The sequence below is a fragment of the Pipistrellus kuhlii genome, unplaced genomic scaffold (assembly GCF_014108245.1).
Source record: "Pipistrellus kuhlii isolate mPipKuh1 unplaced genomic scaffold, mPipKuh1.p scaffold_m20_p_15, whole genome shotgun sequence".
NCBI lineage: Eukaryota > Metazoa > Chordata > Mammalia > Chiroptera > Vespertilionidae > Pipistrellus > Pipistrellus kuhlii.
Genome location: NW_023425460.1, coordinates 44,262,659 through 44,333,122, shown reverse-complemented (window position 1 = coordinate 44,333,122; position 70,464 = coordinate 44,262,659). Strand labels below are relative to the sequence as shown.

At 50.3% G+C, this 70,464-nt stretch overlaps 2 protein-coding genes across 5 annotated transcripts; one reads left to right on the top strand and one right to left on the bottom strand.

Annotated features, from left to right (window-relative positions):
* Nucleotides 1–25,991: 25,991 nt before the first annotated feature.
* Nucleotides 25,992–44,675, top strand: PPP2R2D (protein phosphatase 2 regulatory subunit Bdelta). Of its 4 annotated transcripts, XM_036439295.1 has the most exons (10): nt 25,992–26,238; nt 26,331–26,423; nt 30,051–30,148; nt 31,360–31,525; nt 31,917–32,029; nt 35,066–35,243; nt 38,072–38,236; nt 40,336–40,505; nt 40,578–40,669; nt 43,933–44,675. In XM_036439295.1, the coding sequence occupies exons 1-10, from the start codon at nt 26,232–26,234 to the stop codon at nt 44,210–44,212; spliced, it is 1,362 nt and encodes a 453-aa protein (XP_036295188.1). In that variant the 5' UTR covers nt 25,992–26,231; the 3' UTR covers nt 44,213–44,675. The 4 variants fall into 4 exon arrangements, with proteins under 4 accessions (XP_036295188.1, XP_036295189.1, XP_036295190.1 ...); XM_036439296.2 differs by lacking the exon at nt 40,578–40,669 and having other exon boundaries at nt 26,073–26,238; XM_036439298.1 differs by lacking the exons at nt 25,992–26,238; nt 30,051–30,148.
* Nucleotides 44,676–48,120: 3,445 nt separating this feature from the next.
* Nucleotides 48,121–58,726, bottom strand: BNIP3 (BCL2 interacting protein 3). Its single transcript, XM_036439299.2, has 6 exons — nt 58,449–58,726; nt 52,368–52,518; nt 51,794–51,878; nt 50,429–50,535; nt 50,102–50,251; nt 48,121–48,909 (listed from the first exon to the last, which is right to left on the bottom strand). Exons 1-6 carry the CDS (start codon nt 58,498–58,500, stop codon nt 48,864–48,866), a joined length of 591 nt encoding a protein of 196 aa, XP_036295192.1. The 5' UTR covers nt 58,501–58,726; the 3' UTR covers nt 48,121–48,863.
* Nucleotides 58,727–70,464: the final 11,738 nt, after the last annotated feature.

Here is a 70,464-nt window from a genome sequence, read left to right as displayed (position 1 = left end):
ACTTAATTGACAACCTGCGATCCCGCTCGGCGAAGCTATGGGACATCTGGGAGACGAGAGACGCATGTGTTTATGGCCTTAAGGCGGCAGCAATGTGGTAAACATCAGACCCGAATAATTTAAATATTTAAGCATTTAATTACTAGTAAATGGGCCATGTTTTGTTTTATGTTGTGTAGCTTATTGTTTCATAAGTTTTCATTTAAGCATCCAGGAACGGGAGCCAACTTTCTGTCTCTCTCTTCCACGAGTCTCTTTCCGAAGCAGTGCACGCCACAGCCTGGGGGAGCCTGGACAGGGCCCAGAGCAGCCACTGAGGCTGTTGTGAACAAGGCTCACTCCCCATGGGAATGTCCGCCACCCTCCCCACGGCTCCCAAGGTGGCCGCGATCATAAAGCCAGGGACCGCGACTGAGGCACGGATCCTGGCTTGCACGCACCCTTCCACCCTGGATCAACTGAGAGGTAACATGAGTTTTTTAGTTTTTTAATTTTTATTTTTATGGATTTCAGAGGAAGGGAGAGGATGAAAGAGACAGAAACATCAATGATGAGAGAGAATCATTGATTGGCTGCCTCTTGCACGTCCCAACCTGGGGATCGAGCCTGCGACCCCCCCTTGTGCCTTGACTGAGAATCGAACTGTGACCTCCTGGTTCATAGGTCAACACTCAACCACTGAGACATGCCGGCCGGGCAGTAACATGTGTTTTTAAATGTCTTTCTACATTTTTCCACAGACACACAATTTAACAAAGCTACACATGCCCCTTTCCACTGTTCTACTTGAATCCTCCTTCCACCCATCAGCCATCCCACCTGCCTCGGGTAACTGTGGTGAAAGGGTCATAAGAAAGGAAAGTGTCTGTATTTTTCTCTTTAGTCATATAGACATACATGTATGCTAGTTAGGCAAACACAGGGTAGGCTTATTCACATGGAAAACAATATGATCGCTTATCAGTAGTAATACAAGAATAGACTGTTCCATGTACTCACGATGGCGAACCCACTTTTGCCCCACCCTGTGTTTACATTTCTACAAAACACAGAACGTGGGATGTGTGTTTTTCTGAGGCTTGCTTTTCTCTCCGTACAAATTCCACAACAACCGCGTGGCTGTGTCTCATTCTTGGCATCCATTGGCCAATCCGAGTCTCCGTCCTTGGCCCTCGCCCACAAACATTCCCAGGGCTTAGACTGGCTTCGGTGAACAAGCCTGCGCAGCCTTCCGGATTCACCAATTCACCGCCTCTCATTGCACCAGGCGGACTCTCGGGGAAGCACTGAGCGGAGGAAGGCGTGTCTTTCACTGTTGACACGACAGAGCCATGTGAGGAAGCAGCTGTGATCAACTGCAAACGCAACCACCGGCTCGAGAACCGCAGCCAAGAGCAGGCCGTGGCGGAGCCCCAGCCACACATGCGGCTGCCAAACCATCGGCATGTAATGCCCCACGCGGGGGCAGTGAGAGCTGAGGCTCCAAGCTCCATGCCAATGGCGGTTGCTGTGTTCCCTCTGTTATCCCAGGATCCGGACGGATTTATGAGCACCGGCCACGCGACCAGACAGCCTCTAGTTCTCACTCTCACAATCTGTCATCGGCTCCACCGCCCTCCACATGGGCAGCCAGCCCCGCAGGCTGCCTGCAGTGACGCCTATACCAGAGCAGCTCGCCCAGGCCTTGCAGGCTCCATCTGCTTGTTGGTACCACCCACGGGTACCGGGGGGGTGCCCTGAGCCAGCTGACTGCCCATCCTCCGGAGGAACACCCCGCTCCATCACCTTCTTGTCGGGAGACTCGCTGGGACACACTGGGAGGGCAGGGGAGGCGAGGCACAGCCAGACTGTCAGACACTGAGAGCTGGGAAGGCCAAGATGGTGGCCCAGGAAGGGGGCAGGAGGGACTGGCTGCCCAGGCTGGGGGTAGGCCGCTGAGACAGGGGTAGGAGGGAGGGAGAGATCATTGTCTGCACAGTCCTGCGGAGGGAAAGAGGCACCACCTTGGAGGGCTGAGGGGGAAGCCCGCCATCTGGAGTTCAGGGAGGGAGGCCTCAGCCACATGCACAGCACCCACCATGGCGGGGTGTGGGCGTTCAGCCTGGCACAGCCAGCTTCAGGCAGTGCCCGAAGGGCCTCCCCAGCACCACTGCCCTCCAGAGTCAGCCCCATTAAGATTTCACGCACAGGATCCTAAACGTCACACTGACTTTTAAACAGGCTTCCTCCGTGGAATGCCTGCACACGGGTGAGAAATACAGATAGCCGAGAACAAAGGTCGCACAGGGACCAGCGGGCGGGCCAGGCCACCGCCCTCTGACCCCCGCTGCTGATGACGCATGACTCACGCTCCGGAGTGGTCTCTGTTATTTACAGCAACACCGAATCCTCCACAGCCCGGGCCAGCAGCTGAGCAAAAATGAGAGTGCCCAGTCTTGTGACTCAGGCCCTGAGGGGTAGCCTGGTCAGACCCCAGGGAATCAGGGCAGGACACTAACTGGGAAGCACTTCAGAGCACTAGCCAGCCTGGCTGGCGAGGCTGCTCCTTAGGGGCAGGAAGGGAAGTGTAGAATGCACAGCCATGCATACGTGAATGTAAACACTCACTGGCATCCGAACCACAGGAGGGCAGGCGAAACCAGAGCAGTGCTGTGTCCAGCCTGCCCGGGGGCCCTGGCCTCCAGGCAGCTGTCTGGGGTAAACCTCCCCCATCGGCCTCAGGGAGCAGATGCAGGTGTATTTGAGCCTCTTCCCCCTCACCTGACTAGGGAGGCTGGCAGCAGCACCTCAGAGCGCACGGGAGTCTTCCTGGGGCAGGCGCATGCCCCTTCCTTCTGTGCCCACCCTCCCCCAGGGTTCCCGCACCCACTGCCTGCTCCCCCACCCCCGTCACCCAAAACAAGTCATTCCAGCCCATTCTCACCCTGACACGAACACATCTGCTGCCTAAAGGCTCGGCATCCATCGAGCGTAAAACACGACCCCATCCCACCTGAAGCGCGCGGTGGGTCTGTAAGTAGTTGGCAGCACCTGAAAAGGGTCATTCCGAAATGAAGTCAACAATGTCGAGGCCGGAAAAAAAACCTACGTGCACTATTTATTCCATCCAAGTAACTGGTCCCCCACAGCAGGAAAACGGCAGAGGGGGTCTTCGGTTTGCATTTCGGATCCTAAGACAAAGTAAATGGCTTCTCTATATTTTATAACTCATTATATTCCCACTGTCACACAGCCACGGTGGAGCAAGTCGCAATGCTGAATAATTAATGCCCACCCACAAAGCCGGAGCTGCCACACGGGTGTTAATCTCTGGATGATGGAGGCAGCGTCGATCCAGCTGTAAATTCCCGGGTCCAGAGACACAGGGACTCTGGCCACCTCCACACGGGTCAGGCCAGGCAGAAGGGGCCCAGCGCGCCCTGGTTCCTGGGGCGATCCTACTGCATGAGCCTTGCTCCCCCAGAGATGCCTCGCCACATGGCAGCCAGTGGGGAGGGGGGTATGGGAGGAAAGAGGAGTCCTAGGGACGCCTGATCCCCGGAACCAGCCTCACATTCCCGCTCCTCCTGCTATGAGCCCTCCGTTTCCTTTCCACGCAGGTCCTTCCCGCCGGCTCTCCCGCTGTGACCAGTGCTTTCCGTTTCTCCTAAAACAAGGTTGTGAGGCCTATACAGTCTGGTTGACCAACAAGACTGTTAACACTGGGCTGGAGGTCAGAAGTCACTGTGGCCAGGGACCCCCGCATGGCTGCTGGCCCCCATTAGGAGATGCGGAAGGACGCTCCAGAAAGTGAGAGCTCAGCCAACTCCAGGCCATAACAGACTCATTCACCTATCGCAGGAGTTCACCGCGGAAAAGGAAAAGGGGTGGAAGGAAACGAGGGGAGGGAATGGGGTCCTGTCCCAAGTCTCGCTCTCATTGGGCACTCACTGTGTCTGGTGGTACACTGACCCTGGGTAGCCGCCTGCCAGCCACAATGAGAACTGCCTCATGCCCAGGCCACACTGGGCCGGGCAGGCATGGCCCTGGCTGGGGAGTTACCTGTCCAGGAAGGCAGGCAGGTAGCCCAGCAGGTGCCACCGTCCACCCCTCCACTTCCTCTTGGGCCACTCGCCGGAGAACCGCCCGCAGAAGCCCCTGGGAGACCAGCGCTGCCTCCCGGGCCCCGAGGCCATGGAGTTGGGGAAGGACTTCTGACCTGGGCGGCTCGAAGCGGTTCCCGTTAGTGGTCTGAGTGGCTTGTGGGTCTGAGACGGTTCAGAAAGGCCAGACCACAGAGGAACATAAATGCCAGACTTAAAACACTCTGGTTTCCATGAAGGAGCCGTTCTTAAAAGCATTAGCCTGTCCAAGCCCATTACCACGCAGCAGGCCTCAGGAGGAGGCCGAGGCTGACACTGGCCGCTGGCCACTCCCCCTCCCAGGCCTCTGCTAGAGAAACAGCCATTTACCTCCCCCGCTGGACTGCCTCTGTGACACAGACACCTGGCCGACACACCCCTTCCCGGGCGTTCCAACAGAGAAGTGACTGGCTCACTGGATGCCCTTGTCTGCTGGCCCTGAAGGCAGGTGGCACTGTCCCCCCTCCGCCAGCCTCCAAAGCTCGCCCGAGCCCACGGTGAGGTGCAGAGCTGGCTGTGCAGCCGTCCTCCCGGCCCCTGCAGGCACCCTCTGAGGGAGGGTCCCAGGCACACACAGGCTGGGCCAGCACCCTGCCTGTGGGGAAGAAGGCGAGGAGGGGGAGACGCACTGGAAGCCTGGAAAACGTTTAGGCTTTTTGCCAAAACAGTTCCCCTCTGAGAGTTACCCCTGCAGGGGTCTCTGCTGAGACAAAGACATCACAGCCGCTACGTGTCCTGTAGCCCTGGAAGGACAGAGGAGCTGCTCGCAGCCCGCAGACGAGGAGACAGCAGAGAGAGAGGGCGGACACGTGTGGCGAGGGCATGAATGGGATGGAGGGCAAAGCGGGAGGGCTGAGCCCGTCCCCCACTGAAGGTCAGGGGGCGGTCAGGGGCCACGGACTAGGAATCAGAGCACCTCTGATTCCGCCTTCTCCTGGCCATCACCCGAAAAGCCGTAGCATTTCCATCTGGCGCCTCTCCCTCAGCACAGGTGACGGGGACTCAGTGGCGCTGTCCACGCCGACAGCTGCTCCTTCGTGCCGCTGGGCACGTCCATCCCAGGGAAGGGCCACAGTTGCTCATCCCCTCACCTCTGGAAGGACGTTTGGGTTTATCCTTTGGGGGACAATTACAAACACAGCCACTGTGAACGCTCCTGGACAGGTTGTTCAGTAATCGTAGCTGTTTCTCTCTGGGGCGCTTCACCGGGAGAGGGATTACCGCGTTCGCTGTCAGTGTGCTGTTGGCGCTTTGTGAGGGGCTGCCTGGCTGTTTTCCAAAGTGCCCGGATCTTCCGTGTCCCTCCCGCAGCGGGGAGGGCTCCGGCGGCACGTCCGCCAGCGCTTGGTATTGTCCTCGTCTTTCTGTTTGTTTCTCTTTGTTTCTCAGGCATCCTCACGATGGCATCTCCTCGTGGTGTTAATTTGCATTTCCCCAAGGACTGATGACAGCCAGCATCTTTTCATGTGCTTATCTGTCATCCGTGCGTATTATTTAGCGAAGCATCTGCTCAAATCTTTCGCCCATTTTTTAAAATTACACTGCTTATTTTCTTATTATTGAGTTTTGAAACTTAGTTATATATTCTGAATACAAGCCCTTTTCAGATGCGTGATTTGCAAAGATTTTTTTCCCCCCATTTACGTCTTGCCTTTGCCTTTCCTTGACAACCTTTCAGAGGGAAGTTTTTAATTTTCATGATGTTTAGTGTATCAGTGTTTTTGGGTGTTTTTTTTTTTTTTTTATGATCTGTGCTTTTGGTATAATACCTAAGAAATAGTTACTAACCCCAAGGTCACAGAGACTTCTCCTATGTTTTCAACTGGAAGGATGTTTTAGGTATTTATTTATTTTTTTTAATATATTTTATTGATTTTGTACAGAGAGGAAGGGAGATAGAGAGTTAGAAACATCGATGAGAGAGTCATCGATCAGCTGCCTCCTGCACACCCCCTACCGGGGATATGCCCACAACCAAGGTACATGCCCCTGACCGGAATCGAACCCGGGTCCCCTCAGTCCCCAAGCCAACGCTCTATCCATTGAGCCAAACCGGTTTCGGCTTCGGTATTTATTTATTAATTTATTCAATTCTTACTTGAGGATATTTTTCCATTGATTTTTTTTTTTTAAGAGAGAGAGAGAGTGGAAGAAAGAGGAAAAGTCAGAGAGAAATACTGATGTGAGAGAAACGCATCAATTGGTTGCCTCCTGCATGAGCCCTGACCAGGGCCCAGGCCAGAAAGGAGCCTGCAACCAAGTTATATGCCCTTTGACTGGAATTGAACTCGGGACCCTTCAGTCCACAGGCTGATGTTCTACCCATTGAGCCAAACCGGCTAGGGCTGCTATGGGTATTTAAAGTTAAATTTGAAAACTTGTTGGGATGAAAGAGGCAATAAAGGCAATAAAATTGGGGGGTGAGGGAGATTGGCCATCATCTAGTCACTAGATTCTAGTGGGAAAGACCTGGAAAACTGGGTAAATTTCCTGGGTGGTTTAGCTTGTGGACATACATGTAGTAGTGACAGGAAATACAACTGACACCCAATAAATACAATAACCCTATAGGACAAATGTAGTAAGAACATTGGAAAGCAACTCAATAAAATTACCAACATTTTCTAAGCCACTGAAAATGAGGGCTAGATGTTGGAATGCATTAACAAAGCAGCCATGTCTAGATGCCTAGTTTAACATCAGATACATTTTTTAAATATATTTTTACTTATTTCAGAGAGGAAGGGAGGAGCAAGAGAGAGAAACATCGATGATGAGAATCATCCCACACTGGGGATCAAGCCCTCCACTCAGTATGTGCCCTGACAGGGAATCGAACCGTGACCTCCTAGTTACATGGGCCAAACTCCATCTGATATTTTTAATTCCGGGGTCCTCATCCTGTAGGTTGTACTAGAAACCCATGTTAATTTCAGATATGAAAAGATTCTTTCCATACTGCATCAGCGTTTGATCTTGGTAAGGGATGCTCAGGGCACACACCTAATGAGAGCCTCTATCACTGGCTCCATTCCCAGCAGCTGAGAAAGTAAAGCTCCTGCCTGGTCTGAAGGAACTCAAGATCCGTGTCAGGACACTGCCCTCTGCTGCCCATGGAGGGAATGGCACTACTGTCCCCGCAGTGGGAGGAGCTGGACCCCGCCCACCAGTCTGCAAGTCCACACCCACCCCACAGCACCCTCCCTGCCTGGGCCCCGCAGGAGCCTACTCCCACCGCCATGAGGCAGGTCCATGATCCCAGCACCCTTCCCAGAGAAGCGAGCATAAGGCCGGGCCCTGGCATCACCCTGTCTCCTCGCTCACCTCCTGCCTGGCCTCTCCCAGAAGCAGGAGCCAGTGGATGGTGCCCTGTATACGCCAGGTAGCCCAGGGGTGCAGTGGGCCGCCCATCTACGTTTGTGCAAATGCCTCTGTGACGTTCACACAACGAAATCACCTAACGATGCATTTTCTTAGAAGTCACCCCCTGAAGTGATGCATGACTGGTGTGTGTGTGTGTGTGTGTGTGTGTGAGAGAGAGAGAGAGAGAGAGAGAGAGAGAGAGAGAGAGAGAGAGAGAGAGGCAGAGAGAGAGAGAGGCAGAGAGAGAGAGAGACAGAGAGAGAGAGAGACAGAGAGAGAGAGAGAGAGAGAGAGAGAGAGGTAGAGAAGGGAGAAATTCTAATAGACTGGCTCCTGCAGTCATGAAGGCAGGCAAGTCCCAAATCTGCAGGACGGACTGGCAGGCTGGGGGCCGGGAAGGGCCGGTGCTGCAGCTTCGTCTGCTGGCAGAATCCCCTTCCTCAGAGAAGCCAGTCCTCCCGTGAGGTCTTCAGCCGAGTGAGGCCCACCACATGCTTTGCTCAACATCTACTCACTTAAATGTCAACCTCACCCAGGATGCACCTTCACAGCAACCTCTGGAAGGTTTGACCAAATCTCCGGGCACTATGGCCCAGCCACGTTGACACATGAGGTTCATCATTGAGGGGCCCTGAGTGACGGGGGCCTTCCACAGGGAAGGACCACCGAAGAGCAAGCTCTCTCTAGTCCAAAGCCTGAGGGGGATGCTGCGTGGGAACCAGTGCACTCCTGAGAGAGGAAGGCGGGGCCGGCCACTCACCTCCGGGTACAGAAGGACCATCGCAGGTGACATGTCCCGGAGCAGGGCCTCAGCCGCCAGAGGGAGGCGCTGTGGCCCTGTGGACCAATTTCCCACACAAAAGTGCAAGTGCGATGCCGCCTGCCTCCGAGTTCTAACGAGACCTTGTCCATCCCCTTTTCTTGAAATAAGCAAGGTGGTGTTTAAATTCACGTAGCAGCATAATGTCTGAGAACGTTTTGTAAGTAATGAGATGGGAGTCACACCTTGTCAGATCTGTAAAATTCCAACAGAGAGAATGGGATCCTGACCACATGGCCAGGCCCAGGAACACACAGGACCATCAGGGACCCACCAGAGTGCCCGCAGCTGATCCGCACCAAGGCAGGAATTTAGGCAGCTGGGTAGGGCCAGGCAGATTTTTTGACATGAGGTGCTGGCGTAACTGGTATGAAGAAAATAAATCAGAATCCCAGGCCTCGCCATGCATACAAAAACTCTACACAGAATGATGCAAAGTGTAAAAATAGTAAAAGAGAGCTGAAGAAAGGCATTCTATATCCGTGGAAGGGGACACACCTGTAACCAAAAGACGAGATAACAAAGGAAACTACACTGTCCTGTGAACAGCAAAAATTCCCCCTCTCCTGCTTGTTTCTGGAATATTTTGAAACACTTTTTTTTTAAACATATTTTATTGATTTTTTTACAGAGAGGAAGGCAGAGGGATAGAAAGTTAGAAACATCGATGAGAGAGAAACATCAGTTTAGTGCCTCCTACATGTCTCCTACTGGGGAAGAGCCCAAAATCAAGGTACATGCCCTTGACAGGAAACAAACCTGGGACCCTTCAGTCCGCAGGCTGACGCTCTATCCACTGAGCCAAACCAGTTTCGCCAACACTTTTTAAACAAGTGTAAGTCCCTTATATTTAAGAGTTCCAACACACTGACAACAAGACACAACGGGCACGCAGGAACAGAGCGAGACGTCCTCAGACGTGCAGCTGCAAACGCCGGCGAGGAGAGGAAGGGACGGCTGTCCTCCCTGCAGGCAGGTGCGCCCACGGCCTGCAGGCTGCACACCCAGACCAGCCAAGGCGGCCGAGCCTTGCAGGCGGGCCCTCAAGCAGACAAGGTGACCAGCCTTCAGAGGCAGGGACCCCGACAAAAGAAGCCCCGGCCCTTTGGACACGGCCGTGGCTGTGAGTGTATGATTGGCTGTCACGCGTAGCACACGAGGCAGCAAATACTGTCGTCCTCAGGCTTCACCTGCTGGAGGGGACAGCCTGATGACCAAAGGTAAAATGTCCTGGCCCACTGGGTGGTCATGGGAGGGTCCAGGCTCAAGAAGGGGGCTGTTCCCAGAACCCATTTCCTAGGCAGCCGTGCCAACTAAGAGGAGACATTCTGGCGCCCAGCGTTTGACCAGGAGCTGTCACTGCTGGGATGGGACTCAGTCACCTCCTTTCAGTAGTGCAGCGGGCAAACCTCAGCCAGAACCATGGCCGTGTGGCCGCCCTGCACCTCTCCCCCCGCAGCTCCATCAGCCATCGAAGGTCAGAGCAGTCCTGACAGGAAGATTCCATCCCCAGAACCTGGCGCTCTCCCAACAAAACGGCGACCTTTTTTTTTTTTTTTTTTTTTGTCTTTAGCTGAACCAGAGGCTGAAGCCAATTTTGCACATTTGGCCCTGACAGCTCTCTCTTGGATGATCTGTGACACACCAGTCTTTTCCCTCAGCTCATTTCATTTCACTTCATCTCTAACACTCTGAGACCGGGAGCCTCAGGCCGAGAGCCAGAGCGACGCTGCTCCCAGCCACAGGGAGGTCAGAGGCAGGCTGTCAGAGAAGGAATAAATGAAGATAAAATAAAACCTACTTGCTTTAACTGATCTAAAAGTCACTGCTGTTAGAGTTCAGTGGGTATAGAGTGTCAGTGTCAAAAGATGAAAAAGCATAAATATGCCTATCCCTGAACGGTATACCTAAGTATGGTGAGGAGGAAAGGGGTGCTGATTGCTCAATAACAAACAGTGTATTGGGGTGATCACAGCTTAAGGACAGTGAAAGCAGCATCACACAATGGGAGGGAGGAACGGGGGCCAGTCTAAGTGACTGACAGCCACCCGTGTGAGTGCTGTAGTGCTCTCTGAAGGTGAACTCAGGTTGGCTAGAATGTATGTTGTAAACGCTGGGGCAGCCACTAAAAGAAATGTTTTTAAAAGAAGCATGACGGATGCGCTATGAGAGGAGATAAAACAGAATCGTTTAAATTGCTCAATTCTAACCAAAGAAGGGAGATAAAAGAAAAGAGGGGGAAGGGGGGAGAAAAGAAAGCTGCTACAAACATGCAGGCATTATTTCAACAATATCAAGAATCACTTAAATATAAATGGTCTAAATACAACAACGAAAAGCAGAGACTGTCAGAATGAATTTTTTTAAAAACAAGACCTGACTATGAGTTGGCTACAATAAACCCACCTTAAATATAAAGGGTAGGATAGGTTAAAAGTAAAGAGATGGAGAAGGACATGCAAGAAAGAACTAATCAAAAGAAAGCTAGACTGGCTATATTAATTTTAGGTTTCAGAACAAGGAACATTATATAATGACTAGGGGCATTATATAATGACAGATTCATGCGCCGGTGGGGTCCTTCGGCCTGGCCTGCGTCCTCTCGAAATCTGGGACCCCCTCGGGGGATGTCAGACTGCGGGTTTCGGCCAAATCCCTGCAGGCCAGGTTAAGGGATCCCAAAGGTGCACAAATCTGTACACCGAGCCTCTAGTATAATGTAAGATCTTTGTCAATCTCTTCCTGCCCCCCCCCCCCCCCCCCGTCCCCTGCTTCACTCTGAGATTCATCAGTCTGTTCCACGTTTCCATGCCTGTGGTTTCCTCTCCTGCATGGGCATCTGCCCCCTGGTGGTCAGTGGGCATCATAGCGACCAGCTGGTTGGCCAGTTGCTTAGATATATATATAGAGAGACTAGAGGCCCAGTGCACAGATTTGTGCACTGGTGGGATCCCTCAGGCTGGCCTGCGGGGATAGGACAAAAACTGGCTCTCCAACATCCCCGAGGGGTCCCGGATTGTGAAAGGGCAGAGCCAAGCCGAGGGACTCCACCAATGCACAACTGGGGCTGGAGAGGGACCACAGGAGGGCTCTAGGGCGTGTCCAACCCATCTTGCCCAGTCCCAACTGGCCAGAACCCAGCAGCAAGATAACCTATTGGTCAGAGCATCTGCCCCCTGGTAGTCAGTGCACATCATAGCAAATGGTCAAACAATTGAATGGACGGTTGGACACTCGCAGATTAGGCTTTTATTATATGGGGTAAGAGCTCAATTCTCCAAAGACATAACCATCCTACACTTTTGTGCACCTAACAACAGGGCAGCATCACCCATGAGACAAACACCAGTAGAACTGAAAAGAGAAATAAGAAAACTCCCTATTACAGTTGGAGACTTCAGCCCCTGCTCTCAGGAACGGGCAGGTCCAGGAGCTGAAAACAATAAGGACACAGCTGACTCAACAGCACCATCAATCAACTGCATCCAATGGACGTCTACTGACTGTTACATCCAACAAGAGCTAGTACAAATCCTTCTCATACAAATGATAAAGTCAGTTACTTTCCCATGTCCCAGCAATGAACAGCTAGAATTTGAAACCTGAAAAACAATACAATTTACAATAGCTCCAAAAAACTAAAGTACCTAGGTTTACACATAGGCAAAAAAATATTACGGGATCTGTATGCAAATTTCATGACAAAACCCTAGTGAAAGAAAACAAAGATCTAAATAAATGGGGAGATATTTGTGCTCAAGGATTATAACGCTTACTATTGCTTAGTGTCAGTTCTACCCAATTTGACCTACAGGTTCAATACAACTCCAAAGTCTTTTTGTAAATCTGATTCTAAAATATATATGGGAAGACAAAAGACCTAGAGACAGTAATTCTCAAGGACAAATGTGAAGAACTCAGTCCACCCGATTTCAGGAGCTGCTATAAAGCTATAGTATTCAAGACAGCATGGCTCTGGCAGAGAAGAGACACGTAGATGAACAGAACAGGGTAGAAAGCCCGGATATGGACCCACATCAGCAGAGTCGTCTGACTTTTAGCAAAGGAGCAAAGGCTATTCAGAGGAGACAGGACAGGCTTTTCAACAAATGGAACAACTGAATGCCTGAATGCAAAAAAGAAAAGAAAAGAAGGGGGGGAAAGCCTATGTACAGATCCTATACTCTTTACACACACAAGCTCAAAATAAATGACTTCTGACAGGCACACTGTTTCTTTTGGGATGACAGAAATATTCTCTAATTGGGTAGTGGTGTCAGTTGCACAAACTGGGAATATACTAAAAACCACTGAATTGTCCACTTTAAAAGAATGAATTTTAAGACATGTAATTATACCTCGGTAAATTAAAATTAACTCTAAATGATTCATAGAGCTAAATATAATATGCATAACTATAAAAATTCTAGAGAAAAAACACAGAACATCTCCATGAGTTTGGTGATGATTTTTCAGATACAATACTAAACATGATTCAAAAAAGAAAAAAATGACAACTTGGACCTTATTAAATTTCAAATTTTCTAGTCTATTAAAGATGTTGTTAAGAAAATGGGGGTGGGGGGGAGGCACAGACTGGGAAAAAATATTTGCAAAACATAATAGACTTGTATCTAAAATCACTTAAAATGCAACAATATGCTATCAAAAAAAAACTAATTTAAAAACTGGTGTAGCCCAGCCAATGTGACTCAGTGGTTTGACTGTTGACCTATGAATCAGGGGGTCACAGTTCAATTCCTGGCCAGGGCACAGGCCCCAGTTGTGCACTCGATCTCCAGGGTGGGTGTGCAGGAAGCAGCCGATCAATGATTCTCTCTCGTCATTGATGTCTCTATCTCTCCCTCTTCCTTCCTCTCTGAAATTAATATTTTTAAAGAAAAAAAAGATCTGAAAAGATACCTCACCAAATAAGACTGCACATGAAAAGGTGCTAACATCGCTTGTAGTCAGAGAATTAGAAATTAAAACAAAAATGAGACACTACTGAGCACCTATTTTAATGGCTAAAGTCTAAAAACTGGACAACACCAAATGCTGGGAAGAATGTGGAGCAACAGGAACTCATGTTTATTGCTAATGGAAATGCAAAATAGTGCAGACGCTGTAAAAGACAGTTTGATGGTTTCTTATAAAAGACTTACCAAATAACCCTGCAATGGCACATCTAGGTATTTACCTAACTCAGTGGTCGGCAAACTCATTAGTCAACAGAGCCAAATATTAACAGTAAGATTAAAATTTCTATTGAGAGCCACATTTTTTTAAACTTAAACTTCTTCGAACGCCACTTCTTCAAAATAGACTCGCCCAGGCCGTGGTATTTTGTGGAAGAGCCACACTCAAAGGGCCAAAGAGCCACACGTGGCTCGCGAGCCGAGGTGTGCCGACCACTGACCTAACTGATTTGAATTCTTTGTCCACACAAAGACTTCATGAAAAGTTTGTGTGCACAGACGCTCCCTGGTTGGAGTGACGTAAGTGCTGGGCCTTGGACTAGGGTTACGGGTGGGTGCTCCGGATAAACCGCAAGGCCTGACTGCGGGCAGTCATCTAGGGTGGGGGTCCTAAATGGGGATTGCCGTGCTGTCGCCAGACCCCAAGTGGACTGACCCCATCTGCCCAGCAGGCCCACAGCCAGCCCCTGGCATTTCTTTTTTTCTTTTTTTTCTTCTTTTTTAATATATTTTATTGATATTTTACAGAGAGGAAGGGAGAGGGATAGAGAGTTAGAAACATTGATGAGAGAGAAACATCAATCAGCTGCCTCCTGTACACCCCCCACTGGGGATGTGCCTGCAACCAAGGTACATGCCCTTGACCGGAATCGAACCTGGGACCTCTCAGTCCGCAGGCCCACGCTCTATCCACTGAGACAGACCGGTTAGGGTGCCCCGGGCATTTCTGAATCCTGATGATCCCTCAAAGAGACGTGGAAACTCTGCCTTGAATCTAATGTCACCCGTAAGTCACCGAGGGACGCAGGTGACGGGAAAGTCGAGAAGAGGCCATATTGTTCTGCTTCTCACTGTGGATGCCCTTGAGCAAAAGCACCTTCATAGCCTGCGCATAACGCTGGGCCTGGGCACTGCCAGGGGCTGGCAGAGGCTACTGGGGGGCAGGGGGGGAGAGGAGGGGTGATAACAAGGGCTGAAGCCTGACCCCAACTCTCCGGCTCCAGGTCCTGGGCAGGCCCCCAGGGTCAGGCTGGCCTATGGCCCCCACCCCGGGGCATCAGAAAGGATTAGAAGGAGAATACGAGAGAGGACTCTGTCATCTGCAAGAACTAAATAAATGCCAGGTTATTATTATTCCTTATCAAGTTAACTGCCCGTATTCCATAATTGCAAAGTGCTTCTGAGCGGAGCAGATCGGGACGCCAGCGCTGATTAAAAATTCCAGGCGACTCCACACCGTTTTGCTGACCTTGGCATTAATTCTCGCCTCTCCTCTCATTAAATCCTATTCCTGGGGCCGCTATCAGCTCCCCGGCCTCTCCCCTGATTAAATAATGACCCAGGATCACTCACTTCAGTGTTTCCCCTTTTCATGACACCGCCAGCCCGAGGCGCCCCCACTCTGGGGGTGGCGGTCCGCGGCTGGTGCCGGCTGATTAGGCAGACATCACCGAGTCACCCCGTCCGTGTGCACCGACTGTGCTTCTCACGCCAATTATGAAAAGCTTGCGATTTTCAGGGAGTAAAAATACACTTTTACAAATAATTAGGTGGGTATCAGATCTTCCCCGCAGTAAAAGGACACTAATGACTCCCCGACGCTCAGCCAGATTCTCGTCCTGAAGTTTGGGGCAGGACGCCGAGTTATCATCTCTGACAGCGGAGAGGCAGCCCAGCCCCCGGCCCTTCTGAGGTGGGCGAGGCCGCTCGTTAGCCTGTGAGGGAGCATCCAGACCAGCCTTTCCCAGCTTGTCTGTCCTCACACGGCCCCCGCCCACGTCCCTCCTCACAGCTACTGATGTAAATGAGAAATACTGGCTCCGGTTTCTTATGGTGGGAGAGAGAGAAACACTGATGTGAGAGAGACACATGGCTTGGTTGTCTCCTGCACATGCCCTGACCAGCACGGGGGATCAAACCTGCAACCCAGGTACGTACGTGCCCTTGACTAGGAATCAAACCCGGGACCCAACGCCCTAACCACTTCGCAGTACTGGCCAGGGCCACGGCGTAGGTTTTAGAGTGGACTTGAAGTTCAAGGTGGGTTAGCAACAACAAAAAATACACAAACCAATTCGAAAATCAGCAACAGGCTCAAACAGACATTTCTCTAAAGAAGATAGACAAATGGCCAAGAAGCACATGAAAAGATGTTCAATATCCCTTATTGTTAAGAAAATGCAAATTAAGACCACGGAGCAATACAGCTCACACCCACAGCAACGGGCGTTATCAAAAGAAGAGGAAACCAGCCGAAGCCGGTTTGGCTCAGTGGATGGCGTGTCGGTCTGCAGACTGAAAGGTCCCAGGTTCGATTCCGGTCAAGGGCATGTACCTTGGTTGTGGACACATCCCCAGTAGGGGGTGTGCAAGAGGCAGTTGGTGGATGTTTCTCTCTCATCGACATTTCTAGCTCTCTGTCCCTCTCTCTTCCTCTCAGTAAAAAATCAATAAAATATATATTTTTTAAAAAAGGAAGAGGAAACCAGAAAGCAACTAGTGTTGGCGGATGTGGAGACACCGGAGCCTCTGCACACTGGGGCAGGAATGGGAATGCCTCCTGCGCAAGGTTACGTGCCCTGCTGCCTGGGTCCCGGCAGGCACGGGGTCAGCCACCCGGGGCTCCGTGTGTGTGGCAGGGCTCTTCCCGGAGGTGTGCCGTTTGCTCTCAGTAACCAGAAGGAGTGAGCACGCCCGCTGGCCGCTCACACAGCTCAGGGGCCGTTAGGAAGCCGACCAGCTGGCACACAAGGACCAATAGGAGTGGCTGGCATCCAGAGAGGCCACTTGGGTGAGCTCTATCCTGAGCAAACAAGGGCGCCAGGCTGGCGGGAAGGGGGCCTGATGCGGTGACAGAGCACCCTGGAACTAGTCTTGGAAAGGATGGCTCTGCTCCTGCCTGTGCCACAGACACCCTCCGTGCCAGGCCCCTGGGTCCTGGCTGAGAAGAGGGCCCTGGGGACCGCAGCTCCTCCTGAGGGTGGTCAGCTGGTTCCCTCTGCCCTGGCACCCTGGCATCCCCTGCCTTGCACCCTGGCCACCTCTTCACCCAGGGAGGCCCGGAAAAGGGCAAGAATGAGGTACCAGGCCCAGCACTGGGGTGGGGAGACCTCAGAGGCTCTGACCTCCTCCACCAGGTGAACGCTGCCACAGAGAACCTTAACGCCCCAAGTACCCGCCTTCCTAACAGGAGCCCCTCATCCCGGCCACACCCGTCTAGTTTCTTCAGTGTCTCTCTCCTCTCTCAGTACAAGGAAAGGGCCCCGTTCCCCTGGGAGTGCTGAAATTCCATGAAATGTGAACTCCAGTGCAGTCTGTCCTAGGAAGCGGCGGGCTGATGGCTCTGGCTCCCTGGGAGCGTGCCACGCTGCGACGCGCCCAGCATCGCTCTGCCCCTGCAAGACCCAGCCCCTCCTCTTCTCCCAGTTCACGGGGCCTGATCGTGACACGAATATGGATGACCGGCTCCAAACATCTCATCACAGCCCTTTTGAAGACTCAGAGCGCGTTTCCTGGCACCTTCTCCCAGATCTGCAGAGGAAAGCTGGCCACAGCGACAGTGAGAGCCGGGATGCTCCCACGGGGCCTCCCTCAGAGACGGGCGCTTTGCTCCCAGGGGCCAGCCCAGCGGGAAGACACGGGCCTGATCTTTGGGCTTTTTCCCCTCACAGGAGGACAGGCAAGTGCCTCCGTTTCAGCCTCTCTTACACAGGGACAGCTGGCAGACACCAGCAGCGATAAACAGGAGAATGAGAAGGGGAAGAGATAATCCTGTAAAATTTAGCCCGAAAACCCGGTAAATGTCAACAACACTATCTCGTTCTAGACGTCCTCTTGTGAGTTTGCAGACAAATGAGCAAACATGCAACCACAATTAAACTTACCTTGGACAGCTGGCTCTCCACCCTTTGTAATGAGGTCCGAGCTGAAGACTCTCACACCACGCACACCTACCTGAACTTGTCAGTTTGGACACTGAAATGGCTTTGAGTTATCATTACCACGAAGTTATGGAAGAAACTGCTGACACCTTCCTAGCAATACTCACAGGACTTTCAGAAAGGTCTCCGGCTGAAACTGAGATGGTGAATAGACAGTTCCCACGTGAGCCATTCGAATGTTTGGAGCCAACTTTAAGACCAGAGTGTTGTGAGGCATTGGCTGTGCTTAGGGAAGCTTGGATTGAAAGGGAGATGAGCCCTGGCCGGCATGGCTCAGCGGTTGAGCACTGACCTATGGCCTAGGCGGTCAGGGTTCGATTCCTAAGGGGCGTGCAGGAGGCAGCCAATCAATGGTTCTCTCTCATCATTGATGTTTCTTTCGCTCTCTCCCTCTTCCTTTTTCCTTGAAATCAATAAAAATATATTGAAAGGGAGGCAAAGAGGAAAAACTGTTGGGTCGTCTGGTAGAGGAAAAGTATGATACAGTTTTTATATTCTTTTTTTAAATATATTTTATTGATTTTGTACAGAGAGGAAGGGAGAGAGATAGAGAGTTAGAAACATCGATGAGAGAGAGTCATCGATCAGCTGCCTTTTGCACACCCTTTGCTGGGGATATGCCCGCAACCAAGACACATGCTCCTGACCGGAATCGAACCCGGGACCCTTCAGTCCCCAAGCCGACGCTCTATCCATTGATCCCGGCAGTTTTTATATTCTTGATAAATACCCATGGGCTGTCAACTCTTCCATACCCAAGAAATTTTTGTTTTCTTGTCTTGTCTTTCTTAATCCTCTCCTGAGCATATTTTTCCATTGATTTTTAGAGAGAGTAGAAGGGAGTGGGAGAAACATTGATGTGAGAGAAACACATCAACTGGTTGCCTCTTACACTCCTTTAATTGCCTGGACCAAAACGAGGATAGCACCTGCAACATAGGTACATGCCCTTGACAGGAATCCAACCCAGGGCCCTTGGGTCCACAGGCAAACATTCTATCCATTGAGCTAAACCGGCTAGAACTATTCAATAAATACTAACAAACCAACTCTTATGACATGTTTATGAAAGGAGAAAAACACTGCCACAGCTCAAAGCACACACAGTCCTCAACTGCTAACAGAGTGCCCTACCTCCTGGCATTGGGTTGGAACGAGTGACTGCAGCTTGGGGGTTGCACAGTATTCGTCAGCCCTCAGTGTGCCCCAAGACCCCAAACAACTCGCTCCAGGCTTGCCGAAACCGGTTAAGCTCAATGGATAGAGTGTCGGCCTGTGGACTGAAAGGTCCCAGGTTCGATTCCGGTCAAGGGCATATACCTTGGTTGCGGGCACATCCCCAGTAGGGGGTGTGCAAGAGGCAGCTGATCAATAATTCTGTTTCATCGATGTTTCTAACTCTCTATCCCTCTCTTTTCCTCTCTAAAAAAAAATCAATAAAATATATATATTTTTTTAAAGCCAGGCTTTATATTTTTTCCAGCAACCTGCTAGTGATCAGGCACTTAGTACTGAAAACCTGCCGTGGACTAAATGTCTTATGTAAAGTGCCATGATTACCTCTGAATTAATGCAGTAGAGGTCACTTAAAAAGAAAAGATTTTTATAAATTTGGACATGCTTCAGTAGGAAATGGTTGAACATTTTAATGAAAAATTCATGTGATTATATTAAAAATTCATAATTGCATTACTACAATAAATGTTAACAATTTTAAATGGTTAAGATTGCACATTTTCTTCCTTTCTACATTACAGTGGCGGCAATATCAATGCCTTAAATTTTCAATTTTTGAGCTTATTTTTAAAACTCTGTCTCTGAGAGAAGAACAATGCTGGGAAGTACATGAGATTTTAATAAATGTATAATTGGCATATTATGAAAAATGAGGCTGAAGGTATCCATCCTTTAAAGCTGTACCCAGAAATCATGTAAAGCAGGTGATAATACCGGTTAGAAAACATTCAGATAATATTGTATTAAGTTGTTAAATTCTATACCTGAATTTCAATAACGTTTTAAAGCTTTAAAAAATGCCATGAGGTCAAGAGCGCCACCGCGTGGCGAGTCAGTCTCATTAGCGCTGCTGCGCTCACCCTGTAAGTTCCCACTTGACGCCATGTGTTCCTCATCTTCCTACTAACTGTATTTACCTGAACGGCTCACGCCCTCACCAGCACACACCCCGTACTGCAGGAGTTCCCCAAGGGTGGGAGCACCCAGCTTTCTGCTTGGGAAACCCTCATCCCAGCCTGCCCATCACCCCTGAGTGGGGGTGTCTGGGCTTAAAGGGTGAAATGGTGTCAGTAGCCATCTACATGACCCCCCAAGAGTATGTTTGGACCCCGCTTGTCTCGCCCAGGAGGAAAAGCCAAGGTCACACTGCACCCTCCTGGTTAGGTCTTGGGGAAACACGGCTCCCTACCCTCCACCATCACCCACTCCCCCACCCCCCATGCCTCAGTTCCCACTGCCTGCAGGAGGAAAGAGGCTGCCTGCCTATTTTGCACAATTTCTTTCTTTGGGGACAGGCCCAGGCAATGACAGACTCGAGGCCTTTTCTCCCACTGGGCTGCTGCAGTGGCCCCTTCCAGGCAGACGGCACGACCCACCCCAGTCCTCCAGTCTGGGGCAGAGACGACTGGCCCCCCCAGGCACAGAGACACTATCCTCGGGACCATGGTACCATGGCAGGTCTGTTTAGAAAAACATCATTGGAAAGTTCTAAAAGCTGCGGGGATGGGGTGAGCTCCAGCCCTGAGGCCAGTCTCTAGGGAGTGCCAGGACCCGGGGGCACGGGGCCAGGACACCGGGGGATGAAGCCCCTTCACCAGCGGAGGCGGCGGGAGCTGATGGGCTCATGGCCCGGAGCTCAGAGGCCTGGTGGCTGGACCCCAGCTGCTGACGGAGGGCGCTGACTCAGGGCACATGGTATGGCCATCCCTGTGTGTGTCCACCTTTAAGATTTCACAGCCCTCGGGGGGAGGGGGGGGAGGGTAATGTTAAAATATGTACACAGATAATAATTTAATAAAAATTAAATAAATAAAAAAATAAATATCATAAATAAATAAATAGATTTCACAGCCCTCACCGAAGTGACACCCTCCCCTGGCCAGTCCCCACAGCACCTGCCTGCTTCCCCAGGCTTGGCCAGCAGAGGGCAGCAGGGAAGTTGCCAGGCCCGGCCTGGACTGCAGCCACGGTTACAGCCCAGCTGCCAGGTCCCCATCGCTATGCCCACTGTGACCATGAGGGCTGGCTCCGGGTTCTCCGTAATGAAGAGCTCACATTTAGACACAGGTGACTGCCTGACCCAGAGTTTGGGTCCCCTCTCCCCACACATAACCCCTGGCAGAGCTGCACAGAGGGCCTCCCACCGAGGATGGAGACGCAAACTCGGCCAGGCGGGAGGAGCAGAGCAGGGTTTGGAACCTCGTGACTGGCTCCTGAAATGGAGGTGACCTGGCTGGGGCACCCATTCATCCAATTGCACCCCCATTTTAGAGTCATCCCCAGGAGCCTCTGCAGCCATGTCTACACCCCAAGTTCATGGCCACATGCTGGAACACACTTTAGAGCTCAGACGGAAACCAGTCCCATGACACAGGTCTGGTCAGGTCTTGGGTCAGGCAGGTAAGGCGCATTCTTGCGTTGTGTGTTTTCAGTTGGTTCTGGAACCCCGAGTGTGGAGTCCATCGCCCCCAGATCCAGTGGCAGGTCCCAGAAACGCACTGCCCCCTAGTGGGTGTTCTGCCCCTGTGGTGGTCTCTGCACAGACTGTCACCCAGGCAGAAAGCAGGAGCGCCTAGTCAAGGGGCTCATCAGAGAGGTCCCACAGGAGAAGGCAGAGCTGAGCTGAAGACAAGACCTAGCACAGTGTCCCCAGCTGGTGGGGTGGGCGGGACCCTCCTCCTGGGCGCCTCACAGTCATCTGATCCATGTCCCTGACACCTCTCCCAGGAGATGAAGAGCCTCACATTGTCCAGGAGCCTTTGAAGTACAAAGACCCTTTTTAAATATACAGCATTCCTTCGCTACCGAGACAAATGGAGGAAGATCTGACATTTATTGCGCATAATTTAAACTCAAATGGGCTCCCGATAAAGGGAAATGACAAGACGGTCTGAACTGCATGCCTCAGATTCTGATCCTCTCGCTGACGTGGGGACTCAAAGTGCTTTAGATCTATCTGCCTCAAGTTCATAACAGAGAGAACAGACCAAACTGTGAGTATTTGAGAAGCTCGTAGTTTTATTCTTGAAATGAAGTTATCTCCATTCGTGAATTATTTCTTTAAAAAAGAAAAAAACAGACAAAACTGGTTTGGCTCAGTGGATAGAGCGTCAGCCTGAGAACTGAAGGGTCCTGGGTTTGATTCCGGTCAAGGGCATGTACCTTGGTTGCGGGCACATACCCAGTGGGGGGTGTGCAGAAGGCAGCTGATCTGTGACTCTCTCTTATCAATGTTTCTTACTCTCTATCCCTCTCCCTTCCTCTCTGTAAAAAAATCAATAAAATATATTATTTTAAAAAAACACTTAGAATGAGCAAGTGTTTTTCTCACTTTTAAGAATCTGACTTAAAAATAGGAAACATCACATCGCTGACAATGTTCCAAAAACACAGAGAAATACACAGGAGCGGACGGATACTGCATTGAGAGAGAAAAGCTTTCCCCAGAGGTACGGCCCATGTCCTCATTTCCTCCAGTCCCAGGTGTGCACGACGCAGAGCCCGGGGTCTGGTCGTCTGCAGGCCCACAGCCTGGCTCTGTAGCTGCAAACAAGCAGAGGGCAGAGAAGCCCCAGTACCTCTGTGCAGGAAGGGGTCGGGGGAGGAGCAGGTTAACCTGAGAGGGAGAGAGGGGAGTTCCTGCAGGTCTGGCCCTGGGGTCCAGGGGCTCACAGCTCCACACACAGGCTCCTCCTGCCCCTCCACACCCACAGCCTGCAGAGCTGAGCCCAGACTGGAATGGAAGGCTCAGGCCATGCAAGCTCCCAGTGGGAGAGTGGATCCAGGAAGGAGAGGAGGGTCCTGAGGACAAAGAGGAAAGGAGGGAGAAACTGGGTACTGGGAAGAGACAGCCGAAAGGCCGTAGTGAAAGGCACTGGAAATAATACCGAGAAGACCAGATGGGGGTGACGACGTCCTGGACCCAGAGGTCTGGGGCACAGGTGAATGCGGTGTGGCCCCCTTCGTGCATGAGGCTTTAGCATCGCAAAGCAGTCTCTCCACAGGGAAAGCTGTACTCTCGAATGTGTCCAGTTATGTGATGAAAAAGCAAATGACAATGCAGTCTGTGAGCATCTCAAAAGTCCCCTGACGCCCACATTCCCAGAGGGACGTGGTCACACCGACTGACCGAGCAGGGAAATCAGGCCGGCCCAGGAGGCCAGTCAAGCCACCGCGAGCCCCTCCCCTTGCCCCACTCAGCGTGGCTTGTAGGACCGCCTGCTTCCTCCGCTCAGCCGCCACAGGAAGCTCGTGTTTATTGAGCCTCGGACACTCTCCACGGTGCTGGGGGCAGGGTCGATATAATGAACTCAAAGTGCCTGCTTTTCCAGGAACGATCTCTCCGGTGTGGCTCGGGGCTCGCTTTGAGTCATGGCACCAACGGAACCAGCCAGAGCGGCTTGCTGCTTCCCACAGCCCTCCTCCATCACCCCGGGAAGACAGGCCTGGGAGGGGTGCAGCCGGGCCAGCGCATGGGCCATGGCACGAGGGTGTATTTCTGGCAAGGCAGCTAGAGTTCAGGCAGAGCCAGTGCTGGGCCTTACCCATGCCATGAGGGGGTTTTGGGGTGTCACCTCCCCTTGTTCTGGGCCACACCTTTGAGGTTACACCCGGGCTTCAATTTTTTTTTTTTTTAATTTTTTTTAGAGTGGAAGGAAAGAGGAGAGAGAGAAACATCCATGTGAGTGAAACCCATCAATTAGTTGCTTCCTGCAAACTCCCTGACTGGGGCCAGGAACTGAGCCTGCAACTGAGGTACATGCCCTTGAACCAAACCTTCAGTCCAAGAGCCAATAATCTAACCACTGAGCAAAGCCGGCCAGGACCTGAGTGATTGAAAGGCACTTGACCTCCCTAAGCCTCAGTTTCCTCATCTGAAAATGAGTAGATGATAGGTCTTATGAGCATTAAATGTGAAATGTTCAGGGCTGCTCCGGACTCTGGGAGAGCACTGGGGGTGCCATTGAGAGAGGCCGGCTCTGCACGCTTGGACCCGCCATCCCTAGCAAGGTGCCCTTCTGCTGGACACAGGCACCGTCCAGCGCATCAGCCTGAGTCAGAGATTGAACTGAGCGCCTCGATGCACAGACAGCAAGACGGACGAGTGGATACAAGTCCTTTATTGCACACACACACACACACACACACACACACACTGCATTCGTTCTCTCCTGCTGCCCTAAGATTTCCCACCGCATACCGGCTTCAGACAAGGCCCATCTATTCCCGCAGTTCTGGAGGTCGGGGTGGGCTCAGGATGGCTCACCTGGCGATGGGCCTAGGCTGAATCATGGCACCTGTCAGCAGGGCTGCCCAGCTTCTGGAGGCTGAGAGCAAGCCTACAGCCAAGCTCTCAGCTGAATTCCGTTCCAGTGGTTCCTTGTAGGATCTCAGCCCGTTTCCGGCTGGCTCTCAGCCAGGGCTGGGCTTTGCTCCTAGAGGCTGTCCATGCCCCTTCTCGTGTTTTCCACGTGGCCCCTCCACCGACAGCAGCTCACGTCCCTCACACTCTGCATCTCAGCTGGAGAAAATGCTGTTTTTCAAGAGCTCGTGTAATTAGACTGGCACGTTCACATAATCCGGGCTAACCTCCCTATGTAACCCTAATATCGTCTAAGTCCCTTTGACCACATCATGTAATATCACCCGTGTGTGTGTGTGTGTGTGTGTGTGTGTGTGTTTTAATATATTTTTATTGATTTCAGAGAGGAAGGGAGAGGGTGAGACAGAAACATCAATGATGAAGGAGAATCATCAATCGGCTGCCTCCTGCACGCTCCACACTAGGGATGGAGCCCCCAACCCGGGCGTGTGTCCTGACAGGGAATTAAACTGTGACCTCCTGGTCATGGGTTGATGCTCAACCACTGAGTAACACTGGCAGGGCAAGAACGTTTTTATCAAGCCATAAAATTATGGAGAAACCTTAGAGGCATATTACTGAGTGAAAGAAGCCAACTCTAAGACATGCTGGAAAAGTAAAGCCAGGGACAGTAAAAAGGTCAGTGGTGGCGAGGGGTTGTGGGTAGGAGAGATAAATGGTGGAGCACAGAGAAATTTTTTTTAAATATATTTTTATTGACTTCAGAAAGGAAGGAAGAGGGAGCGATAGAAACATCATGATGAGAATCATCGATCGGCTGCCTCCTGCACCATCCTCACTGGGGATCAAGCTCGCAGAGCCCGCAACCGGGCCTGTGCCCTGGGATCGGGAATTGAACCGTGACCTGCTGGTTCATAGGTCGACACTCAACTACTGAGCCACCAAAGAATTTTTAAGGTATTAAAATTACTCTGTATGACACATAATTAGATACATACATGTCCCTTTATCTATAGGTAGGGTACACCTATGACAACTCTTGCATTCTACTAAAATAAACTTAAAAACAATCCACACTTGGCGTTTTTAATGGTATTTACTCACTGAAATCTTTTAATGGTATTTAGTCACTGAAATCTAAATACATCAAATAAATTTTTAAAGATATGCAAAGAACAACTGTGATTTCTTTCAAATTTTTAAGGTATAAAGGAAGGCAGCTCTCTCTGTTCAAAAATGATACTTTTGTTTTTTTAATTTTAATTTAATAGTAGCTAATTAGGGAAAGACTACAGTCTAAACTAAAAGTAATTATCTTGCCTACCATCACTTGAAAAGGCATCTTCAACACACAGTAAAGCGTGTGCATATGGGAGAGTCTGTGCTCAGGGGTGGACTGGCTAAATCTGCAGGTGAGAAACGGGGACTGCCGACCCTCTCTGCTCGCCTTCCAGCAAAGCTGCAACTCACTGCCCGCAGTTCTGCGCGCTTTCTCCTAAAGGCGCTGGAGACAGGTCTGCTGGCAGCGTCCACGGCGGGCCGCTCTGGTCCCGGTCAGAACCCGCATCCCACCTGCTATGGCAGCGGTCCCTCCCGGCGCGCATCCCGCAGGCTCCGCGGCCGACCACCCCCCAACCATAGGGGACGCGGACCCGGAGGAGCGGCCCGGACCCGACGCCCCGCCCACTCCCTCGGAGCGCGCTCCCATTGGCCGAGACGCTGGGTGGGGCGGGGCCTCCCTGAGCGGTGCCGTCACCCCGAGGGAGGCGGGCGGCGGGAGTCTGCCCCGCGCCTGGCCTTCAAGGACCCGCCCGACCTGGGCTCACAGCACATTGGCCGTGGCTGTGGCCGCCCAGTAGCGCCCCCTTCCGAACCCTGCACGCCGCACCAGGAGTCTCGCGCAGGCGCAGTCGGCGCGGCCCGGCAGCCCCCGGCAGCCCCCGCGGCCTCAAGCCCCGCCCACCCGGCGCCGGGGAGTCCCCGGCGGCCCCGCCCCCGCCCGCCCGCGGAGGAGGCGGGTGGGGATGACGTCATCGACCTGGGCGACGGACATTGGGCGCCATTTTGAAAAGGGGGGGAAAAATCCCTCCCCGGCGGAGGCGGCGGCGGCGGCGGCGGCGGTGGCGGCCCGGCTGAGGTGCTGGGGCGGCAGCTGCGTGGCGGCCGCCTCCTTCGTCCGCCGCCGCCTCGGCGCTCGCCCGCCTGCGCGCGCCCGCCGGCCGGACGGCCATGGCAGGTGAGGCCCGCGCGGGCGGGGGCGCGGGGCGGGCGGCGTGGCGGGGGGCGCGGGCGGGGCCGCGCGGCCTGACGCGCCCGGTGTGTCCGCAGGAGCCGGAGGCGGCGGCTGCCCCGCTGGCGGCAACGACTTGCAGTGGTGTTTCTCGCAGGTCAAGGGGGCCATCGACGAGGACGTGGCGGAAGGTAAGGCCGCGCCTCCCCGGCCCCTCCCTCCCCGAACCGGCCCTGGGGACCCGGGGTCGAGGCCCCCCTCCGGGAGCGTGCGCGCCCCGGTCCGTCCCCCGCCCGCAGCCCGCAGCCGGCGGGAGCCGCGCGGAGCCCAAGGTCACGGCGCCTGCCCGCCGCCCGGCTGCCCCGCCGCTGAGCCTGGAGCCCCTGCAGGAACCGGGGGCTCAGGCCGCCAGCGGGGAGACCGCAGAGGAGGGCGGCCGGAGGGCAGACCCAGCCGGCTGTCCGGCCGCGGGTCCTCCCTCTTTAGAGACGGGGTCGGGATCGGGGTGCCCGTTCCTTGTCTGGCGGCGCATCGCCAAGTTCCCGGCTTGGAGTCGGTGGCCCTTTTCCTGAGCCGCAGCCCTGGAGGAGCCGGGGCGGGGACAAGGTTCGGGCTGCTTGTCAGAGAAGCGGGAGTTTCCATCACTTTTTGCCTTGACACAAAAGACCGCTTTTTTGCCCCAAGAAGCGGACAGCCTCTGGCCCCACCGGACACACGGGGCCCTGGTGGTGATAGGTGCATCGAGTTTATCATCTGAATAGTTTGGTTCTGTCTCTCTCCCATTCGCTTAAGATACATTACTTTTGTTCATTTTGCACGCGCCAAGCGGGTGACAGTTTAACTTGTTCGAAATCCCTATCAGGAGTAATAAAAGCAAACCCTGTTTGTTTAAAGGTGGAGAGGTGGAAGGGCTTAATGACTATCTTAATTTCTGTTTTGTCTTTTTTTTCCTTTTTAATGAAGTCATTGTTGGCAAGCTGAATAAGCTACAATTTAAATCTAACAAATGATGCATTTTACTAGGTCTGTGATGTTATAGTTTGAAAATATGCTTGACAGAAATAGTGCGTTATTTGAATTGAACTGATGGGAAGTTTTTGAAGTAAAATTTTGAACACATCTAAAAGTTTGGTATTTCAGGTGATCTTTTTGGGTAATAAAAAGCTTTGTAGTAATTACCCACGTTGTTGGTTTGTTTGTTTTTTATTGTGGCGTGTATTTAGGCTTTCTATCTTGGTCCACATATGCGTCAGCCTTAGTAATCTATCAGGGTTAACACGCTTATAACTCATCATCATAGTTGTGATAGTTTCATTTGAATTGTTTTTTTACGATAGAAGTCGGTAATAAGGAAAGAGTAATTGTTAGCAACTAGTGATTGCTAAGCAATTAGAATAAAGACGGTCAAGAAGCTGGCTGTACCCAGACAGCCTTGAGGAAGAAATGTCGCCAAGTGCTAACTGCAGGTGGGTGAACCCTGATGGATTGGCCCCCGGACTTCAGTAAATTTGTTTAGATTTGCGGCTTGTAAGGCCTTTGTTCTTGAAAGTTGAGTTCTGGATCGCTTTCCCATGCATGGGCGCCAGCGTGCCTGAGGTTGTAATGGGAAGCTCTGGCTTTGGCGTGTGCCTGCCATTGACCAGGTCTCAAGGCCCTTTCTGAACCTCACTGCTTATCTAGAAATTGTGTTGGAAGATCTTCATTAAGATCACACATTGTGCAGTGCTTTTCTAACCTGTAAATTGTTGCAAACGTTGGTCACAACTATTAATTAATTCTCATGCTGTAGCTATATTTAAATATATAAAAGAGCATTTCTTATTCTTTTCCTCACCTCCTTCCTATCTCTCCACTCACGCCAGATCCCTCCCATTGTACATGACCTCTGGTTTTTTCCATTATTTTTCAGTGATCCATCCCTTAAATTCTGCTCATATTCCTTTGCCAACGTAGAATATTCTTTTTGTCTTCTGTCTGTTGTAACCATCCTTCCAAATCCATCTCGGATTCCACTTTATGAATCACTGCTCAGCCATTCTTACTTCCGTGTTCTGTTTTACACTCTGACCTTGCTTTCACTCAGCCCGCCAGGTGCTCAGCAGTTGGCTGTATCCTGTTTGCGGGGCCTCCTTTTCTCCCCTGGGTTAGGCTTGTCTCTTCAAGCTGATGTGAATTGGGATGTGAAAGGCACTTGGTCCAAATCCTATGTCAAGCCTCTTACTGGCTTTGTGATCACTTGCCAGGTTACTTACCTTGTTTCCTCATCTGTAAAATGGGCTGTTCCTTGTGACTGTTCCAGGATTGCTGGGAGGATTCTGGGTAATGCAGGGCGTCTCTGGCAAATAGGCAGCACGGTACCTGAGACCTGTTAAAAGCTGGTGTCTTGCATGGGAGAATAACTTACTGTTTCTCCAGGGAGCCCGCTTAAGAAAATGAAGGGTATGGGGGCTCGTTTCCAGCTGAGCTCATTTGAAAAGGTCAGAACAGTGTCCTAAAGGGCTGCTGGTGCTGGGTGTTGAGACAGAGAAGCCCAGGTCCTGACTCACAAAGCCTTCTGCTTATGCACACTGACAAGCAGATGGTCATTGCATCATTCTGAGAGCAGGGCAATTCGAGAAAACGTCAGAGACCTGCCCAGGAGAGAGACTTGTATGGGGAGTGAAGGGGAGAAGTGAGGCTGTGTGTAGGAAGAGGGAGGAAGGAGAATGTTCCAGATGAAGGGAGCTTGGAGTGGAGATTGGAGAGAGTGGTGCTTTCTGAGAAACCAGAATTCTTGGCAGAGACAGGTTGTCAGGGTCCAAAGGGTGATGAATGAAAGCCTTGGATACCATGCTGAGGATTTAGGATTGTGCTTTGAAGTGATTGTGATGGTAAGCAGAGGAGTGACACTGACTTTACATTTTTAGGAAGCTCACCCTGGCCTTTGGAGAGGGGAGGTTCTGGGGTAAGAACAGGCAGGATACCAATTAGAAACTTACTGCAATAATGAAGGCTGGAAACGTGGGCACTTGAGAAGGTTGAATCTCGTTGTGGTCACAGAACCAGCTATTGTGGTCGGTCCCTTGGGAGACCATACCCACACGTTGGTCGTGGTTCAGTCAGCACTCAAGCAGGAGCTGCCGGGAAAGTGGTTTTCTCCTGAGTCCATTGGGGGTGTTTCTTCAGCACTTGGCTTTATTCTCTGTACCCTATGGGTTTTCCCCGGGGAGCTGATGGCAGGGTCTTGGTGTTGATAGTATCAGAAGTCTCAGTTTCTGACCAACAGCGTCTCACTAGGTAATGGCATCATCATTGCAGTAGTAATGACTTCATCCAGACGAGGGAATAGAACCTGTACTGTCTGTCCATAATGTCCTCTGTACAGAAGCCAACAAGTTACTGCATAAAGTTTACAATGTTTCTGTTAATAATATGTAACAATTTGTCTTGTTTTAAAAGTTAGTATTAGGCAGGCATTATATATTAGGCAACAGTCTCTTTGAACCAGTTTTTTTCTTTTCAATATTAATTTTCTAAATTTCTACCCTACATGCTTACATAAGACAACCCAGGCTAGATAAATCCTGGTGACCACGGACCAGGTATTCTATCAGTTGGGCAAAACCGTAAACTTCACGTGTGCTGCTGGCTCTGGTTCCAGAACCAAGAAGTGGCTGGTTGGTAATGACAAGTTTCTCATGAAAATTTGGCTTTATCCAGGGAGAAAGTTTAATACATATGTATCTGTCTTTTGACCTTTTTTATTGATTTTTTTAATTCTCACTGTGATTTCTCTCACAGTTGTAATCTGGTAAACTGCCTTTGTATTTTTTTGACAGCTGACATTATCTCAACTGTTGAATTTAATTACTCTGGAGATCTTCTTGCAACAGGAGACAAGGGCGGCAGAGTTGTTATTTTTCAGCGGGAACAAGAGGTCAGTACATTACATTCCACAAACCTGGTGAAATCAGTTAACCCTTCTGACATCCCTTTAATCGTGCGGAATCGTCTTCCCAAAATTATCTCTGCGAATTGTGTTTCAGCTCATTGCCCTCCAACCATTGATCCCCGATCAAGTCCCCATGCCTTCCGTAATTCATTTGAGGGGCTGTCCGGGAAATCACTTCCCAAGCCCAGCCTATGGTCTGGCTGTGCAGGGTACTTACTGCAGAGGGGGCCTGCTGGGGTGGGGGCGGGGGGCGTTTGTTCTCTCTGCTCCTCACCCCCAGCGCAGCATTGTCAGTGTGGGAAGGGAGGGATCCTCAGAGCACAGACCTGGGAGGGCCCACAGGTGGGTCTCACTCATGAGCACTGGTTGTGGGTCATGTCCCTTTCTGGGGAGCCACGGAGGAAAAACAACTTTGTTTTCAGTTGTGTGAAAGAGGGAATGGGAGCCAGCCCAGCCCTGCCCACCCCACCCCCCCCCCCCCCCCTTAGTTCCGGGGGCTTAGCAGAGTCTCCGAGAGCACAAAGGATCCCCGTGCAGGCGTTCTAGCCCCGCAGAGTGCCTGTCTTTTCCTGAAAGACCCGTGTCTAGGCTCCCTTCCTTCCTGTTTCCTGGCAGATCAGTGGGCAGTCACTTTTTCATCTCCAGATTCTAGCCTCTGAGTATAGAGACTGACCAGCCCTTGTTCTCTTCCATGGAGGTCTGTTCCATCGTCCTTGTCACCAGACAGGGGCACCACGGGGCATCAGCGGTGCGGCCTGGCTCCTGTGGACGTGGAGAGTACAAGGGCTGGGGTCCTCTTTGTTATTTTACTGAGGCTAATTGTGAGTGTCAGCTGTTGTACATTTTGGGGGGCCCGGATGTTTTTTGTTTGACTTTTAAAAATGTGTGTGGTCATTTTTTTTTTTATTGATTTTTTATAGAGAGGAAGGGAGAGAGATAGGGAGCTAAAAACATCGATAAGAGAGAAACATCGACCAGCTGCCTCTTGCACACCCCCTACTGGGGATGTGCCCGCAAACCAGGTACATGCCCTTGACCGGAATCGAACCTGGGACCTTTCAGTCCGAGACCAACGCTCTACCCACTGAGCCAAACCAGTTTCGGCGTGTGTGGTCATTTGATGTTCAAATTGGTAATGCTAACATTTCCCCATACACTGAGCTTGTTCATGAAAACTGCTTTATGTTTCCTTGCAGAATAAAAGCCACCCTCATTCTAGGGGAGAATATAATGTTTACAGTACCTTTCAAAGTCACGAACCAGAGTTTGACTATTTGAAAAGTCTAGAAATTGAGGAAAAAATTAATAAAATTAGGTGGTTACCACAACAGAATGCTGCTCATTTTCTACTCTCTACAAATGGTAAGACCTGTTTTTAATGGTTGTTTGGTTAGGCTTTCATTTTCTGAGTGTAGGTTCTTTATTTTAATCTATTATAGAAGTTATTTCTTCTTTAAACTTTGTGGGGAGGGTAATTATTAGCTAGGAAACAAGTGATAGGTTGAAAACTCAAATAATGCACACACACACCCTCCCAGTACCACATGCTTAGAAAAGGCAAAGAAAACCCTCCACACGTGGACCAGCCCCAGTGGTGCCCCCCATTTTCAGCTCTGACACTGTTACGTATGTCAGAAACGAATGTTCACCCATAATTGGAAATACACACTTTTCTAGTATAATATCCAACTAATAGTGGTGCATGATAATATGGTTTTTCTTTTAATATGGAGAATGAGGTTTTTATTTTCAGATAAAACTATTAAATTATGGAAAATAAGTGAACGGGATAAAAGAGCAGAAGGTTATAACTTGAAAGATGAAGATGGACGACTTCGAGACCCATTTAGAATTACAGCACTGCGGGTATACATTCCGTTTTCTTTATCACTACTTTTCATAGATTGATCAAGAATAATGCCTAAGTCATCTATTATCTGCCTTCGTGGTTCAGAAAGTTATTTATTATAGAGTCATTTTGTGTATGCATGTTAGAAATGGGGCTCCTCATATTTTCACAAGAGCAAAAGTCACACATTAGCTTCAGAAAATGCAGTGATACTGAAGAAAAGACTCCGATTTAATTCCACAACAGGAGCTTTCTAAATGTATCAACTGCCTTTCACCGAACAGGTTCAGAATAGCACAGAGAGGGTTATCAACCAGGAGGAACTCAGAACACTCCCAAAGCACAGGCTGCAGATTGAAGAAGAGCTACAGGCCACCAACATGCATTTATGGTGGTTTTAGTTGGATTTCCTCCGAGTTTACTAAGGCAGGTCTAATGCTTCAGAATCCTTGCCTGTCGGCCCATGAACATCATTACTTTTTTAATTGTTGGATTCTCCACTCCCTTTTTGGTATACTGGGTATAGAATGAAATGGCCTTATTTCATCAGTTCTGATACCTAGGTTTTTCAGATTTTTAACATCTATGAAGTTGAGTAAAACTTAAAATCTCAGTGTCTTGTCATTGGCTTGAGGGGAGAGGGGGGAGGTGCATGCCATGGATGGTATCTTAAATGTGACAGAACGTGGCGAAGGAGGTAAAACACAAGTCATGGCCGGGCATGCCTCGTATGACACCAGAGAAGTACCACTCTGGACAGGACGGCACAGGAAGATGGCACCACAATAGTGCAGAGGCCCACACACAGTTAGCTGCCTGCCCCATGTGTGTGTTTATCAGGTGAATGTAGTGCACACATTCAGATTGCAGCGGAGGCTCTGCAGAGAGGGACACTGCTGCAGGCCTCCCGCACATGCCCCACTGGTGACACTGGGCAGTGTGCTTGTCCGTGTAATGCCTCTCCTCTGCTTCCCTGCACTGGGTGCAAGCAGGGTGCTAGGGTGGTGGGTGCACAGGATGGAGCCCCAGCCCAGCAGCGAAGGCAGTGCCACAGCAGTTAGGAAAATGGGGATGTGTTGCCTAGGAGACATGCAGGATGGGACAGTCATCTTAAGACCTCTTAGGTCGGTAGTGTTGCCCTGTTTCCAGGGGTTTGAGCCCAGGGAAGCTGTGAAATGTGCTGAAATTGAGCTTACAGAACCCTGATTTGAACCAGGATGTGATCCAGATGGCAATTTCTGACACCTGTGCTTCTGCTTTTGCATCGCGATTCATGATGGTATAGATGGCCCTGTTTGTGACAGTGACACCATTGTGAGCTGCTCATTTCACTGTCAGTGTAATAGAGGGAGCAGGATGGGACCGTGTGGAGTGTGCTTTCTCCTGCCCCAACCTGACCCGAGCAGACCGCCCTCTCTCAGTATCCAAGTTCCTTCAGACCGCGCCTGCTTGCCACACGTGACACCTACATGCCTGTTGTGGGAAAGCTATAGGTCTTATTAGGCTCAATTTGGTTTTATTCAAGGCTGCTTTTATTTGCATGGCCTGAATAAAACTGGTGGATTTGGTGGCTGGTGAAGCAGATGAGAAAAGCAGTTTCTGTATAAACTGCCCTTATTTACCGCAGGGTGAGGTAAAGGGTCGTAGGATGGCTAACTGCATTGACGTACCTGTGAGTTCAGGTCTGTGTTTGCCTCTCCAGAGGTTCACATGGATTTTTAGGTTGTCTAAACTTAACTGGGTAAGAATGAGAACTATTGATTTTCCTGTTCCTAAATTTTCTTTTCCTCTTAAATTATTTTAGTATTAGAAAACAGGTCTCGTTAATTAGAGGGAGGTATCTCCTATTATAAGTATTCAGTTGTCCTGTATTTTGGTTAATAGACACGTATGTATTGGAGAGATATGCCAGGCCTCTCCCATACCACATAGAGCTAACATGTCCCATTCCAGAAAAAACGGGGGTGTGGTCAGCATTTAACCGGTTTAAAGCGAGGGAAGTCGCCCTGTCAGTGTGCTCAGTAGTTGAGAGTCAAACCGGGAACCAAGAGCTCACCGGTTTGATTCCTAGTCAGAGAACATGCCTGGTTTGTGGGCTTGATCCCCTGTGGGGGGTGTACAGGAGGCAGCGAATCAATGATGTTTCTCTCTAATTGATATTTCTGTCTCTATCCCTCTGGCTAAAAAATTAATTTATTTTAAAAAGTGAAGGAAGTCTCTTTGTGCACATTTCCACAAGAATTTTGGCCAGAGAAGACTAAATTGAGAGATTTCCCTTCTTGTCCTTTAAGGCACTACCTTTTGGTTTTAAATTACAAAAATAACAAAAAATACTGTCACTAATTTTTGTTTGGATTTTATTTTAAAGCTCCATTTCTGCTAGATGTCAGTGATGTTGGGCCTTTTTTTTATCACATGTGGATGCTGTCACCCACAACTGAGCCCCTCCTTCAGGCTGTGGCCCTTCCATCCCGGTGTAGGTGCCCTCTTCCCTGGAAGACGGGGTTTCTGTGCCCCGTTTGTAAAACCTCTTATTGAAGTATGATGTAAACACCAGGAAATCCCCTGCCGTATAACTGAGCAGCCCCAAGAGCAGTCAAGTGCAGCCGCCAGCGCGACAGAAACAGCAGCTCCCAGCCCCTCCTGTGCACTCCTCCAGCCCCGCACCGTCCACGGCTTGTGGGGTGAGCGGAGCAGCAGGCACCAGTGGTGGGAGAGAAGGTCATGCTGCAGCTCCCTCCCGGGACAGCAAACAGCTGAGCCTGCCCATAGCCGCAGGGACAGCCGGGACAGTGAAGCCACGCCTCAGGCGGTTTGTTCAGGTGCTGGTTTAATTTTTTCTTCCTTGGCAGCGGCAGCAGGAGGAGCAGCTGGAATAGGACCTTCCACATCGTAGCCTGTTTCCATAGCCCTGTCCCATGCTCTTGAGGGTGTTACCTGTACAAAACTGGCACTTAACTGTGATGGAGATTTGTCTCTCTTATTATCTATGTGTGTCTGATTGTATGCTGCTGTGGTCTTGTTTTGAATTCCTGTTTCCGTCCATTTTTTAGGTCCCAATATTGAAGCCCATGGACCTCATGGTGGAAGCAAGTCCGCGACGAATTTTTGCAAATGCTCACACATACCATATAAATTCCATTTCCGTAAACAGTGATCATGAAACGTATCTTTCTGCAGATGACCTGAGAATTAATCTGTGGCACTTAGAGATCACAGATAGAAGCTTTAGTATCCTTCCTCGGGCGGGCCTCGCACTTTCCTAGGCTTGTTCTTTGCTAGGGAACTCTCAGCGCTATGCCCCTCCAGTCTCTGCTGCCTGGCAGCCGGGCTGTAAGTTCTCTGTGGCTTAAAGTGTCTGTTCCTTGAGGTGGAACTGTTTTCTACCTTTGGGGAAAGTTTTCTCCGACTGGCATGATCTCAAGTCCATTGCCTTCCCGGTTAAATCATAGGCAGTTTCATGTAGTATGTATTTGAAAGTTGTGCGATGCTTTTGTGGGGAGGAAGGGTGTTACTGAATTTGCTAATAGAAAATACTGGCTTTGGTTAGAATGATGTTTAAGTACACAACCTGAGAGGTGACAGATCATGGAAGACATGCAATTTAAGGAGTAGAAAAATAAATCTTTTAAGTGATATGTGCTGTTATTTTTAGGATGAAAATCTAAATTTATTGTCTAATCACACATTTTAAATGTTATTGATTTTCCCAGAAAGTAAGGACCCTCTGAAATGAAGTAGCTTCAGTCACATTTTGGAGTGTTGGCCGGCCAGCCATCCAGAGGGGCCTTGACTACTGCTGTGCTGAGGCTCATGGTTTGGCATGTGCTTGTCCGGCCTTTTACTCACATAAATCTCAGGAGATGAAGTGTATAGGACTTAAAATCTAGCATTTCACACTTTTTTGAGCTGTTAAATTGGTAGGTGTTTTATGTGGTCACTTAGCTTATGAAGCTGTCTGACAGGCAGTGCAGAGGTCTCTGTAGTGCTGCCTCGGGAGGAGGTGGGCCCCAGAGCACCCACCCCACCTGGGGAAGGAGCGATGTGTCTGGCTCCCCCGTTCGCTCCTTTCTCTAGCTGGGCAAGACTTCCCACGTTATGATACTTACAGTTACGCTCATGCCCCCCGTATTCTCTGTATTCTCCTCTAAACCCTTAGGTGTTTAATCATTCTTCGGAATAAAGTTGAAATAATAGAGAGGAAGGAAGATTCTGAGATGCCATTGTAAGTAGTTGGATGCATGTCCTCCCAGGTTTTTATGCCAGTGCACAAGTTTTTATGTTTGAAAACCCCAGGCTCGTCCTCCAAGTAGTGATACTCAAGTCCCCAGCACCTGGGAGGATCAGGAGGCCCCAAGTTCAGCTCAGTGACCTTGGCATCTTCCCCTGTAAAGTTGAAGGACTAGAATGCACCTGTTGGAGTTACTGTAAAAACTAAGAGAGGGATGCACTGGCTATTAGCCTCATTTATTTTTTTTAATTGACTTTATTAGGTTGACATTGTTAATAAAAGTATATAGATTTCAGGTATATAGTTCTATAATACATAATTTGTATAGTGGATTGTGTATCACCTCAAACCAGGTCTCCTTACATCACCATTTATCCCTCCTCTGATCTCTTCTGCCTCCCCATACCTAACCTCATTTTTTTTTTTCTTAACATATTGTGGCCATCTTTCCATGTCAGTAGGAGTACAGACTTACAATTGCAGGATTCACTATACACGTGTTCCTGTATTTTATGTACCACTCTTTTGAGCCATAGATCTCTATTAAGTTAATATCCTTTTTTTTTATTTTTTTATTATCCTTTGTCATTTTTTCTCCTCTTGGAAGCTCCTATTTTTCCTTAATCTGTGAGAACTCTTAAATACACAAAGGGTTTGTTTATACAATCATACCTTTTTTATATTTTTTTAAATTGATTTCAGAGAGGAAGGGAGAGAGGAACATCGATGATCAGCTGCCTCCTGCATGCCCCCTGCACACTGCATGTGCCCTTAACTAGAACTGAATGCAGGACCCTTCAGTCCACAAGCCAATGCTCTGTCCACAACCAAATCAGCTAGGTCTATACAATCATATCTTTCATTGCTTATTTAAAAAATGCATGTCCCATAATCATGCTTCAAACACCCTTTCCTGCGACTGAGATTTTAAACAAATACTTTCTTATATTTAGTTGTATCTATGAACACTGTAAACATAGTTTTGATCTGCGCACGTGTAGATTGAAAGGGGGGCTAAAGTGCTTCTCCAGATGCTCAGCCGCCTGCCAGTGCCTTGCGGTCCTGCCCCTTCTGCACTCTGACAGCCACCCTGGGGCTCCTCCCGTGACCACTGTCCTTCCTGCTCCTGAGCGGCCAGCGGTGAGCTGGGTCCTGCTCTCATTTTGGCCCGGGTTCTTCCTCCAGCCTGACGGCTGCTGCCCTATGCCTGCTGGGAGTCCTCTCTGGCACTCGCTGCTTCATGTCCGGAGCTTCCCTGGGTCCCCTCCCTGCACACCCCTGAGGTCACTGCCCTGCTGTCTGCTGTTCATGCCTTGCGCTTTGCTGTCACCTAGGTGTCAGCTTTCTCATATGTGGCAGGACATAACTGAGAGCCAGCTTCTGCTTGTTTTTTCATGACAGCGATGGCTATACTTGCCGACCTACTATGTGACCCTGGGTAACTATTTAGAACAAGCTCTGGATGTCAAACACTTGGGAAAGCAGAATCTTAAGGAATTTGGAAATGTGTGGGTAGGGGTAAGGGGGGTTTATGGATAGAGCATGAGATTTTTGTGCAGGTGGGTACTTTCTTATTTACATTAAATCTGTGTGAGCTATAAAACATCTGAAGCAGCAACAGGAGGAAAGCAGCATCGGTGAGAAGTGTGTGTGTGTGTGTGTGTGTCCAGCCCTGTCAGGCCCATTATCCTAGTCTGCTTAATGCATCAGTGTGGATCCTCTTACTGACAGGCTCCCTCACAGCTAATCTCTTAATCCTCGCTGTGTGGGGTACTTGGCTTGACATGGACTAAAACCGCCAGGCGCTCTGCCTTAACCGTGCTCCCAGACATCGTGGACATTAAACCCGCCAACATGGAGGAGCTGACGGAGGTGATCACCGCGGCGGAGTTCCATCCCCACCAGTGCAACGTGTTTGTGTACAGCAGCAGCAAGGGAACCATCCGGCTGTGTGACATGCGCTCCTCGGCCCTGTGCGACCGACACTCGAAGTGTAAGTGCCTGCCTGTTGGAAACAGCTCATTTAAATCCTGCAGTCAGACCCTGGAGTGTGTGTAGAGGCTGAGAGTTTGCTCCTCCCCCGGGCCTGGACCCATGTGTGGCCTCCTTGGTTCCATCAGTCATGGGCCATGGCCAAGAGGTCCTGCTTCCCGGAGACATTCATGTTGGAGCCCCTTAGGTTTGTTCTGCCCAGAATCTCGGTGCATCGTCACAGACCTGGGCTGGGGCTCAGGACGCATTGGCCTGTGGCCCTTCTCAGCTGTTGGGAGCTGTGTTGGACTGACAGCCAGTTTTCGGAAAGTCGAGCACTTTCTCCCAAGCTTGACTCTCCTAGGTGAAGGAAGTGGCAGGTTTATTTCGTTTTTGCCCATAAAAATAGGCCAAACGTTATAGAAAACCCTCCCACGTGTGTTGGGGATGGGACATATGTTGTGGAGACTTGCTGGAGGATCCTGAGGTGTGCTCCAGGAAAAACAGTCCAAGCAGTGCCGTGGTGGTCCTCTCCTGCCCCTGTCTCAGTGAACTGGCCTGGCCAGTCTGTCTGGATTGTCTCCCACATAAGCCCACAGCACCAGCAGTGCTGACGTTCATGTCAGTCACCTTTCTACTTTTTTCTTCTGTCCTCTTTTATTGTGTCTTAAAGAATTCTGCATCCTACCTGGTTTGGCTCTGTGGTTAGAGCATTGGCCCTTAGACTGAAGGGTTCGATTCCAGTTAAGGGCATGTACCTCAGTTGCAGGTTTGGTCCCCAGCCCTAATTGGGGGGGTGGGGGAGGTTGCCAAAAGCAACCAATTAGCAAGTCTCACATTGGTGTTTCTATCCCCCTCCCCCTTCCACTCTATTCAAAAAAAAAAATCAATGGAAATAATATCCTCAGGTGAGGATTAACAAAGCAACAAAAACAATTCTGTACTCTTATAGAATCCCTACAGGGAAGAGAGAGTCTTAGAACACCTGGCCACTGTCTTTAAGGTAGCACTCTTGAATGAACAATTTCAATTTCCAAGAGTAGTTTTTGTCAGCAAAATAATTCATTTTAATAGACCAGCTTCTTGAAAATTAACTTTAGCCCTGGCTGGTGGGGCTCAGATGATTGTGCATAGTCCCATGTACCAAAGGTTGCTGTTTGAATTCCTGGTCAGGGCTTGATCTCCAATAGGAAGTGTGCGGGAGGCAGCCATCCATGTTTCACTCTCACATTCATGTTTCTCTCTCATTCTCCCTTTCTAAAGATCACATTTTTTTAAATCTTAAAAAAAATTTACAGGTTCAAAAAAAAGGAAGGCAGCCTAAAATTAAAGAACATGCCAGCCTCCTTGCCGAAGGTGACTGAGCCGAAGGCATGGCAGTGCCCACGACGCCACGGGTGACAGACCGTGCACTTACTGCCGAGAGCAGAACTGGGAGACAGTAGGATTTGCCAAGGAAGATGAGGATCTTCCTGAAAGGAGTGATCCAGTTTCATCAAAATAGATCGTGACCATGGAATGGTGAAAACTAACTTTGAAGTAGAGGGCTGCTGGTTATTGAAACTTGGACCATGTGGAGGTTGTGGTCAGTCTTGAGGTGGGGAAGACAGGATGTCTGAGCTGCTGGGATGGTCCAGACAGGCAAACGTTCAGCAGCGTGCAGGGCACTTCTTCAGCCGCCCTGAGCACGGCACCTGCGTTCTCACGTGATGCTGTTTCTTACCTTTCAGTGATAGGGACGGGGCAAGGCTGGACATGTTTGCTAGGGCCCAGGGCCACAAGGACACGCAGCTGTCTGTGCAGTTACGGCCTCCGATCAGCCCAGGGCCCTTAGCCAGGACACAAGGCAGCACGTCCTGGGAACCTTTCCAGGTAGCAGCTGAGGCCTCACGCCCGGACATGCTGGTCCTGAGCTGGGTGGAATCGGGGGCCCCGCTTCTGTCACTCGCTGGCACTGGAGTGGTCTGCCTAAACTTAAGCACAGAAGTGGAACGCCAGAAAGTGCCTGGAGGTCAGGCTTGAGCAGTAGCCCTCTGCGGTGTCAGGAGGGCCCAAGTCCTGCTGGGACTTCAAAATCATTTGTCCAGTTTCTAAACAGAAGCCGGAAATACTGTTTTTCAGTTTTTGAAGAACCTGAAGATCCCAGCAGTAGGTCTTTCTTCTCTGAAATAATTTCCTCCATCTCCGATGTGAAATTCAGCCATAGTGGTCGGTACATGATGACCCGAGACTACCTGTCCGTGAAGGTCTGGGATCTGAACATGGAAAACCGGCCCGTCGAGACCCACCAGGTGAGGCCCCTGTGGGAGGACACGCCACACCTCACACGTGACGCTTTCTAACCATCCTGTGATCTCATTAAGGTCCACGAGTACCTTCGAAGCAAGCTGTGCTCTCTGTACGAAAATGACTGCATCTTCGACAAATTTGAATGCTGCTGGAACGGTCCAGACAGGTAAGCCTGCATCGAGACTGACCGCCACACAGGCTCGTCTCCCATGGGCCTCCTCAGGCCCAGCAGGCGACTTCCAGAGACAGATGGGCGCTGGGCAAGCTGCATGGAGGATGCTGGCGGACTTGGCTTCCTAGGCCATGTGTTTGGTGGCGGTGTCGAGGTGGGGAAGACAGGATGTCTGAACCGACTTCTCTCCCCTTGCTCATAATTCCTTCTGTATTTAGTGAGTGTGGCAGTTCTAGGTTCCTGTTGATGGCTTTGTAAATGCTTGGTGAAGGATAATTTCTTCCTTTCTGTTTCCAAGATGAGTGGGAAGGAAGGAAGGGGGAGGTCATGTACTAGTAAGTACAGAGATGGCCTGTTCTTCCAGAAAAGCAGGAGAAAATACCCTCAGCTATTGGTTGTCACGCTTGGACAGAGTAGAGGTGGCCAGGGTGAAATCCTCATTTAATTTATGTGACAATTCTGTTACATGTTTATTTTGTGCATTCTTTAAAGATGGTAATACTAGTATTGCTGAGAGTTAAACCTTTAATATCATTAAAAAAAATTCTGTTTCTGATGATGGCAGGAGATGAACTTGCATCATCTTTAATAGAAACTGTCACGTAGCGCTCCTGGCAGCAAGGGACTGGCAGGCATTCTCAGAAGCCCTTTGGCACAAATAGAAACCCTGGGTATGACGCCACACATTTTTCATGTGCACAGTGAGCTCACAAGGGCCATAAGTGAAGAGGAGCCAGGACCCCTCAGCTTGTACAGCCCACTATGGGCTCATGCAGACTGGGCATTGAAACGGGGTCCTTGTGGGTTACAGAAAAGGTATCTGTTCAGATGGAGTCCCAGGGGAATTCGTCTGAGCCCTTGGATTGGGGTGGATAAAAATCGAGATTTGTGACCATGAGCCTGCCCTCTGTGTCACAGCGATGGAGAGTTTATACTGGCTGCAGGACTGTGCTGGGGGTGAGGCTCTCTGCATGGCTGCAGGAACAAACTGGCTTCCAGTCTGGGCTCACCTGTCAGGCTTAGTGTTTCCTGGGTGCTGGCTGAGGTGGTGAGGTTCCTGGGTCAGAGACAGGACTTCATGGCACAGCAAAGCAGCATGAGATTTGTGTTGGCCTTGGTCCCTCAGACCCACAGAGTGACATGAGAGGCCCAGCAGATGCCATGCAAGTAGTGGGGCTGTCACAGACCGCACACACTGAGCTTTCTGTAGCAAGTAGTAAACAAGCCTGCACTTGGACGTCTAGACACAACCCGAGAAGTGGGCCAGGTGGAGAGCCCTCAAGAACCACATTCCTGACAAGCCCACCGAGAGCACCCCTGGAGAGCCCTGTGGGCACACCCAGGGCTCACAGGAGCTCAGCAATGAAAACTGTCATGTCACTGGGAGCCAGCCAGCAGAGACAACAGAACTTAGCCTCTGAGAATTCAGATTCTGAAGTCAGATGTTGCAGAAGATAAAATAAGAATGCCAGAAGCACAGGTTAAAGGAACCAAGCCTGAACAGGCACAAGACAAAAATGGCCTAGGACAGTGGTCGGCAAAATCATTAGTCAACAGAGCCAAATATCAATAGAATAGTACAACAATTGGAATTTCTTTTGAGAGCCAAATTTTTGCCACTTCTTCAAAATAGACTCGCCCACGCCGTGGTAGTCTGTGGAAGAACCACACTCAAGGGGCCAAAGAGCCACATGTGGCTCGAGAGCCGCAGTTTGCCAACCACAGGCCTAGGAGATATGGACAAGAATCAGTCAGAGCGCCTAGAAATGAGTGCAGTGGTTGGAAGTTGCTCCATGGAGTAGAACCACATGTGCCCCATGGATGGTCAAAGGAAGGCGCTGAGCAGACAGCAAAGTGCATGGATATGCATGGTTTGATGACTTGTGTGATATTTAGGATTGCAGGATAGTGTGTGTCTAAGAACATGTAACTTCAGAATGTAGACATGTACAGTGTGGTGCACTCTAACCTTGAGTGCTTGTGCTGCAGGGGACACAGTAGGATTTAACTATCGGCAGTGGTTTGTGGGTACACACATATTCTTGTATATTTTTTTATGCTTTTTGGTATATCTGAATGAATACAAAATTCATTTAATTCACCTGTCCCCAGGGACTTCCAAAAGCTTTGCAGTAATGTCTACTTGCTCTTTCATTCTTGCCAACACCGCCCTGCCTTTTTGCGTGGAAGCTTCTGTGGAGGGATAGGGTGAAGTGAGCAGGGCCCGGGCCGTGCAGCTGAGCAGCCCTGCACATGCTCTAGGTTGTCTAGAGAATGGACAGCCGCCACTGGAAGTCCACTGACACCACATCTGGCAGTGTCCCCACCATCGAAATAAGTACAGCTAGCTTGGAGTAATTTTTCTCCTGAGCTTACCTTTTATTCTGGTGTGAAGTTTAGACAAGGTTAATCAGACAGTAAAGTATCTGCCTACAGCTGGGAGCAGCCTTGAACCGTGTCAATGAAGCACCAGGTTCCCCTCAGGGAGCCTTGAGGATCCATAGCTCCTCACGCTGGAGGAGACGGGGATGTCGGAGGACTGCAGAAATGGACCCATTCTAAAGCCATGGCTCAAATCATGGCAGACGTTCACTGTTGTTCCGCCATTTTTCTTGAAAAAGAAGGGAAATTTTAACCAGTATAATAAAAATATATTGTGATGATGATTTACTTACTGAAAGCTATTAGAATTAATCCTGAAGAAATATTGCAACCTCTGGAATTATGAACGAGGTTCTAAATCTCCCACACTTTTCCCAATGACTTTCTCTTACTTGTACTTTTGCTTCATGTGAAAAAACTTTTGAAATTAATGAATTAACATTCTTTGATCAATTGTTAATGAAGCTACTGTGCCAAGTCAGATGTCTATTAAATATGAAGATCATGGATATCAACTTCGAATCACTGATACAATACAGAAGTTGAACCTTGGGAATAAATTACACCGTTATTCGTCACCAGGACAGATGACATGTAGCGGGGTTCTTTACCTTTTTTGAAAATTAATGTAATAAAAAATATGAATCCATTACTTTTTTGTTCTGTAATACTTGTTTTTACTGACATGATTTTATGAAAGTGTTTTATATATGTGAAATTCTCACTGCATTTCTCTCCTGACCATGATTACTTTTCATGTCTGGTTTCTAAGAATTACCCTGTTATGTAGCACAGGAGTCCCAGTGACCACATGGCTTGTCTTGTGCTGCGTCAAGTGCCTGCTGGCTTACACGTGCTTCTCTCTGTTTGAACAGTGCGATCATGACGGGGTCCTACAACAACTTCTTCAGGATGTTCGACAGAAACACAAGGAGGGACGTGACCCTGGAAGCTTCCAGAGAGAACAGCAAGCCTCGAGCCAGTTTGAAGCCTCGGAGAGTGTGTCCAGGTGGGAAGAGGAAGAAGGATGAGATCAGTGTGGACAGTCTGGACTTCAATAAGAAGATTCTACACACAGCTTGGCACCCCACTGATAACATTATTGCTGTGGCTGCCACCAACAACCTGTACATATTCCAGGACAAAGTCAACTAGCAAGTGTGAGAGCGCATCATCCAGCAAAGCTAAGCCTGTGGCTTCTGTTGTGGAAGGGTGTCCTCTCTGTGGATCGCAGGGTGCACACCCTGCTCCCTTCCTAGACTGGAGCCGCGCACACAGCCAGGCAGGCTGTGGGGAGCCGCTGCACAAGCGAACTTGGTGCAGACAGACAGAGCTCAATAAAGGCCATTACTCACAATAAATGTATTTATTTAAATCTGAGCCGTCCTTTCCAGTTTATAGACCAAAAAATGGACACCCAACAGAAAACTTGTCCTGAATCACTCTCTCGTCCCTCTGCCATCTGCTGAGGGCTCTCGTGCTACTGTACCAGTTGCCCGGGGGCCACTGGCCAAATGCTCAGGCAGCTTGACCTCCCACATGCCTGTATCTTCCATCACACCTTCTGGTGTAACCACCTAATAAAAGCAACACACTATACAAAGTGTTTTTAATCCAAGTCCAAGTATTGCCTTTTTCTTTGATCACAGATGACGACGTTGTACAAAATCATGCTTCAGAACTTGGAACCTTGTCCTTCATTGGCAGGACCTGTGAAGTTCTGAGTGTGCCTGTCCCCAAGCTTGCTAACTTTGCTTGTCTCTGTAGAAATACTACCTCTGACACAGCAGGTAAGATCCGAGACACCTTCACTCACTGCTGAGAAAGCAGATTGCAAGGAACCGAACAGACTTGCTGCAATGAGCCGAGCACCAGGTTCCACGCCTCTCAACTTCATTGTGGTTGAAAACGTGTGTGCTTGTTTTTACTTTGTTAAACGCAGGGAGGGGGCCATGCTGTACAGCTCGCTCACCCTGTGTGCATAAGCCAGCAAAACCAGACACCTTACAAGGTGAGGCCACTAGCATCCCAGACGAGCCACAGAGCTGTAACCATACGAAGTGTTGGGGCTGCGATGCTTTCCGTCTTGTTCCGAACCCAAGGCAGTGTCCGGGGGAGGAGCACGGCTCACGCTCACCCTGAAAACTGGTAAGCAGGTATGTCTGCTTACTAATGACAGTGACGCACAAATGCTGTCATTCATTACCCTGAATTAATGATGCCACGTAAGTTCACGTTTAGAAATTGAGAAGCTAAAAGTGCATTTTACTTGAAAAATAATGCTATATATTGGTTTTAGCCATTTCCTAATTTGAGATGTGGAACAGAGTTAACCACTCACCCGTTCCTTAAGAAAAAGCAGTTCTAGTAAAACTATAGGGGTGGATATAGTTCCACTATTTTGACCAAAAAGTATAATAAATTTCCAATGTTAGATTTGCACTGTGACAACTTCTTCCATCTTTCCTTTAAAATGTACTTCCCCCCAAGTAGAAAGCCAGTCTTTGTGTCTTGGATGGGACAGAACGAAGGCCGTGGGCATCACTGTGGCTGCGACTGAGGTCGCTTCAGCTGGCTCAGGAGCTCCGATCCTGAGGGTCCTTCTCCCCAGAGAAAGGCACTGGCGAGTGAGTGCAGGGCAGAGGGCATTGGGGTTTTCTTGACCTTGACCTCCCAGGAGCTGCATTGTCCTGTGGTTGAGGGAGGAGTGCAGAGGTTGGAGTCACTGCACTCACACCTCCAGATTTCTGTATTGGTCCCTGTGTATTGAAAGCCCTGAGCTAACACACCTCCAGTGCAAACCCACCCGCCCCAGGCCACGTGCTGACCCCCCAATGCCTGGCTCGCTGCCCAGAATGTGCTTGTGCTCTGGATCAGCACGCAATGAAGCTCACCCATTCATCCCTTTCAGAAACTAGATTTACCAGCAAGACCTGCACTGCTGTGTCCACTGGACCTTACCTTTCAGTGCCCAGCCCACTGCGATCCAGTGTTCAGGCCCCACCCTCCTTCCCCATCCCTTCAGCATGGTTTCATTCATCAGGTTCCCTTGTCTCTCTGACGCTGGCAATAAATGAAGCATCACTATGGGTCTGGTTATTTACACAAAAGGTATGGCTCCTCCTCATACCTTCCCATCTCCCGCTCTGCCCTGTCCCACCCACCCTTCCAGCCAATCCCCATCTCTGGCATAGTTACACCATATTCCTTTTTGCACAATGAGATGTGTACATTTTCTTTGGCTTTTTGCATAAAAGCATACTACATCTATTCTCTCCTCAAACTCTTAATTTGTTCACCGGTCTGCACTTAGGACTCAGTGGGTTCATCTTATCTCCTTTCCATGGTGGCAACGGGGCAGCTCACCCGATAACAGGGTCCCCTTCAAAGATGGACCACCCGGATGGCTGTCCCACCCTTCCCAGGTAGGCCTCGGCCCCTCACCACACGGTGGGTGGGGGAGTCCAAAGGTAGGACACAGCAGCCAGTCAGCAGTCCAGGAGTCCTTTCTCCCAATCTGCGGGAGACAGATGGTAGCTCTCCTGCAAGACTGACCATCAGAGGACTAGCCTGCCACTGACTCATTTCCTGTCCAATGGGGACAGAGTTATTTTTAATATCACTCAGTTTCAGTTCATTGACCCCTCTACCCCCCTTTTTAAAAAATATCTTTATTGGCCGAAGCCAGCTTGGCTCAGTGGTAGAGCGTCGGTCTGCGAGCTGAAAGGTCCCAGGTTCAATCCCGGTCAAGGGCATGTACATTGGTTGCAGGCACATCCCCGGTAGGGGGTGTGCAAGAGGCAGCTGGTCGATGTTTCTCTCATTGACGTTTCTAGCTCTCTATCCCTCTCCCTTCCTCTCTGTAAAAAAGTCAATAAAATATATATTTAAAAATACATCTTTATTGATTTCAGAGAGGAAGATAGAAACATCAATGATGAGAGAATCATTGATTGGCTGCTTCCTGCACGGCCCCTACTGGGGATTGAGCCCACAACCCAGACATGTGTCCTGACCGGGAATCAAACCCAGGACTCTTCAGTACGCAAGAAGATGCTCTATCCAAAGAGCCAAATCAGCCAGGACTCCACCCTTTTTTATTTCAGAGGAAGGATGGAGAGAACAATAAGAATCCTCAATCAACTCCCTCCTACATGCCCCCCGACTGGGGACCAAGCCCACAACCTGGGCATGTGTCCTGACTGGGAAGCGAACTGTGACCTCCTAATTCATAGGTCAATGCTCAACCACTGAGCCACACCAGCCAGGCATGTTTTAATTTATCTTAATCAAAAACTGGGTTTACTTGTTATTCAATGACTAAGTTATTATTTGTATTAATAGTAGAAAGGTCTATTTGCAAAAGCTTAATTATAATACTATTACCCTACCTGAAAAATATATATATATACTTACATATACACACTTTAAGGAAACTGTCCACCAGAAGAGCAGTGCATGTAATGGGAAAAGCCTCTAGAAAACCTCATCTCCGCTACATTATGGAAACATTCTCAGCGCTTCACAAATAGCTTAGTGATGCCATCAGTGACAGGGACAAGAGCACTGAAACTGAGTGAAATAAAAGGTATGGCTCCTCCTCATACCAAAGTGCCTGACAGATGGTTCAGGTGGCAATGGGGGTCACTAGCTAATTCTATGGACACTGCCCTTTCCCAAACGTGCTGAGTGCAAAGCCAATGTCATGACACAGATAAGCCCACCCCTGTTTCTCAGGAAAGACACACTTGCTGACTGAATGGGACCTTAGAGACTCTAGAGGGTACATGCCAAAGTATTCTGATGCCACCCAGCCAGCTGTGTGCCAATGAGAGGGCTGTGAATCATCTCCATATAAACAAAGGTTTTTTAAAATGAAATTTTCACATTTATTTTAACACAACTGCATTGAATATGGAAAAGTGAAATACACAACAGCATACCAGAGGCAGCCTTGGAAAAACCATGCTGAAGAGAAAATAATCAGACAGCGGGACTATGCCTGGTTTAACCCTAAAGCATTCATAGTTTTCCTTTTAAACTATATACAAATACAGTAATCGCTGAAGGATTTGGCAAAAATTTATTTCCTATTTCCAGTCTTTTAAAGTAGACACAGATCTACTTAAAATGAAGCTGAATCTGAGCACGCCAGAAAAATGAACACAAATGAGCCTCAACGCAGCGATCCCGAGTGGGGATGGGGACAAGAGGTGCTTTAGCAGGCGTCCTCGGTGCATCATCTATGTGCAGGCCAGTGTCTGCACTGCACAGGGCCCGGCCGGTGCCCTGGGCCCTGTCACAGCTCAACAGCTAACAGTGCAGAGCGGTCTTCCCAGACCCTGCATCCACGTCCAGGGAGCCCTACAGCGTGTGGATGTAAGGCCACATGTTTATTTGGGATAAACCATTTATGGAGTCACTTTAACAATGTTATCCATCCTTTCAAAGTAGGGAGGATTTTAACTGAATTAAGGTTACAGATAATTTTATTAAAATACTACATCATGACTAGCATGGTAAAATTATTTATACTCATATTTATAATATCAAAGAAAAGTTACCACCACATTATTCCAGTAGTATTAGTGTGACATGCTCATTGATTGATCCCACAGGTACGGCTCGTTCTAGGTTAGCGTGGTTTCAGTGTCTATTCTTCATCTCACTAAATCAGGCACCCAGCATTTACAGGACAAATCAACACAGTGGCAGCCACCAAGGCCCCGGACAGCGCCTCAGTGAGCCACGCCGCAAGCTCCGGTACGAATCCCGCTCCCTGTGAAAAGCCGATTCCGATTCCTCATCAGAAGGTGCTGGTGGAGGTGGTCAGACGCCGCCCAATGTAGATCCTGAGCAGAAAAGTAGAGCTGAGCGCAAGCCCAGGATCCACGGCCGGGCAGCCGTGAGCCTGTCCCCATGCCAGCGCAGACTGGCTGCACCGTTACCTAGTGTTCCCACCACTGTGCATCCTGCAGTCCTCAACACCCCCACGAAGGAGGCACTCCCCAACATGCATGAGCACATGGGATGCAACAGCCTGCTGGACGGTCATTGCACATGGCACTGACTACCAACCTCACAGGCCATGGCAGACGAGGGTGTGACTCCAGGAAAGGGGGGCGGAAATGAGGAGCCTAGCAGGCACAACAAATAGTATGCAAGGCAGCTATCGGGTGGGAAATGGCTGCAGACACCACCCTGTAGGCCCTGCCCCCTCAGGATCTAGTTGCTAGTTCTGGAGAAAGCTCCAGAAATCACTGCATCTACACACCAAGGCGAGTGTGACCTGAAAAGCATTGGACACAATAAATCTGGACACGCCGACATCGAGGAGCCCATGTGGGAAGCCACTCTCATAGGCAGAACTGTGGTCTCCCTCTGCCTCAGACTCAAGCCCTCACGCCATGTGGCACCAGCCTACATCAGCTGTCTTGGCCCCCCCACCAGTCTGTCCAGTGAGCTGCAGCCATACAGCACTGTCACCCAGCAGGACAAGTGAGGCCACCACATCATGCAGGCTGGGGTGAGCCAGAGAGAAGAGCAGCCCTGACTCCCCAGATTCATGCCTCAACACTGTCTGGGTCAAAGGTCCTTAGGATCTTTAGCCGAACTTGTGTGTTTTCTGCATCATTAGTGCAAGAAGCCAGAGAATGAGCGCCTGTGTCCCTGCTGAGGGGATTGCAGGAGTCGCAAGTGACAGGCTTTCTGCAGCAGAAAGGTGTGCAGTGTGCACACAGCAGGCCTAGAAGCGGGGCAGTCATCTGCGCCTACACATAGCACGGCTAAGGCAGCCAGCACGAGTCCCGCTTATGTGCCCTCGCCTGTACTGGCAGTGTCAGTGCCAGGCTGGCCTGAGGGGTAGGGGGCGGGGCTCCCAGGGTCACGGTCATGTTTGTTTCCTGACCTAGACAATGATAACATGGACATGTTTGCTTACATAGTTACATAAGCTGTGACTTATGGCCTATTATTTTAGCAAAATGCTTAAAAGGAAGTCTCTGAGACCTAGAACTGTCCAGCAGGCCATGCAAGATCACTTACCCTAGTCCAATGGCCAGCAGGTGTGAGAGCAGCAGAGACGGAAGGAAGACTTTGAGAAACTCAGCCGAAAAGACACCCCCCTTCTTCATGACGCTGGTGTTCCTCATGCTGAGGGTGGCCGTGCGCTTCGGGTGCCTGAACAGGAACTCCCTGCAGAGGGAAGAGCTGTGAGCTCGCTGGCAGCTCCACCTCAGAGCCACCCCGTTTCCCCAAAAATAAGACAGTGTCTTATATTAATTTTTTCTCCCAAAGTTGCACTAGGTCTTATTTTCAGAGGATGTCTTATTTTGGGGAAACACAGTAGTTCACGACGCTCCAAATACTCACTTAGGGGGGATATTTTCCGGCCGGCTGGACCAGTCCCATATCCAGTCTGAGTTTTTCTTTAGGATGCTTTCCACTTCTTTCCTCCTCTCAATGTAATCTTCTTCCGACTAAGAGAAAGTGAATGTTAAAACCGAGGAACCACGCCCCCGCCCAGCATCAGACCAGAGGCTCACTGGGAGCCGGGTCCGTGGGCTGTATCTCCTGCTCTTCCCCCTTCACGGACGGACACTGCTGCCAAAGCCCCAACTGTGAGATCTAGTGGCAGGAAGAGCAGCAAACACTGTCCCAAGGAAGCCACATGGAGGGAGGACAGAGGCGCCACAAAGACGCTGAGGGCGAGCTGACACAACAAGGAAATGAAAACTGCCAACACTGGAGCAAACAGTGTTGAGAAAGCTGCTCTCGCGAGAAATGGTAGGGAAAGCCAAACTCCTAGACTGGTCCAGCTACATTGGTAAAATGGTGCAACAATCCACCAAGAAAGGGGACTTTAACAAGTAGGACTACAAGTGCTTTTTTTTAAAATTCTGTATCTGAGCATAAAATTCGTTTTTAGAATCCGAAAGAAAAAAAAACAAACAAAAACCACTTAACATTTTAAAATTCCTCCAGAATGCAAAGCCAAACAGACATCGGGGCACCCCAGCTGGGAGTGGACCCCAGTGTCTGGGGCAGGAACTTCTGAGGGTCCTGGAAGCCTCTGGTCTAGACAAAGCTGGGGAATGAGGGTTCCTCCTGTCCTTCTGAGACCATCCGGGGACAGGCATTTCCTGAGTGCCAAGCTGAGCGCAGGAGGGCTGGCCTTCGCCACTGACGCACATCTGCTGGGGCCACCACCCTGTACTCACGGCAGAGCTCAGTGCCTGACATGTTAGAACAGGGACCACGGGCTAAAATGACCAGCCCGGTGAGCTCCTAACTAAACCGCCCACCAGTTAGCTTGGCCTGAGATAGTTTCTGGAAGCAACTGAAATGCCTGATGAGAAAGGCCCATCAGCATTCCGACCACAATGGTAGAGCTGCCTGGGTGGCTTGTAGCAAATGCCAGCACTCCCACAGACATTAAAACCCATTCACAGCCCAATCTAAGGTCAAGGCGACCGTGATTACCCACTAATGACCCAGATCCCTTCCCACAGGCCATCACACCCTCTCCAGGCCACAGGTATATGGGACAGAGGGCCCCACCCTATGTCCTACCTAAGCCCATAACCAGTCGGCCCAGTGTGAGTCCTGTGTAGAGATGTCCTCACCCCACACGTCCCAAAAAAAGGCAAGAAACACCCTCAGAGCCAGACGTTTCTCTACCGGGTCCCAGTGCCAACTGACCACAGGAGCAGATCGCATACGCACCACCCGGCCTACCTGGGAGCTGTTCTTTTCTCCGATGCTATGGCTGTCTGTCTCAGATGCTCGGTTCGTGTCCTGCGGGGTCTGTGAGCGAGGCGGGCTAGGGGAAAAACAGGACATGTTAGCATTCCCTGCATCAGAGGCAAAGCCCTGCGGACAGGGGACTGTCAGTGAGGAGCAGCTTCCCTTCCACTGGCACAAGGCCAGGGCCAGACCCACCTCCCACCTTCCAGCTGAGCTCAACAAGCGTCCACAGCCAGTCCCAGGGGACACGGCACAGCCTGAGGGTGGTGGCTTTATCACCCCCCAGCTTAGTGGTCTGTTACACAATCAATCCTGTGAGCACCTGGCCTCTGACCTCGGACTCGGCCATGCGGCTGAGTCACTGGCCGTGCTGAGGACAGCTGCTCGTGACAGCTATTGGAGGCGAGGGGCAGAAGCAGGGGAGGGGACAGGACAGTGTCCACCTCTTGCTGCATCGTGGTCCCTCCTTCCACCAGAGGACAAGGGGCCGCTGTCTAAGCCTGCTCGCCCTAGCACAGCAGCGCCCTAGCACAGCAGCACTGTGCATGCCTGTGTCTGCACCCACCTGTCACAGTGAGAACTCTTGGAGCTGCTCCGTCCAGACTCATGCTGGGCATCCAGCAGGATTTTCTCCATGTCACCATTATAAATAGAAACTGAGGCTGGCACGCTGCTGCCGTTCCCGTTACTGCTGAAGTGCAGTTCCACCCAGGAGCCTGTGGGGACACAACAAGGACAGAGTTAGATTTTCCACCCGTGACAACCAGAGGGGCTGGGGCGCACAGGATGGCTTGAGCCACTTCCATTCCCGGCTCTTGCAGCACAGCAGCTGGTCCCGTCACCCTCCTGAGGAGCGGACGTGTGTCTGCAGCAGCAGAGTCCAAATGACCAGAGAGCTTTCTTAAGAAAAAGGTGCCAACAAAAGCTGAGTTTTAAATGGTAAGGTAAGAAAAAACTACCTCTTTTCAAGATTCCCACACACCGGCGGCACAATCTCACCCTAAGGGCAAGTATTATACTTGCTGCTCCGTCTTTATTTATATCACGAGCAAGAGGAATACACCCTGGACACAACAACGGTCATTTCTGCCTGAACTTGACTAAGCAGAGGGTCCCATTCGGCTGTAGCTAAGTGAGGCTGGGAGGGCCGGGACCCAAGATCAAATCCTGGGGTTTGCTCTTGAGGAGCCAACAAGTGTGCCTGGCTTCATCCTGTGGTGGCTGCATCCAGAACCCCAGCGCATGGCCACACCATCATCTGGCCACTGTGACACGTGGGCTTGTGTCCGTGTGGGCAGCTCTGAATGCCACTTCACAAACATTCCTCCAGACTTTGTGGTGTCCACGTGCTCTCGACTCTGCTGGAGACACACCCAGGCATGGATTACTGGGCTGAAAGGTGGCAACCTGTGTTCACCGTTACCAGAACCGTCATGCCCCACCAGCAGCCAATGCGGGCGTCCCAGCATGATCAGCGGCCACCTCAGACCCAGCCTCACTGTCTTCACACTCAGGCACTGGGAGAGGGGAGCGCCTGTGCGGATTAATTTGCATTTCTCTGATTTGCAACTAAGTTGAGCATGTTTCCCATGCTTACTGGCCGTTTGGGTAGCATCTTTTTAATTAGTTGTTCAAAACTCTTTTCTATTGAGTTTTCCCTCTTTCTGTCTGTAGCAGCTCAATATTCAAGATAACAGCCTTTCTCCATCTTGAATGTGTTGCAAGTAACTTGCACTGTTTGTCTTTTCACTCTGCATCTTCTAATGAACATAAACTCTTGATTTTAATTCAGTCAGATTTTCGACCTTCTAATCTGAGGTCATGCAGGCAGTCTACTGTATTATTTTCAAGAAGCTGCACTGTTCTGGCACTCACTCAGACCAGGGGTCAGTGAGCTGAAGCAATCTGTGTGTGTGATCTGACCCGGTAAGTTTGTTCCGTTGGCTGACAAGGCGGCCTCTGCTCGGGGAGCCGGGTAGAGCACGGCCCAGACAGTTCTCCATTTTGTGCCCTAAGTCTGTGTATCTCCACACCTGTGTGTTCCTAGATCACTGCGGTGGCAGAGGGAAGGCAGAGGGAAGGCAGAGGGAACACAGTGAAAAATCCATGTTCTAGGGAAACAGCTGACTAATCATATTACAGTAATCATCTCCCACAGGGAGATGGTCCTAACCCACAGGGCCGCAAGCCAGCCACCCAGCCTTTCCCACCCGGAGTGGCACGGCCTTCGGAACGCCCACTAGCCCTCCATAGCCTCTGGCATGCTAGAGAAAGCCCTCCCAGGACACCAGCCTCCCACTGCACTCACAAAACGGCCCTCAGATTCTCAAACCAACGCGCCTGGCCTGTCGTGGGCACAGCGGCAGGCCAGGTCCGTCTTGGAGCCCAGGCCGCTCGGCATCTGCTCTGAGCAGTACAGTGACTTCAGAGACCGCTGTGTCTTCACCAAGGCTGCCGCCGTCTTCCGGGGGTTCTGATGCACCGCACCCCATGCAGCGCTGTAAACACTCAGCCTCCGTCCTCCCCTGGGACTCACGGTGACACTCGGCCAACTAGCACGCCTGCTCTGGCCGGCGGCACGGAACAGTACCACTGTGCTGGGCACAGCTCCATTTTCTTAGGTTCAACGGGTTAGTCGGATTCTGGGCCTGGCTTAATGTACCAGATCGGCTCACTACGGTGTCTGATGTGAAGTCTTCGGATACTTGTGTGGGGTTTCCACACCAATAACCAATTCTCCAACACCAACTGGCTGTAACAGTTCACGTCAGTGCTGCCCCACTGCCAGCAGTGGTGGTCAGGTCCCACAAGTTAAAAGCTTCGTCCCATGGGACTGCCCCCACATCAGACACCAGTCACAACGGGGTGCCAGGGCCCCACACTCCTGCCTGGCAGACCACAAATTCTGGGTTCCTACAATACCCACTTCCACACACACACTCTCACTAGAACTACCACCAGAACTTCACTGCCGTTCACCCATTTACTAGACAGGACACAACTGAGGAGCAGCCAATCCCAGTGCACCACCCTCTCAGCTCAGAGGTTTCATAAACCAAGCTCTAGCCCTAGCCAGTTTTGCTCAGTGGTTAGAGCATGGGCACTGGGACTGAAGGGTCCTGGATTTGATTATGGTCAAAGCCATGTACCTTGGTTGCAGGCTCAATCCCTGGGCCTGTGTGTGAGGCAACCAATTGATGTCTCTCTCACATGGATGTTTCTCTCCATCTGTCTTTCCCCCTTTCTTCCCCTCCCCCTAAAATGGAAAAAAATATCCTCGGGTGAGAATGAGCAAAACCCAATCCCCAGTCCCTCCCCTCCTGGACTCCACCCTCTCATCACTGAGTTGGTCTTTCCACCTGCATCCTGAGGCTACCCAGGGCCTCACGGTCACCTCAAGAGCAGACTCCTGTGTTCCACAGGGGCTCCATACAAGAGGGGTGGTTGACAAATAGCAAAGACAATCCTATCATTCAAGAACCCCCAAGGGTTTAGAGCTCTGTGCCAGGAAACAGAGAAACACTAAATAAAAATTTTAAATGAGGAATAATTGACATGTGACATATAAGTTTCAGGTGTCCATATATTATACTTCAAGGGCCAACTCAGAGCTCCATGGAAACAAGTATATGCTTTGTAGAATCATCTCATAAAAAGTCCTAAGCATCCTTGAGAAAGTAAAAACCCCATTCTGGTCTGTATGCAGCAAAAGCTTTGGGTCTGAAAGATGTGTATTCCAAGGAATGATTTAGTGAAGGGCAAGCTGTATTACTGACTTTAAACAACTGGAAAATTGAGAGCAAGTATGATATGAACGGACTTACATTTTGCAAGAAAGATAGGGTTACAGTTGCTTCATGACCTTAGAAAATTTCCTCAGAGCTGAAAAAAATCTGCCAAATAACCGGCTCATACTGAGGCCTGGGAAGAAACAGGTGCTGCTGCTGATCAAGGCGAGCCCTCACTCCGAGCTGCGCGCCACACCTGCTCGGATTTTACGATAACGCCACCGCAAGCCAACCTCTGAACAAGGTTGCCGAGATTAAGTGTCCACCAGCTCCAGCCCTTTCCGGACAGACCCGAGGGGATGGAGCCCCACGAGGCCACCCCACACTCTGGCCCCAGGCAGCAGGTCCCCCCAGTGCCCAGAGCATCAGGTGGTTTCCATGCTCCCAGAGGCCAGCGCACTGCACTCCCCAAGTTCTGATTTGCAGGGCTGGGCAGCACCTGGCAAACACAGTACTTTGAGAGGCAGGGCTGAAAATGGCTGGCTAGAGGGAATGACAAGTAGCCAAATAACTTTCTATAAGAACAGAGGGAGTTTGGCCAAAACTGGTTTGGCTCAGTGGATAGAGCAACGGTCTTCGGACTGAGGGGTCCCGGGTTCAATTCCGGTCAAGGGCACATACCTTGGTTGTGGTCACATCCCCAGTAGGGTGTGTGCAAGAGGCAGCTGATCGATGATTCTCTCTCATCGATGTTTCTCTATCCCTCTCTCTTCCTCTCTGTAAAAAAATCAATAAAATATATTAAAAAGAAAAGAACAGAGGCGTTTGGAGAAGGCCTGGCAGCCCAGCGGGAAAGCCTGGGCAGGGCACTGAGGAGAGAAAGGGGGACAACCACCCTAGTCCCAGGGCTTCTTCCCAGGGAGAGGTGGGAGGGGAACAAGACTTGGCTGAACAGCGATTCCCCAAACAGTGAAATAAAGTGATTCTGAACATAAGCCATCTGTTTTTTAACTGCTGTCAGTTGCCCACTGGGCTTGATGACTGTGACCATCTGTGAAATGTAGCCATTGGGCTAGAACTTAGATGTCTGAAACCCTATATGCTCTTAAACTGCATGGTCCTAAGTCCCCCCAGATAAATCATTAGGTCTCTTCATACACTTTGTCCACGGTGAGCGCCTATGGGGGGGGGGGGGTTGTCTCCCAGGGAAGGCTGGGCATCCTCCTGAAGGATGCGCTCATGCGAAGAGGGGCCTCCTGGGAAGGAAGCCAAGCGCCTCCCCGCCCCCGTCCTGTGTAAACATCGGACAGAATGCTTAGCAGTTGTGGATCTACTGACCAAAAGGCAGGCGAACACCTTGCAAGTCAACAACTCTACCTAGAACCGGCCAGGGGGTGAGGGGGGAAAACATTCAGTCCCGCCAATCCAAGGAAAGAGGCGAGTGCTGCTGTGGGTTTGGCTACTCGGCCCTCGTCAGACGTAAACAAGAGGGAACCAAATCAGAGCGGAGGACAGGCCAGGAATCCTCGGTTCACATTTCCAGGGCAGCTGCCCTGCCCCAGGGCTCCTCCCACAGGCCGAGTGGCGTGTGCCCCGCCGCACGTACACAGGAGCCCTTACCATGAGTTTCCACTCCCCGTGCAACCGCCTTTTTATAGAATAAGCGAAACAGAAAAGCCCATCTTTTCATTCCCGAGCTGGCGTTTGCATTGCCCGTGACTCAGCAGTTCCGTGCCAATCAGGGGAGGGGACCTGAGCCCCCGGGAGGACTCGGAAGCTTCCAAACTCCATCTGAACCGGGAAGGAAGATGGTTAGCAAGGAAGCAGTGTGATAATTAGAAAAGGGATGGTTGTAACGCAAAGAAAGGGTTTATGGTTTGCAAGACACCCACTGAGTCTTGTGTGAAGAAAGACAGCAAAGATTTAATCCCTGAATCTAGTTCCAACAAAATAATTAGGCAATTTCAAAATCTACGATTATGGAATTTTTTAAACTGGGTGTAGTTTTTAAGAATATGTTCTATACAATGTATTGGGCTAATTAAATAAAGCTCACTAACTTCACCTGAATAATGAACGATTTTAATATTCGTTCTGGAAGGTCTGAACAGTCCCCCTAAGCGTATTTCCATGCTCGTTTTGCTTAGTAAACTCTTGCTTCATTGAACACGAAGGTCGACGGCCACCGAACCCTCCCTCGCGCTCCCGGCCTGGACCACTGGCTGGGCCCGCAGGGGCCAGGCCGGGCGGGCCTCCAGGCGGGCGCGCGGCTGCGCAGGAAGCGCCGCGGCCCCGAGGGGCACCCAGGCCCGCAGGCGCGGGGCACCGGCGGGTGCTCCTCAGCTCCGCACCGGCTCTTCTGAAGCCACCAACCAACTCTGAGCTTTGCTTTGCGATGACTTTCCCGTGCAGGTGGGACGTGAACTTGGAAAAGCCTGTTCACTCGCCTATACCGCTCTTACCCTGAGGAGGGCAGCCAGCGGGCTGGTGCCCGCGGCTCTTCCCTTCTCCCCGGGCCAGTCCTCCCGCCAGCGGGACGGCCCCGCCGCCCGAGGCGCACAGCCCACGCCCCGGCCACCGCGCTGGCCAACGCCGGTCTGAACTACCCGCACGAACGGGCACGCGGTCCTCGGGAGCCGTGGCATCGCCACTGGCCCTTCGCTGCAGAACTCGGGCTCGTTGGGGAGCCCAATCCGTGCCCAGACCCCCCACCATCACCGCCGGGGAGCTACCCCCGCGCGGGCGGAGCAACCGGGGCCATCCGCGTCCGGGAGCCCCAGCCCGGCGTCCCGGACCCGCGCCTCGGTGAGCGGCCCCGAGCCCGCGGCGCCGCCCGCCGCCCCCGCCCCGCGCCCCGCGCCCGCGCCCGCGCCCGGGGAGGCCTCCGCCGCAGCCTCCCGCCCCCGGCGGCGGCTCACCCTGCAGGCTCTCCTCCTGCAGTCCGGGCGTCCCGCTCCCGCTCTGCGACATGGCGCCGGAGGGGGGGCGCTGCGGCCGGCGGGTGCGGCCGGGCCGGGGCCGGGGCCGGGCTCGGTTGGGTGTCAGGCGCTCAGGAGCGGGCGGCGGGAGCCGGAACACGAACGCGGGGAACCGGAGGCCGAGCGACGTCAGCCCGAGACCCCGACTGACTGCCGCGCGCCGCCCGACGCAGGGCAGATAAGCGGCGGAGAAGCGACGGCGGCGCCCATTGGCCGAGGGGGAGGCGTGCGTGTGCGCGAGGGCGGGGCGCGCGCGGGGCGCGTGCGGCGCGTGCGGCGCGTGCGCGCGCTGGGTCGGTCTGGGGCTGGTCTGAGGTTGGGAGCGCGCTTGCGCGGTTGGGATGTTGGCAAGGAGACACGAGTTGGTTGGGCGGGGTCTGAGGATCCGGGCTCTGTGCGCAGGTGCGGGGCGGGGGTCTCGTAGAGTGAGAGGCGGGCCCAGAGCGTGGGCGGGGCTACTCCGCTGGGGGCGGGGCGCCGTTCACGGGACCCGGACCCACTGGGTCCCAGGGCAGATGGAGCGGTTGGTGAGCATCCGTCCTACAGGTGGACCTACGCGAAGTGCAAGTGCACAAGGAGGCACGCAGGGCCATCTGTGATGTTGCCTGAGGGTTACTGTTCTCCCTGAAGCATCAGGCAATGAAGGAAAGGAGAAATCGAGGACCAGGGTTTGCTGGGGGCCGGCTTGTGGAACCAAACCAGGCTAGGCCATCTGTAAAGACAAATGGGACACACGCGGTGGCCACCAGCTCCGGGAGGCCTGCCCCTCACTGCAGTGACTCTCTAAGTCAGACTTGCAGAGAGTGTGTGGACTACAGGGGCCACGGCTTGCCTGGTGGCTTTGCAAACTCAGAAACCTAAAGTAACCACAAAGGATGGCCTTAACTTAAAACTCTTTAGCCCTAACCGGTTTGGCTCAGTGGATAGAGTGTTGGCCTGTGGACTGAAGGGTCCCAGGTTCGAATTCTGGTCAAGGACATGTGCCTTGGTTGCGGGCACATCCCCAGTGGGAGTGTGCAGGAGGCAGCTGATCAATGTTTCATCGATGTTTCTATATCTCTCCCTTCCTCTCTGTAAAAGATCAACAAAATACATTAAAAAAAAAACAAAACACGTTTTAACTAAAAGCAGTTTATGGCAGGTCCTAGGCTAGAATCTTCCCTGACAAAAGTCGACCTTGACCTTCACTGAGGCTGCCTATTGTCTTTTGCATCTAACAAAGCAGATCTTTGGAATGGCAGCGTAACTCCCCTTTTTCCAGACCCCTCAGGGCACAAGGGAGAGACCATAAATCCTCTCGTTGGTATGTTAATTGTAAAAGATTCTATGTCTATTTTGAGGGCCAGAAATATAATATTGGGAACTAGCTATTAATTATGTTAACCTTAAAAAAACATTGAGTCGAAACCGGTTTGGCTCAGTGGATAGTCAGCCTTCGGACTGAAAGGTCCCAGGTTCCATTCCGGTCACAAGGGCATGTACCTTGGTTGCGGATGTCGATGTTTCTAGATCTCTGTCCCTCTCTCTTCCTCTCTGTAAAAAATCAATAAAATATATATTTTTTTAAAAAAATACTGAAACCTATAAAGTATTTTTGTGAGTTTATTTGCATCAAACTGTCGACTTTTGCTGGGAAGCAGACCCTCAATGAATTGAGATAATGCTCCAGAGAATGGCGGGTTACATCTGTATTTATCCATTGCAATAATGGTTTATATGAAATGCATTGGTGATAGACTAGAGAGGAAGGAGAAAGCAAAATGGGGAAATCCCTGGGACTGGATAAAAAGTAAAATGAGGGACGCATACTTAGGTGGGTGCAGGAACAATTAACATGATAATGAAGGAATTTGTGGTATCTGTCCAGGCTCCCAGTGTCCTTGATGACTGGTGCACTAGCACTTCCGGTAGGTTGTGCCCCAAGGGGTCCAGAAAAAGGGAACTTACAAGTTACCCAGAAGTCTCAAAGGGTATGTTATCATAGATGCAAAAACTCAGATAGGCTCAGTTAAGATAAAGGTTGACGATGTCAGTGAAGATACCGGCTTAGGATATAACTACCCACCGTAACTGCTTTTTGTTAAAGTTTCATTTCAGACCATCTTTTGTGGTTACTGTAGGTCTCTGACTTTGCAAGTCTGCCATGCAGGCTTCCCCTGAGCTTGTCAGGTTAGCATGTGGCCCCTTTCATCCACAATTATAAGAAATAAAATAAGAGATATTATTCATGCTCTGTTAACCTTTACTGTTTTGTTCTGATTAAAGAAAGCACATTCTAACCTGGCTGGGACATCGGAGTGAATTCCATCCTCCTGTCCCGAAAGCTGCCGGTCATTAGGGAAAGATTTACCACCTCTTGGCAGAAACAATCTAATCCTGGAGGCACCTGCTCTTTACAACCCCCAGCCCCTACTGCCTGCAATCTGGTCCCCAAGGCACCCCCCTCTGCCACCTCCACCCCTATCCCCGCCCGCATAATTTGTAATCAGTAATTATTATACCTTGCCTGCTTTCCCATGCCTGGAATTCCTACTTTCCCAGGTAATCTTTGTCCTTGTACCTGCTGCTCTCCCACACTGCCGGCATTATTGGAATAAAGTCTAGGGGTGTCGAACTCAATCAGAGAAGGGGCCAAAATCTAAAATCCAGCCTAAATCGCGGGCCGAATGGTTTACTGAACAGTCATAAACTGTCATTGTGATGGAAACGCAGCGGAGTGCAGTGATGACAGCGTGATGCGGGCCACAGTGGAAGGCCTGGCGGGACGGATTTGGGCCGCGGGCCTTGTGTTTGACACATGTGGAATAAACGCTCATCTATGACTCAACCCCGTCTCTGCTTAATTGGCTCAAGTAGTGGCAGGCAGCCCGGACCCCCTTGCTTGTCGGGTTGCACTACCATTTTACTGCTAAGTATCCTGCAATCCCCCGATGTAATAAAAGATGGACATGTCTAACATCTTACTTACCATTCCCAGAGGTTGCCCACCTGCCTTGCTTGCTGCCATCTCCCTCATCTATCCTGAGTGGGTTTCATGTCCTTTCCCTTCATTGGCGATGTATAAATAAGGTGCAAAACTGCCATTCTCGGGACTTCTATACCAATCATTCATTTTGCTTCCCTGCAGCTGTTGACAATTTGGCTCAAATAAACTCACCAAAACTCTCTTAGGTGTGCGAGTTTCTTATGTTGACACGTGTCTCCTAGCAACTGGAAGGCCCACAACCCCTGTAACCAGCAGCCCCAATGGACTTCCCCATTTCTGTCTCAGCTGCCAGCCCAGGACCCACCAGAAGCTGCAGACCCACCAGAGAAAGCCAGAAAGCTCCCTGCCCCATCGGGGTTCCCTGCTCCAGGCTCTGTGGGGCCCGAGCCCCCATCGGGGCGCACTGGAGCCCCCCTTTCTGCCTGCTTTTGGTGCTCTGCTGGACCCAGCCACAGTTGGACTCCCGCTGTTGCAGCTCTGATGATGCAGCCTCTGCTGTCCTCATCTCAAGTCTTCCTTTTGTTAACATAAGAAACGTTCAAACCTGAAAAGAGTTTTTGTGAGTTTACTTGAGCCAAACTGTTGACAATTGCTGGAAAGTGAAATATGGTAGCACTCATACTTGGGTAAAAACTGCTGTTTGAATTTTAACCTTGCTATCTGACTTCTACCTTTGATTGCTTGCTTAAACAATAGGGTAGTTACAGGAGATTGACTCCCACTGACTCAGTAGCTTCAGGGGTAGAAACTGTAGATAACCTTTAGTTCTGCTTTTGTATTATGGGCAAGATAGGGCCACATCCAATGTCAAGCAGAGTGTGACTGGGAACCAACCCTGCAGGCTGTCCCCAGTCTTTAGAATTTAGTCTTTAGGATTTAGGAACAGACAACTGATTGGCCAGTTGTTTGTCCTGAGGGGCCAATCAGGGTTAGCCGAGGCAGTGACATCACCGACCTGAATAAAACTCCTGGACTGGGCGAATTTCGCTCTCTTCCGCCATGCTGCCAGCATGAGTGGGATAGCCTATGCTAGCATAGAGATGGCTCTTTTGTTTATTGCATCGGACTCGGCTCCCTGGTGGTCCTTGGGGATCGTGACTGGAATCCCCAGCCAGGACCATGAGGGACCCCCATTCCGAAGAGCCTGACTGGCCGCGGTAGGTGTGTGTTTGTCTGTGTTTTTGTGTGAGCGCTCTGGAGGGACTGCCCCTCCATCAGGGCTCTTACCTGGGTGTTTACCGGCTGCTGCGTCAGCCATGGTTTGAGTCCAGATTCGAATCTGTAATAAATTCTAGCATGCTTAATCAAATTGGCTCCGGTGGTCCATCTCTTGGGGACTCGCTTCGTAACATTTGGAGGCCCCAGCGAGATCCCACCAGGGGGCGCTTCTCAGTAAGCCCCTCTAAGAAATTTAAGAAATTTCACGTCCTCTGGAACATCGGACCATGCCCGGATCTGCCTGCTCGGCGCCGGTAAGTCAGGCCTGGTTTCTCTTTTAAGTTTCTTGAAGCTTCTTGTCCTGGTTTGGTACGTACCCTGTTATCGTGAACTCGGGAGGCGGGACGCCGCTAAACTCCCGGTTCGCAACCGAGGTGGTGACGACCACCGAGGCCTGGTTTTGGAGTCTGGAGACTCCCTGGTTCTGTCTGGTTTTGGAATGTGGAGACTCCCTGGTTCTTGTCTGAGTGAGTGTTGTTCTGGTCTCAATGAGTGTTGTAAGTGTTGAGAGAGTGCGGCCGCAATTGAGTGTGTGGGAATTGGTAAAAGTGTTTTCGTTTTTTCTCTTTTGGATTTGTTTTGGGCTTATTTGTTGCCTAACTGTTTATAGATTGGGAAGAAAGAGAGAAATGGGGCAAGGAAACTCGAAGGAGAGTCACCTAAGTCCCCTTGAATGTATGATTAAAAATTTTTCTGACTTCAGAAAACGGGGTGAAGGCTATGGTGTTTCTGTAGATGCCTTCACTCTCCGGAGACTCTGTGAATTGGAGTGGCCGACATTTGGGATTGATTGGCCTTCAACAGGGACCCTAGACATGGGGCCCTGCACGGGAGTCCGGCAGATAGTCTATCGAAGCCCTGGGCGTCCAGACCAAATTCCATACATTGATATCTGGATTGATGTTCTTTTTGATAACCCCAAATGGCTGAAAGAGTGTGGTTGTCTCCCTGACAAAGGAAAATTGGGAAAGAGACCTCCCAGGTCCGTCTTACTCGCCCGGCCACAGGCGAGCAGAGAGAAGCCGAGCCAGGCGCCTTTAGCACCCCCTGTGTTAGAGGCTCCTGAGGAAGACCCGATGTTGGGCCTGAAATTCCCTTGCCCACCCCCTTATGTGGCCGCTGCTGTCTCCACTACTTTCCCAAGCGAGGGGAAGGGACCTGACCCCCCAGTGAGATCTCAGAGGAGAGTGGAGTATCCCCGCTTTTGGCAGAACCCCCAAGGGCTGGTAACTTTACACTCACCAGTCCACCCGCGATGACTGCCAGCAATTATTAAACACCTTGTTTACCACAGAGGAGAGAGAAAGAATAAAGACTGACGGGAGAAAACAAGTTCTTGACGGCCATAGGGAGCTGGTTACAGATTCAGCCCAGATTCTTCCCTTTTGGCCCACCTAATTGGAACCCCAATTCAGTGTTAGGAAGGGTCTCAGAACTGTTTGTTTTAATTGGCCATTTAAGTTTAATGTAATTAATGATTACAGTACATTGTAAAATCTTTAAAAGAAAAGGAAAATATTTTGTAGGCCACTTGGTCCTTGTGTGTGTGTCAACTCTTAAGTTATAATTTTAAAATCAGTAAGAGCTTGTCAGAAAGTTCAGGGAGTTTGATTGTAGTGTAGGGGTCACCGGTTCCCCCATGGCACCTTTGCTAGCAAGAGGCAAGCGGCGGACAGCCTGATGAAAAAGCCCTGGTGGAAGCACCACCTTCAACACCTGGGACCCCTTAGACCCCCGTGCTCCCTGCCTCAGCCCACCTGGTGTCTATTCCCTCCAGAGGTTGTTTTGAATAGCTGGAGGCAGCAGATAAATTAAAACTTGTTTCCCAAGTCATTGTAAGCAGCTTTTGAAATTCCCCACAGTGAGGAGGAAACTACCTAGATGGTAATGGTAACAAGTTTACTTCAATGGCTGGCTGGGAGTCTTCAGCTAAAGAATGTGTTCATTTGCATTTGAATGCTACTCCAGTGATCTGCAGGGAGTGGCAAGTAATTCCATGGCGAAGATGCCCTAATGGCCTTGCTTACAATGTTTAGTCTTTGTCATTAGTATCAGCTAAGCAGAGTCATATAGCTACTTAAGTATGAATTGTGATTGAGAAATGTAATGTTACTTGCCAGCTTTAAAAGTTCAAAGTATAAATTGAATTAGGAAAAGTTCATTGCAGTAACTAAATGCCTAGAATATGGCAGGCTAAATTGTATTACATGTGATAAGAATAAGCAGTAATGATCAAAGATGTCAAGGATTGGTTTATTCTCATTTGTCAGATGAGGAATCTATATGATGCTTGAGCCCTATCCAGGTTGTTTCATACAGACCTAAGTAAATTTGTTGGGAATTTATAGTGTGCCTCTTGTGAAGAAGTAGGCCAAGTCATATATTTTTCTCTTAATGTAGAAAAAGTGATAGCCATATTAATTTGTTTTGTTTTGCTTTTCTCATATGTCATTGTTATTTCTAATTGCATTGTAAGCTTGAATTTGGGCTTGTACCTGCATCTTGTATTTTGTTTAAACTATAGGAATCATTTTTGGTTTCAGTCATGTGTATCTACTTTATAGATTTAAGTAGACTTCATCACAAAGGTTTATAATTTATTTAGAATTGTGTTAAAACAATGTGAAAACATGATTTAACCCCCTGTGACTGCTTGGACACTTTTCACCGTGTTCTATTAGGGGACTTAAAGGCACAGTTAAAATTCTCCTGTTCCCCTTTTCAGTCTTATCAGAATCTGAGATCTTTATCTGTAGGAAGATTTGAGGTATGGTTATAGACTTTTGAAGGACATAGAAAGAAGGTTTAAAAGCTAAAGTAAAATAGTGAAAGTTTTTATGAAAGTTGTGCATGTGATGAGAAGGAGAAACAGGGAGAGAGGGAAAGAACGAAAAAGAGACTCTGGGAGTCTGAGAGGGAAGGACAGAAGCAGAAGAGAAAGTGATATGAATGTGTAGGTATAAGTACAGAAGGTGAGGCCAGAAGAGACAGAGAAGGTCTGAAAGAAAGAGAGACTTAGACTCCAAGGGTTTTTAACCTTGAGGAAGAAGACTGACAGGACCAGGGCTCCTTTCAATTAAGCCCCCAAGGGTAACCTTACAAGTGAGAGGCAAAGCTATTAATTTCCTGGCGAGCACTGGGCAGTTTATTCAGTCTTAACAGAGCCGATGGGACCTCTAGGAAGATATCAGTCCAGGGAGCCACCAGACAAACTGACTGTTTTCCTTGGACATCAAGAAGGACTGTAGACCTAAGAAGGAACATGTACTGGAGGAACGCAGCCGCTGAACTGGACTGAAGTAGAACAACAGGCCTTTGAGGAGCTAAAGAAGGCTCTCGTCTCAGCACCTGCCCTAGCCTCGCCAGATGTCACGAAGCCCTTCCACCTTTACGTGAGTGAGGTAAGAGGCATTGCCAAAGGGGTTCTCACTCAGACTCTAGGTCCCTGGAAAAGACCTGTGGCCTATCTGTCTAAGAAACTAGACCTTGTGGCAGCAGAGTGGCCAGTGTGCCTCTGGGCAGTGGCCACCACAGCATTGCTGGTGAAAGCAGACTCTGGGCCAGGAGCTAGCCCTGACAACACCCCATGCCGCTGAGACCCCCCTTCGGGTGCTCCAGAGAGATGGATGTCAAACACCAGAATCACCCAGTGCCAAGCTCTTCTCCTGGACCAGACCTGCATCCGGTTCCATAAGACACTGGCCATCAACCCTGCCAGCCTGCTTCCAGATGATCCAGAGGAACCCATTCATGACTGCATACAGGTAACAGACGCAGTACTGACAGATGTCCGGCCGTCATCACATGAGGTACTGTACACTGATGGGAGCAGTTATGTTCAGGATGGGATCTGATATACAGGAACAGCAGTAGTCACCCTGGACCATACCATTTGGGCACAGTTCCTGAACAGAGGAACATCAGTAAACCTTTGGCCCTAATTGAGGCCTTTGATGGGGACACTGTGCCATTCACTGGGAAAGAGGGTTACCAACTCCAGCCAGAAAGGACATTATTTTAGCCTTATTTGAGGCCATCTGACTCCCAAAAGCAGTTGCAATAGTGCACTGCAAAGGACATCAGAAAGGGGAGACAATTGAAGCCAGAGAAAATAGAGCCACAGACCAAACTGCAAAGGAAGATGCCCAAAAACCAGTGGGGCCTTTACAAGTCTTAGTAACCCTGCCGGATCCCAACCTCTACACCAAAGAAGAGGAGGAATTGGCTGAACAGAAGCAGGTCATCAAAGGACCAGATGGTTGGTGGACCCTACCAGATGACAGACTGTTGGCTCTAAATCGAATGTTAGTTGCCCAGTCAAGCCAGGTTACCCACTTAGGCATCATCAAGACTCCTGAACTTCTGTGAGGCAGATACTACAAAGCTTAAGTAAGGTAAAAGCATAGTCACTAGAAGTACTGTCTGTGTACAGGTAAATGCTAAGGAAGAATAGAGGGACCCCCTGGGAATTTGGGCCCCAAAGAAATTCCCTAGGAGAGCATTAGAAGGTTGGTTTCACAGAGATTAAGCCACCAGCATTAAGGTATAAGTACATGCTAGTTTTTATAGACACCTTCCCAGATTGGGTTGAAGCGTAGAATAGAAACTGCCTCTTTAGTAAAGAAATTACTCCAGGAGATTATACCTAGATTCGAGCTGCCAGTAGTCATAGGATCAGATGACAGCACAGTCTTTGTAGCAAGGTATCTCAAAGTATAGCTCAAGCCTTAGGACAGGCATGAGTGGAACTCTAAAAAGTTTAATTAAATTTGTCCTGAAAACCGGTGAAAATTGGACCAACCCCCTGCCCTTCACCCTCTTATGGGCCAGGTGTACCCTCTAACGGGAGAGGTTCCCCCCCTCTTTTCGAGATCATGTATGGTAGAGCTCCCTCCATCCTTCCTGGGGTCAGGGAGAAACTGAAAGCTAGAATTCATAACCATTCCCTTGCTCAAGTCCTTACAGGCTCTGCAATTTACCCAGAAGCCATGCATAAGCTTGTTCCAGATACACTGCCAGTGCCCCCCTGGACCCTGTACACCCCCTCCAGCCCTGAGACTCTGTGTGGGTAAAGTTCACTGTCCAAAGACTTACCCCAACCTGAAAGGACGCTACACTGTTATCCTGAGCACGCCCACGGCTGTTGAAGTAGACGACACCCAGACCTGGCTACACCACTCCCAGCTCCTGCACAGAAAACAACCTGGATCCTGGCAACCAGCAGCCTCACCGTGAGATCCCTAGCCTGGCCTAGGAGGAGACTTGATGCCTGCAGGAGGGGAACTGGACTTCAGTGAGGACAGTACTGATGGGAACTGTGTTACTAGGGGTCTTGGTAACTGTAAAAACATTTTTTGCTAACCAGTGAGAAAGTCTGGGGCTAAGTAAGGCTAAATGTGCTAGGGGACTGGAAAGCAAGGAAGTAGGATGAGTCAATGATTTGACTCATGTACATAAAAACCAGTGGGGAATGAAATATGGTAGCACTCATACTTGGGTAAAAACTGCTGTTTGAATTTTAACCTTGCTATCTGACTTCTACCTTTGATTGCTTGCTTAAACAATAGGGTAGTTACAGGAGATTGACTCCCACTGACTCAGTAGCTTCAGGGGTAGAAACTGTAGATAACCTTTAGTTCTGCTTTTGTATTATGGGCAAGATAGGGCCACATCCAATGTCAAGCAGAGTGTGACTGGGAACCAACCCTGCAGGCTGTCCCCAGTCTTTAGAATTTAGTCTTTAGGATTTAGGAACAGACAACTGATTGGCCAGTTGTTTGTCCTGAGGGGCCAATCAGGGTTAGCCGAGGCAGTGACATCACCGACCTGAATAAAACTCCTGGACTGGGCGAATTTTGCTCTCTTCCGCCATGCTGCCAGCATGAGTGGGATAGCCTATGCTAGCATAGAGATGGCTCTTTTGTTTATTGCATCGGACTCGGCTCCCTGGTGGTCCTTGGGGATCGTGACTGGAATCCCCAGCCAGGACCATGAGGGACCCCCATTCCGAAGAGCCTGACTGGCCGCGGTAGGTGTGTGTTTGTCTGTGTTTTTGTGTGAGCGCTCTGGAGGGACTGCCCCTCCATCAGGGCTCTTACCTGGGTGTTTACCGGCTGCTGCGTCAGCCATGGTTTGAGTCCAGATTCGAATCTGTAATAAATTCTAGCATGCTTAATCAAATTGGCTCCGGTGGTCCATCTCTTGGGGACTCGCTTCGTAACAGAAAGCAGAATTTCAACGCCTGGAGACATTGCTCCGAAGCATGGCGGCTTTTCGCTTAGTTTTACAAATTCCTATCAGAAGGTTACATGAAATCCACTGGTGATAGATCAGGGAGGTGGGAGAAAGCAGAGCCAGGAAACCTCTGGGATTAGATAAAAAGTGAAGTGATAGCTGAAACCGGTTTGGCTCAGTGGATAGAGAAGCCTGCAGACTGAAAGGTCCCAGGTTCAATTCCGGTCAAGGGCATGTACCTTGGTTGCGGGCACATCCCCAGTAGGGGATGTGCAAGAGGCAGCTGATCAATGATTCTCTCTCATCAATGTTTCTAACTCTCTATCCCTCTCTCTTCCTCTCTGTAAAAAATCAATAAAATAATATATATATATACATATATATATATTTTTTTTTTTAAGTGAAATATTAGCCGAAACCGATTTGGCTCAATGGATAGAGCGTCAGCCTGCAGACTGAAAGGTTCCTCTCTGTAAAAAATCAATAAAATATATTTTTTTATAAAGTGAAACAATAGCCAAGATCGGTTTGGCTCAATGGATAGAGCGTCGGCTTGGGGACTGAAGGGTCCCGGGTTCGATTCCGGTCAAGGGCATGTGCCTTGGTTGCGGGCATATCCCCAGTAGCGGGTGTGCAAGAGGCAGCTGATCAATGACTCTCTCTCATTGATGTTTCTAACTCTCTATCTCTCTCCCTTCCTCTCTGTACAAAAATCAATAAAATATATTTTTAAAAAAATGAAACAATAGACACATGCTTCTTTTACATATCACAACTCAAAACACTAACAATAACAAGGAGGGAGCTTGTGGTTTTTCCCTAAGGGGGTCCAGAAAAAAGGGAAGTTACAAGTTACCTTGACATACCACAGACATGCTATCTTAGATAAAAAGGCGTATCTCTGCCGGGGAAGATACTGTTCTAGGATGTGACTGCATGTCTGCCTGTGGACGTGACTGCCCACCACACCCTGCTTTGTAATGAAAGGTTTTCGCTGCAGACCATCCTTCGTGGTTACTTGAGGTCTCCGGAGTTGGCAAGGCTGCCAGGCATGTAGCCCGCCGTTTCCAGTCCAGATGAGGCTGCCTGAGAGGGGCTCTCAGCTCTCCTTCTGGAGCTGGAGGTGCTGGGGCCTCCATTTTCATCCTCATTGACCCAATGAGATGCCACCCTTGTCCTAGCAGTGTCGGGGTGGCACAGCAGAAAACACACAGGGAGCAGCTGCCCCACAGACACGGGTGGCACTCGCAGAAAGTGTCCACAGACACGGGTGGCACTCACAGAAAGAGTCCACAGACACGGGTGGCACTCACAGAAAGTGTCCACAGACACGGGTGGCACTCGCGGAAAGTGTCCACAGACACGGGTGGCACTCACAGAAAGAGTCCACAGACACGGGTGGCACTCGCGGAAAGTGTCCACAGACACGGGTGGCACTCACAGAAAGAGTCCACGCCACACCGCTCCCCTCCACAGCCCTCTCAGGGAAGCTGCCGGCACCTTGTCTTCCAGCCCAGA

Excerpts from the sequence above, each read along its gene's own strand:
- PPP2R2D (XM_036439295.1), top strand. Across the intron at positions 26,424-30,050 it reads CGACGAGGACGTGGCGGAAG|CTGACATTATCTCAACTGTT; the intron begins GTAAGGCCGCGC and ends TTTTTTTGACAG. Across the intron at positions 30,149-31,359 it reads TTTTTCAGCGGGAACAAGAG|AATAAAAGCCACCCTCATTC; the intron begins GTCAGTACATTA and ends GTTTCCTTGCAG.
- BNIP3 (XM_036439299.2), bottom strand. The coding sequence starts at position 58,500 with ATGTCGCAGAGCGGGAGCGGGACGCCCGGACTGCAGGAGGAGAGCCTG. Across the intron at positions 51,879-52,367 it reads AAGAGTTCTCACTGTGACAG|CCCGCCTCGCTCACAGACCC; the intron begins GTGGGTGCAGAC and ends TTTTTCCCCTAG. Across the intron at positions 48,910-50,101 it reads CTGCTGGCCATTGGACTAGG|GATCTACATTGGGCGGCGTC; the intron begins GTAAGTGATCTT and ends TTTTCTGCTCAG.